Here is a 69,652-nt window from a genome sequence, read left to right as displayed (position 1 = left end):
AGATTCTGGAATTGCAAGCAGATTCTTGATGTAGCATCTGACTTGTTGCACTATGTGAGGCATCATTCCTTGTTCCTGTCCTTTCTTGGGAAGAATATTAACTGTGAGAGAACAAAGACGAGTAATGAATTCCCAAGGGCAGTTGAAGTCAACTGTGGCCTCACAACAAGCACAGCCTATAAGTCCCCTGGCTCCTTGTCCAGCCTGTTTTAGGGGCAGTTTTATGAATCCTACCTGGAGTTCAGCTGTAATATAAATGCACATGGGCAAGCTAGGCAAGAACTGCTTAATTTAAGTAATTTGTTTTGACACCCATCTTCTAAATTTCTTCTCACTCCCTGCTGCTGCTGCCACAAGACTCTTTATGCTATCAGTGTGCAATTCCACTTCCTAATTTGTCAAATGACTACTCCAGCAGTGAAAAGGAACCCACAAAGGCTCTGTACAATGAAAATTATTTATTGCTATCAGTTGAAAATTAGCCCACCCATGGATATGTTGGGGGTGATAAAATTTAATTCTTTGCTCATTGTTGAAATGTCTGGTAGCACTAAACAGGGAGATGTCAAAAATCATTAGGAAAACAATATCTTATGAAAGGCACTGTAGTTCCAAAGTCACTGTCTGCTCCCCACCCTGCGTGGTGCATTCCATAGTTTACTAGCTGCCTGTTGGTGTTCCTGTTTCACTGATCTTTGCAGTTGGCTATGGATTTGTGTGCAAAATTCAGTGATATGATTAGCTCAGTGCATTTTTACTCTACCTTTGCTTTGCAGCACCCAGTTACCTCAGCTGTGGAGGCAAAACTGTGGAACTCTTTTGTGATCTGGTTGAAAGAACTGCTCCCATGTAAAAATACTCCTGGAACTGTTTTATTTTCCTTGTACTTTGATACAGTTCCAGCAATCTCACTGATACTTGTTCTGCTACTACAGCTACAGGGGCAAAAAACCCCACAATGTCTGGAGGAGGAAGAGAGGATTTTGTAATGAGAAAGAGCTGGATGTATGGCTGGGCTGGGAACACTTGAATGGGATACTAGTCCTCATCTGACCTGGAGACAGAGCTGTGCTCTGGCACTGATTAGTTATCACCTTGGACATGGCAGTGCAGAGCTGCTCTAGCAGCATGCTCAGGGCCTTTATCAGGTGACTGCAGACTGCTTTGCTCTGTCCTACTTGCCGTCTTTAAATGCAAAACACCCGAGAGTCACTAAGGCAGAAAAGGCAAACCTGTGGTACCTCCACCACGTTTGGAAACTGCTGCTCTAAGTGAACACTTTCTTCCACTTTCCTGTTTTTCTTCATCTGAGTAATCTGCATCTGTAGAAAGCTGGACAAGACTTTTACAGTCCAATCCAGGATCATTACATCTCAGTGAACAAATTCACATCTATGGTTGATACATCTACTACCTCTCAGTATTTTATTTCATAGCAGAAGAGGCTGTTAGTTGGAAGGATGCATTGCCAGATTTAGGTATTAAAGACACATGCAAAAGTGTTTACTTGAGAAAATTATTGTTGCTTTCCCCCTCACTTTTTTTTGGTTCATTTGTTTTTGTTTTTGTTTTAAGGGCTTTGACTTCTAACATTTTACCTAGAATTATTGTCTTCTAAAGCTGGTATTCCAGGGAATGAGGTATGATGAGCCAGACTCTTGGGTGGAGTTTAACGCTGTGGCATGTGTTTGGACTGACTGAATATAAGTAATTGGAAATGCAGGATATTTGGACACTCTTCATTTCTAGGGTTTAGTAAAGCTTCTTAGCACACTGTGCTTTAAATAGAAAAGAAGTTGAAAGAGCTCCCCTCAGACTGGAGCTTCTCCAGCTCCTGTCTACTCTAAGGGTCTGGGCCAGGATCCTGGATTCCTGAAATCTCGTGTTGGAAGGGTGGCGGTATTTGACTCTGTGTTCTGATGGGCTGTCAGTGCTGACACCGCCCGGCTTTTGTGGTGCAGGTGCAGTGTTGCTGCATGAGTGAGCTACAGGCCACGAATGCACATTGGCTGTAGCCACCTGTATTTGCACTTAACATTCATTGTGCTGTTGCAGCACAGCTCTCCTCCTGATGTACGTCCTGGCCTCCCCCAAATGAGAGCAGTTCATGTCAGTGCTGAAAAGAAGCTATTTATCACCTGAAAACACACACGTTTTGAACATTTCAATGCATGTGTAAGTGCTAAATATCGTTTTCTTATGAAATGGACAATATGTGCATTGGTCAGACAGCTTAGTCCACTTCTATTTATGAGGTCTCATAAAATACTGTTAGTTGTTTGAAATATTGTCAAATTATTTGGGAAAGTTTATGGATCCTTATGGTAAAAGACATATCTGAAAGTCAGAATTGAGAATTCAGGGTGAAGGTAATCTCTAGTTTGATTTTTAAATCAACAAACAGTCCTCCCCTGTATTGCTGTCCTTTTTGTAAGGCATATATTTTTTTTCTTCAAAGCAATACCTACAATTATTTGTCTGGATGCCTGTTAAGGGTCATAATATGAGTCAGTCATTAGGGATTGATTGATTTTTTTGTTGTTTAGAGACCAAAAAATGGTGACTAATTGGGATCATTTCTGGTTACTGAATTTACTGACAGTGGCAACCACTCAACGCTCTTTGCTTTACAAATACGGAATATCCAACCACTGTCCTGGCTCCTGCAGGTTGCTATGTAGAAGTGGGGTATGTGAAGGTTCTCGTGCCTTTTCCCAGAGATATATCTACCAGCTGGACTTGGAATCTCTCAGTTCTAGATGGCTAGAACAGCAAGCTTCAGGAATTGAAAACTTTGGGTCTACATGATAGGGCAAAATAAAGGTAAAAAAGGCTGAGAACAGATACCCTCTCTGCCCGCTTGTCCTTGCAGGAGCACTGTTCACTCCTTGCTCTCTGTCCACCAGTTTTTCATGGCTATCTGAATGATAATAAACTCTAATCAATTCCCTCTAAGATGTTAAAGAAAAAGCCTGAATTTCTCTCTTCCCCAGGGCCTGGATGTTTTTCCCTGCTCCTTGCAGAAGTGCCCCAGTCACCACCCATCTGCTGTAGGCTGCTGTCTCTTTCTTCTGAAGATGCTCCCCTGCCTCTGAAGGAGTTCCAGCCTGTCACAGGTAATCTTTTCCCCTGATGCATCTGTTTAGCAAGCAAGAAAAGTAATGCCAAACAATAATGAAGTGGTGTGAGACCTCCCTGAAGAAACTCTCACCCCAGCAGAAAGATGTTTTATAATTTATGCCCAAAGCATTTATTTCTGTGTGCAGTGGAGAGTCGTGTGTGATCTATTCCTCTCCACGCTTTCTCTGTCCCTCCTAGCACTGTTTCTGGTGAGTGGGGCCTCTCTTACAGTTGCTGAATGCAATGCAAAAATACAAATCTGACAATTCCAGATCATCCTTTTGTGGCCGCTGTTTTGTGTCTCAGTCTTTCACCCTCTCAGCCCACTCAGTTTGAACCCGCTGAGGGAAACTCAGTGATAGCACCTGAACACAGAAAAGCTTCAGCTGCTGAGGTAATCTGCTAGAAAGCAAAATGTGTACAAATACTTCAGTTTTGAAAATGTTTGGAAACAAAGAAACTCTTGGAAGCTGAAGTCCTCATTTTGATGTAGCCTAGGGGGAAGAAAAGTTAAAAAGTGGAAAAATTAATGCTAAAGGAAATGGAAGGAAAGCTGGTTTACTGGGTGCAGGGCAGTGGTTTCAGAGAGTTCAGTTCTCAGAGGACCAGATCCAGGTACATCAGCACAGAGCTCTGCTCAAACTAAATAATCCCCACTGACAAACTGTGTAAAAATATGTCTGGTTTTTCTAGGGGAGCTACAGCTTAGTGGCTTAGTTCATTGGCTTATTTATTGGTAGCAAAGTCATCCCTGCATGGTCCTGAGTTGTGTTCTGAGTAACAACATGAGTATAAGGATGATGTATTTCATAGCATACAAAACAAATTTAAATTTGTGACTTTTGGGTTTGATTTTTTAAATTTATTGGACTTGTTAATTCACTGAGTTTAAAACTACCTTGAACCAGTTGGATTGGAAGAACCAACTTGCTTATATTTTTTGAGAAATGAATGCCAACAATAACATATTTGTTTATTCATCTTGTTTATTTATTTTTTTTTAATGAGTGGATGATTTTGGCATGTCTTAGAGAAGTCAAATAAGAAAGAGTTTTTGTTCATGTGATATATAGTGCTTACAAAAGCTGAGAGCTTTAGCACATTGCAGATTATGAATTTTAATTTATAATGCATGATATATACATTATAAAGTGGATATGTAATGAGCAAAAGCGATATTACAGTTTTATTCATACTTCATCAGTCTGTTTCCTGTACCTCTGTCTCTGTTTGAAAGATCACCTCAAAATAAGTAAGAGAAGCCTTTTGGCCATGTTCACTGAAGCACTGCTTAAGGAGCATCCCTTCCTACTGGGAATGAGACTAATTTTATCCAGGTATCTGCCTGGGTGTCAGACTATTCTTTACTTGGAGGGCACTTGAGCTGAGGATTTTACAGACTGTGTGAAAGCAACGGCCCCGTTTTCAGGAGCAAAGATCTTACTGGAGACAGAAGTCAGTGCATGAGAGGAGAAGCGTGTGCGCGTGTGTGGGGCAGGGAAGAGCAGGGAGAGGAAGGGTCAGGGTTACAATAATAATGATGTTCAGGTTCGTTTGGGTGCACTTCCTGAGTTCATTACTGCTCTATTTAAATATAACACCGCCCCATTTTTTCCTGACCAGCCTGTCCTTCAGCCCAGTGACTTGTGTAATAAATGGGAAGAGGAGATGTGATTAGCGAGGATTAGCATCTGTGAAGCTGGAGGAAGAAACAGCTTCTTTCTGGCAACCTGCGATTTGAGACAGAGCTGGGAGGCAATGCAGGACTGCAATAGGTTGCCTTTATTGACTGAGAGGAGGAGTGATACCAAGGGGCATTTGAAGCCATGACGAACAGACAGTGGTGATATTGGGGATGCAGGGCATTATTTTAAATGTGAGCTGTTACATATAAATATATAAATAAATACATGCATACATATACACACACACCCCTATATATGTATGTATGTTTGTGGTTTGGGGTTTTTTCTGTGCAAAATTAAAAAAAGATGAGCAGGCCTGAGCTTCAGAATGGTGTTAAGTTCAGTCCCTTTGAAACACCTTTTCAGCCATCTACAATGCATTAGGTTTAACACTGAAAAAAGTCAAGAAACTGAGCCCATTATTTATATTACAGTAATTCAAGCTCATGTTTGTAAAAACCTGGGTAGGGGGCATAAAGGAGAAGGCTGGAGGAAAGCTCAAATGAGAGCTCAGCCAAGCTGCATTCTAGGAGTGCACCTCCTCGTTGTGATAGTTAACCTGACTGCTGCATATATGGAATTTAAAGTTGCTTGGAACTTCCTTTTCTAATAAATTGATTTCAGATTGAAATTTTGTCAGCTCCTAGTAGCTCCTTCTAGTGCCACACATTCATTGCATACAACATGGAAGGGCTTTTCTCTTAGCCTTTGGGTGTTATGTTAATGATTGGGGGAAGAACAAAAGGAAAAAATGTGACTACTGCTTTAAAAAGCCACCACCACCCGCCACTCCAAACTCAGCGAGTAACAGCTTATTGGTCTTGCCAGCAATTAAGATACTTTGTAGTTGGCTTCTGAAATGCCTGAAACTGCTATTGCTCTGTTTAAAAAAAAAAAAAGTGAACTAGGCACATAATTATTTTAAGCAATTATACCTTTTGTATTCCATCTCCCCCCCCCTCATTGTGCAAACCATAAATCTTCAAGTTCTGCAAATGTGTTCAGTTCTCCCCTGCCAACAGCATGAGGGAAACAACCTCTCATACAAAGGTATTGACCAAACGCTTAATGCATTTTGCAAAATATTCCACTCTTTCTTTGCTGAAATTGTTGATCCTTGTTGGACTTCTACCAATTTTATCTTTTCTCCTTTTTCTTTTAAAATTTCTCCTCCGCTGCCAATTTCTGCGACCTTCGAAGAAGGTTCCCCAACATTCAGACAATCGTAATTATTTTCCTTAAGTCAGCAGCAACACAGCATGACTTCTTCAGAATCAAGAGTAAAATTATGCTGTACGAGAAAAGAAAGAGCACTGAGACTTCATAATGGAGATGGTTCTGGATCGGGTGATTACCTGGATTCTCCAGCCAGCCTCTTGGTGATAGGGTTATCTGATCTGATTTTCAAGTGTTGTCTCAGTTTCCAAGTAGACTGCGAGGAGAGTCTGTGCTCACTGAGTGTGCTGCTAACTAAGCTTGTGCTTTATTTCTTGTAGCTCACGTGCTTTATTTATTTCATACCATTCAGGTGTTGCTCTGAGAACAGCTTCAGCAGTTTCCTTGTGAGGTTTTCCAGCTCCTTCATTGGCATGGGGTTTCTATTCCTGTTCCATTCTCCCTGTGAGAAAGTATGATGATGTGATCTCTTCTGGAGGAAGGAGATGTGATGGTTCTGGTGCTCGAAGTGTCTGGCTGAAGGAGCCTGAGGAGTTGCCTGTACACTGATTTCTCCCAGAACTTAGTGTTTTATAGCCCCTCAGCCCAGGTCCTCTTCATCCCTGTTGCAGATAATAACTAAGTGCTCCAGCAAATCAGACCTCACCATATGAACACTTTAAAATAATCCTATCTGGGAAAACCTTAATTTAAATGGTAGCCCAACATCACATGCCATTTTTATTTGTCAAATATATGTCAAAATTCCAAATATGTTTATTTTCTCTCTTTCTTTGTTTTTCTACCATTTAAAGTGTCACATAGTAGCAATCACTTAATGATCACTCATGCCATGAGTGACGCTCGCAAGAGAGATAAACCACACAGGAGGCATAAAAGCTTTTATATCTAAATATTTCAGTCTTCCAATCACTTCTGTCCTAAGACTCTCTTGCAGAAATTTATGCAGAGGTGCCCAGGTGGTATGTTAAGGCTGTTTTGTTTTGCAAATTTAACTGTAAGCTGCCCTTACCCTTTGACATTTCGGCCGTTTCCAAGAGCACATCTTTAGTCCTTGTATCTGATTTATGTTTGCGGCTGCAGTTGCAGGCTCTGAGCAGAGCTCGCCCTCGCAAGGCGTTGCACGACATCCCATAGGATGTGTGTGTTTGGGCTGTTTGAATTAAGGCACGGCAGTTGTCCATACCTCTGGGCAGCACACAGTGGAAACAGCTCAGAATTATGTGGGATGAACATCTCTGTTCCCTCCTGGCCAGAAAGAAAGCATCCTGGGGACGGACCGTCCCCTTGCCGGTGGGTGGCTGGCCACGCATCGGCTTCGTCCCACGCTTCAGAGGATGGGCGGTTTAATGAAGGCCGGGCTGGAGGGATCATTCATTCCGTGCCCTGAGGTTCACCACAAGCCTCTCAGAAACCGCAGCCCTTGCTGCTCCAGCAGATGTGCTGGAGCCCTGTGCTGTGACTGGAGGTTTTTCAGTGCTCTGTTCCCCCACCCTTCGCTTATTGTAAAGCACGCACCCGTCCTGCTGCCAAAACTTTTAATAAAAAATAGATTGGTGTCTGCAGTTTCCAGAGTCTTTCTCAACCTTCCAGCCAAAGCCAGAGTAACAAACCCAGAGAACACCTAAGTGTGTGCTCTGCAGATGACTGATTTCTGCTCTCGGATGTCTTAGAGCCAGTGGCTCCCACCATTATTTTTCCATGGTGTGCTGCAGGGGACTCCTGAAAGCCTCTTTCCTCCGAGTTGCACAAAACATTTGAGATCATTTTTTGCCTTTGAAGTGAGTAATTTCTCTGTAGAGAATTAGTTTGTTCTTTCTGCAGAAGGTACCTTGTCATTAAGTTTTGGATGAACTACTCTTTTTATTTCTGGATTTCAAAATTTGTGTTAGATATTGGAAAGTATCATAAAAGAAAGACTTTCAGGAGGCTATCCTTGTGAAAAAATCTGCTCAAATACTTAAAAAAACCCCCAAACCTTTTTTTATTGCTCTTTCTTCCACTCAAGACAAGATCACTATCACATTCAGCCATTATACTTAATATAGATTATGTAAGGGAAAAAACCCCACCCCAAATCCTAAACCCACTGAGGTAACATATATTGAAGCTTAATGTTTAATTAGCTAATGTTTAGTTAGCAAATGTAAACTTTTCTGTGAATACCATAAAGATGGGGAATGAAGATAATCTAACTTTAAAATGCTATCCAGCTGTTTGTTCTTGCTCCTCATGTGGGGCTTGCAGCCTTCTCACTTGAGATGTTGGAATTTTGTCTGTAAACGTTCCTCATTTGTTCAGTGCAGAATAAAATGTGTTAATTTATACAGTTAATCACCTGTCATTTAAGATGCTCTGTCTCACTTTTCAGTGAAACTCAGAGGGTGCATTCCCATCCCAGGGAGGAGGCTGACAGTGTGTGCAGCTGAGGGTGCTAATGTGGAGCTGGAGGTAAAGAGTTTATAAAGCTCAGGCCTTCATCACACATTTGTTCACCATGTCCTTGGTGTGACTGAGCTAAAGCCTGGACCAAATTGAAGCAAAGCTGATGTAAGGGCAAAAGAAGCATTTGTGTTTTTATAGCTTTAGTTTAGAGCAATGTATTTTCTTTGTATGAATGAGGTGCTTCCCATCTCCAGGAGCCTTATTTTCAGGTACTGTTTAATGCATGGTTTTTGTTAACCCTCCTAAGAAAACACATTCAGGTGGGAAAGGAATGAAGAGGTTCTCCAGTCTTTCTTTCTGCAGGACCCATCTGTACCCACGGGCTGCTGGCATGCAGGGAGCATGTTTGTGGGAATCCTTCTTCATAGATTAGTAGGAGATCATTGACATTGAGGGCAATTCTGGGAGAATGAATGATCTTGACTTCAGGAAGTTCTGAGCTTCTGCAGATATTCCTTGCCCTAGCTCCACTATATTTCCAAATTACTTCTATATTTGTTGTCAGTGACACAAGTATAATGTACAAAATTTTCAGTATCTTAGTGTGAAAAACTGGGACCCAAATTCTTCAGTTAAAGTAGCTCAGATATAACAATTCTAACTATTAGATACCTTATTATATGCCTTCCCTCAAGCATTCAAGTTTGAAAGTGCAGGGCTAAATTTTCATTTATGTACTTAATCCTCCTTTTTGGAACTTGCCAACTGGAACAGCATAATGTTAACATTTTTAGCAAAAATGTTTATTCTTAAATTGAGATGATTTTGATTTCTCTGCAAGGAGGAGCAAGAATAGAACAGATTTTGGGCTACTGGACTACTGCTCAGCAGTTTGTTTGTAAGCATTCTGGGATTAATCTAGATGTAGTAAAGGTAGATGCTTTTCCCATTTGTCTAGATGTGTTTGTGTCCATAAAAATTTAAGTGAGGCAACTTTTTAATTTGATGGTTTTATTTAACTTTTCAGGTTACTGTTCAATATAAGAGTTTCCAGTCCTCTTTGGTACAATCCTATTTTCACTTTTATTTGTGTAAATTAGGAATAACTGGGTAAATTACTTCACAGCCTTGATGGTTGTACAATTGTGTAACACAGTGTAGGGTTGGGTTGACACTCCTGACTCTGCCATGAGTAAATGGTTCCATGTGGATAAGGTGGACACAGTTTAGGATTGAGGAATGTGCAACGTGAAGCTTGGAGAGAAAACAACAAACCAAGATAATTGTATGGGAAAGCCAGAGGAACTCCCAAGCCTGTTTCAGTGACATAACCCTAACATTAAACTCATTGTTGTGGAACTAAGGTTAATAGAGTTGTGCTAAGAGATAGCAGCTCTTTGAACACCATAATGAGCTCTCAAGAATGGCAGTAAAACAGCCTTAGATCTGCCTGTTCAAACAGTTCAGAAATGGGCTGCCACAAAACACACAGCCCACTCAGCTTCTTCTGTACCTTCAATTGTTTCCCATTCTTCTTTTATTGCAGTGTGAAGCCCTCCCTCTTTCAGACATAGCACCAAAGGCACTGCACCCCATCAACAGTTACTGGCAGCAATATTCACCCATCTGTTACCATCCAAACTGTTCCAAAATTCTCAGACTGGACATGCTGAGGCTCTGCTACTGGGTCATCTAGAAAAAATAAAGTAAATGGAATATACTTTCCTACCATCCCTGTATGTCTTCCCCAGATGTTCTCCAGAGTGCTACTTCTGCAAAAGATCCGTGTAGGAGCACTTTCTGTGCATCAGTTCTGCAGTCCCTGACAGATGGGAACGGGATACTTTCAAACAATCTTTTTACAAACAGTGCAAATTTTTTCCCCATGTGTAGATCACTACTGCTTTTCAGAAAGGGTGCATGAGGCACACGGTTTTGCACAGAGATGCTTATCCTCAGTTTTAAGTGTTCTTTCTGTAAATTGCTGCTTCATCCATAGCAATGCTCACCACTGAAAATTATTTTTTCTCCCAAAATATATTGGTAAGCTCTCAGAACCATGCATTTTCAAATCTAGCTCATCCTGTGCAAAAGCTTTTAATGTTATGTGATACTAAATGCTCATTGAAGGAGGAAAAATTCTCCTTTGTATCGATACGGGGCAACAGAGACAAAGTTTTCCTTTAAACCAGTAAAATTGGCTTTTTCATCTTCCATCTTCCTGTGTTTAAGAAGCACGGAGTGGGATGTGTGTGAGGATTTTGCTCATGGAGTGAGTACAGAGACTTTCATAGCTCAGATGGATAAGGATTGCCGAAGGACCTCTGCTCGTGCGGGTGAAACGTGGACGGTCTCTGGCCTCGAGAGGGACCCTTGACAGCTGCAGTGTGCAGGCACTCATTTTCACTGCTGTGCCTCTGGGGGTAATTCCTTCTGATCACAATCAGGAAAAGAGTCATCTGCTAAGACAGAAAGGTGGGAGTTCCTGTCTGGTTCTAAAGCACGTGAGAAGCAGCTTCAGCCCCAAGCGCCTCTGTCTCGATTGTCTTTCTTTTGCACTTTACATCAAAACCAAGTCTTTCTTACGTATTGTATTCTAAAACACTACAGACAATTTTAATACAAGTTAAAAGGTGATTCAGGCTCTTGTTTAAATAAATAAACCTCAGGATTTGGGCTTCTTTAGGACTTTTTCTGAAGGGATTGTAGTGTTTGAAGTGGAGACAATCACTGTTTATTTTATGCAAATACTTCACAAGTCTCTCGGACTCTGTTCCAGCACAATTAACAGTGGTTAGAATCACTGGCTTTGATTTCAGTGCAGTGAAGAAAGAGTATTAAATTCATACAGGTGGAAGTGGAATTTTCTCTTGGTGAAATACATGGTTTTATGCCAAATTAAAAACAGTGGAGGAGCTTGTATGTCACTTTTCTCATTACTTGTCCCTGAAACAGAATACTACAAGAAAAGTAAATGGAGTGGGAACTCATGAGAGATTGAATTTTCTCTGATTCAACTCAAGGATTAATGCCATAGACCTCTGAGTGGAAGAATAATTAATTCATTCTCCTTAAGACAATAAATCAAGAGAATAAATTAGACTTTTGTATCAGGTCTGAGGGAATAGATTGTGTCCAACACAAGTTTTTCCTGTAGGATTTTTTATTTTATTTTTTATTTTCTCAGGAGCTTGTATCAAGGCAGAAGAATTAAATTCAATATATTTGTAGCAAAGAGATCTCTGCTGAACTGATTTTTCCAAATAAACATATCCCTCACCCCATATTTCCATGACTGTAAGTTTTTAAATTTTGGACTCAGAATACTTTGCAACAGTTAAATTTCCTTTAATTTCATTTCAGACATTTACTTAATTTTAAGAATTTACCTAATTTCAGCCATCTTTTAAAAAGTATTTTCACACTTTTTTTTTTGTCTGTTACTTTTTCTGTGAGGAGGATCATCATTTGGGTTTTCTCTTGGTACCTCACTAATGCACTCTCAGAGCCATGTTCTGTGTTATTAATGTAGTAGTGGTCCGGGGTTCATGGATGGCTACTGCAGTAAACTTGATGGCCAGTAGTGAAAACAGCAAAAATAATGATGAGAGGAGCCACAGACGTTCTGCTGTCTGAGAACTGTGAACTGCCAAAATCAAAAGGTCAGTGCTCTTCTGGTTCAGAATGCCATTCAGTTGGAGCTGGAACATACTTTGGGCTAAGAGCCTGAGCACAAGAGGCTGTAGCACCTATTTTGTTGAGCAGCTCCCTATTTCCCTACTCCATACTCCACTGCATTCCAGCATGTGATTTGCTGAGCTGTAGAATGTCCCTGAGTGGTGTGATTGCCTGGAATGCTTGAAAATTTGGCTTCACATTCCTCAGTTTCTTTTCAGCATTTTCTCTGTTCCCCTCGTTGCCTCACACCAGCCCTGTTTTACTTCTAGATGGAGAACAAGGTTACAAAATACAACTTCTCTTCCTGTGTACTTAGAGGGGTTCTCACCTGTAATAATAAATGAAATAGGTTTCATTCCTTTTGATTCCTCCTGGTATGATGCAAAGAAAGGAAAGGTAGCTGGAACTATGGCTTTTTGGGGTGGCTGTTATACCAGAGTCCTGGATCTGCATTAGGGATATGCGTGTTGTCCAGACTGTCTCAGCAGAAAGAGGGAGGAGTGCAATATTAATGTCAGGAGCTCATCCCTGTCCATGATTTATTAAAAGAAGCCTAGCTTCATGACTTAGGCCCTGAATTAAATACCTGCAGTTTGGCTGCCTGAGTTTGTATCAATGGATCCCACTTCTGTGCAATGTCTGAAGACCAGGGAACTGCCTTTGTTACCTCTCCTACTGGCACTGCTACAGGAGAAGGAAAGAAATCCAACTAATTTTTAATCATCTAATGTGTCCCTTTTGGATACAGAATTCACTGAGAGCCATAAATACAGTGCATGGCTTTAATAAAGCATAAATGTGAATTTTAAACCACACCTGGAGTTGATGTTGCTTGGACTGAATGTGTGCACAGCCCAATGTTTCTCCTCATCGTCCCTATTATGAATTTCTGCCATTTTTCCTCTTCATTCCTGTCTGAACAAAAGCAGACTTTGTGCCACTGAGTTGAGAACATCCTTCTCAGGCATCAGGAAACTGCCCCATCTCTTTGTTCACCATCTCGAGTGCTTTTCTCACTCAGAGAGGATGGTAACACCACAGGGATTCGTGTGCTGACTGTGAGCAGCAAGCTTTGGCCCTGCTGAAGCTGAAGGACCATAAGGCAAGGCAGGAATTTGTTAAGAAATTCTCACTAATCCCTGGATTTGAAGGAATGATGGAATAAACTGCAAACCTTTTGTTTCAGGCACTGGAGCAGATGATTTTTCTAACAAATAATATTGTTTTGAGTGTTACGGAGCTCATTCATGTTGTGAGGGATTTTTTCTTTAAAAAACCATTGATTTCTTTGTACCTTAATAGTACAGCTTTTGCACAGCTGGGTGCTTTTGTGCTCCTTCTCCCGTTTATGATGTCAGTGTGCTTTTTACTGCATATCCAAGGACAGCTTTTAATTTTTCTCATTTTTACCTTCACTTCCTAGTTTTTACAGTTAAGTGGTCACCTGTCACATTTCCCTCGGGCAGTATCTGTACACTGCAAGTAATTCAGCCTCTCTCTTTCTGTTCCATCTCATGCTAATGGCTGGGAGATGTTATCTGGGTTAGCCAGGCTAAGGAACATTCCGTTCTTTCATGATTTTCTTTAGCTGAGAACCTTCTGGCTATCTCACTGCCCCTTGGAGTATTATGTTGCTCTGGGTTCTGCAGATAGTTATCTGAGGTGTGAACTGGCCAGATGAATTGCTGCCCTTTGTAAATGGCTCTGTTTAAATTTCTGTGCTATCTTGGACACCGCTTAAGGTGTTGGGTCCTTCTTGCTTCAGATGCTGTAAATGGGAAGATGAGAAATTCCTTCCCATCACTGATGAAAGTCCTGGCCAATCTCCGTATCAGGGGAGATCTTAATGTGATGAATTTCCTTTGCTGCAGTATCTGTGCCAGCTTTTCTCCCTTGTGTTTGATCGTTTATAACATACACAGATATATGTTTTACTTAGGGAAAATCTGGGAGCATGGTGTGTTCATACCTACTCAGTAACATATTTTCAGTATATGTAACACGTGAATGGAAAAGGGGAAGTGCAGCACAATGAGTGTGTTTTGGGTATCTCCTGCAGATGTTGAATCTGGCCATAAGAAGAGATTTCTAAGAAAGTTTTATTAATGAACGTTGCATCATTGCTTTTTTTATGCTTGCAGCTGCTCAGAGGGAAGGAAAGTCCCACGTCTCTCTTACACTTGTTGAAACACAGCATGATTTGTTGCTGTATATAAATTTAAGCTAGCTATTTCTCATTTGACTTCATTTTGCTTTGTGCCAAGGTCCTCTGGAGTAACATGAAACAAAAGTAAAATGCCTATTCTGATGTAATGATTGAATGAAATGTAAAAGGATAGCAACAGTCAAATTAGACCCCCTTGCTGCTCATTGCCAGGAAGAGCTGGTTCATTAAACCAAAGCAGGATGGAAGTGATGAGCAATGTGCTTGCTTAAAGGATTCCTCTCTTGAGAGGGTGATGGTGTCACCTGGATCCTTGAGATCATCATCTGCTGCTTGCTGACTGCCTCTGAGGAACAAGCCTCAATGTCATCTTACCTGTCTGTGACCCATCAGCCTCGGGAAACAGCTGCTTTCTCTCATGCTGCACTGGTTTGGAAAGGAAGGAAGAGGCAGGAAATTTGTGACTTTCACCTGAGTGAGTGCTTTGGTGGGAACAAGATTGTGTCTTTTTATGTAAGAAAGTGTGTCTCTCTCTTAAAAAGCCTGGTGCTTATTTTCTTTGCTAAGCAATTGCAAAGAACCAATGAAATAGAGAGACAGTGTTGTGGTGGATATTAACTTTTAATGAGCTTACAGAATAGAGCCTTTCATAATTGGAATTCCTTAGCTCTACAGAGATAATGAAAATAAGAATGTAGTGAACTTGCTATATCCGCTAGCGGATGATTTCCAAACACTTAAACCCAAAGGATTTAAAATTTATTATGCTAAGAAATTTCTTGGGACATGCAACTCTTGGACAGGAACTACATTTCATGCTAAGTAGACATCATCTGGTTATGTTGAAATGTAAAGACTCAATGGGGGTCTTGCTGAAAGCAGTGGTAGAAGTACTGTTGGCTTCGCTAAATGCAGACCTGGGGCAGTGGGAACTATCCTGGTGCTGGGAGACAACAAGGTCTGCATGGAGGTGGGGGTGGGGGAAATCACGGTCAGGGCTTGGCCACAGTATTTTAAGAACTATAAAGGACTTGGAATGGCCTGGGAAATTCTGTTCCGGGTAGAGATGATGATGGGATGGGTCAGCATTTAGGAAATGCTGATTAAATGAAGGGCACATAGGGAATTGAAGACATTGTGTTAAGGTGAGGAACAAGGCTAGGACACACAAAGGAATCCTGTGTAGGATGGGTGCTTGGAGTGGGAGTTACATTCTGGAGGAAAAATAAAGAGTGGCATTGCCTTGGCAAAGAACTTAAAAAGAGATGGGGACCGAGAAGCACAAAAAGAAGCTGGAGTTTGCATTAACGGATGGAAAATGTAGAATCAGGGTAGAGAAAAGAAGCTAATAGCCCAACTTCCTTCTTTGTTTCCGTGCATATGTATACGTATGAATTGCTCATTCATTAAAGACAATTGCCATGCTGGAATAGCAATTTCCAGGAGGCAGAGTCCCTGAGAGCAACACTAAACCCAAAACTTTTCTAATATGCTGGGACTGAACTCTATGTTGTATGAATTGACCCCTTTCTCAAGAATGGTATTCTCAATCCTTATCCCAAAGTACAGATTGACTTGCTTTTAGTTAAGTGGGGAATAGGATAAATGATTGTTTTACCAGAACTCCAGTTTAATATCTTGTAGATATGCTGAACAGCTTGAATGAAATGTCTTTTCACCTTCCACTGTTGGAAATGCATTAGAGCAGGTATTAAAAATGTACGTGAATGTATTGCTTTATTCCCAAACAACTGCTTTTCTATGTAGGCTGGCTGCTTTGGAATGAGGAGAAGGTGGTGTCCACTGCTGAATCAGAAATGCTGAGCAGCTTAAATCAAAGGAGTTGGTCATAAAGGTCCACTCCTATTTCTCAGGGAGAGCTTGATTGTTGAGTTAAATCCACGCTTCTCCACCTTTGGTGTGCTTGGAAAAGAAAAAAGATAGTAATGTCAATCAGCAGGCAGAAGGAAAAACCCACTTTGACAGATTGGGCTCAGAGACAGACTGGAGACAGGAAGCTTTTTTAGATTTCCTTGAGACTCTTTCCTGCAAATCTCCTATTTGAAGTACAGTCCCATCCATGTATATGCCATCAAGACCAAGATTTTTGTTGGGTAACCTTTCTCTTTAGTCCACACAGACTGGGAAGGCAGCCCTAGCCTTGTCCTTTACAAGGCATCAAGTATGGGGAGAAAAAAACCCTACTTATATTTATCTTAATCTTGACCTTTGCTCGAGTGTGAAAAGGAAAGAGGAAGGAGTCTGGCTTATTATTTTATTGTAAACTTTTCTCAGATTCTGTTTATTTTTCCTTGAATATCTTGGACACAGGCTAGTGTTTTGGCTCTGCGTTTACACTCTGGTTCCATGATGTGTGTTACACACTACATGACCTTTTTCTTAGAGGAATGAAAGATAAATGTAGCCTGACATGTAAGAGGAATCCCATAGCATGAGGAGCCTCATCAGCATGATCATCATCTGCTTGTGTGTTTAATGAGGAAACTTGTTCAGTTGCACATAGTCATTCTGAAAACAATAAAGGCAGAACTGTTACAAATTAACTATATAAAAAAACAAAATCCTCCTCATTTCATTTGCTGAAAAAGAAGGAGAAGGGATAGACATATGGCCACCCACTTGGTTTGCAAATTGTAAGAAGTGAAAATAACTTGTGACAGAATTGCCTGGAGGTTTTGTTTAGCCTGTCACACACGGCCTCAATAGCCCTGTGAAACAGTTTCTTTTACCCCCTCCAACCTACTCAACCCCTTCTGCTGTGGAATCTGCAAGGCATTTCTCAAATTAAGTGTGCACTGTTTTCCTTTTAAGTTTCAGGAGCAAGTGGCTGAGAGAGACATGCTGAGAGATCGGAAACAATCTGCATCACCCACAAAGGGAGATGCCTGCTGCTTTGCAAGCAACACAGAAAATATGCCAGGCATCCAGCACTGATTCCTGGGCTGGCTGATGTTTATTTGTCCTGTGCACTAGTCTTTCTCAGAATGCTGTGGGGAGGAGGGTGGATTTAAGAGCCCTTGGAAAACTGCTGGAGTATAGGTCATGTTTTATTAGCACGTTGTCTGGGATTTGGAGCTGGTGTTCGCCTTCTGAGCCTAGGTCATGAGCTTTTGGGAAGTGCCGTGTCTGAATTCCCTGTGCACGGGGAGGTGAATGGCGTTGGGTGCTGGAGGTCTAAGAGCTCAACACACCATTAGCGAAGCCGTCATTCTGTCATGCTGTAAGAAATTAAATAAGGCCGTTTGTAGGTTCTGATAAAAAACTGATAGCATCAGAAGTAATCCTGGCAGCCATTTTAATTGGTGGTAGAGGAGCAGCTTTTGCATCTCAAATAAGCAGGGATCACTCAACAAGTCAAGGAGTCAGCTGCTAAAACTATCTGACGGTGAATACAAGGACTCATAGAAGGTAGGTTTGTCATAACGGGATCATTCACAAAAGATAGGGCAGGAGTTCTGTGGAAGGGTATGAGCTTTGCTCTTCTTGTGGAGACATATAAACTCTTTGAAAGAAGACAGTGAATAGCTCATCACATGTCTGTAGTCTAGATAAGACAGGAAGGCAGAGGGGAAAGTCCAGTAGTTTCTTCTGTTTTGCTGCTGCATACATACACTTAAACACTTTTCACGAGTGGGTTGGTATAAATGTACTTAGGCTTGGAAGACTTTGACTGTTATGTTAAGCCTGTGTGTTATGCAGGAGCCACTCGCTGCTCTGTGCACAGCTTCAGCAATCTTCTCCTGCACCAGTATCTCTCTCTGAAGGGTTTACCTATACTAAATCATTCCAGACATCCGTGGGGGCCGGAGGAGGTGTCGGTGAGGGAGGAGCCAGGCCTGTGCAGCAGCCCCCTGCCAATGTGTGTTTTCTGGCTGCCCCACAGCACAGTGGGAAGCAGCACGGACTGTGGTGCTGGCTGCTGCAGTGCTGCGTTGTGATCGGCCCACAGGCTGGGGAATGAGGGGGCTTGTTCCTCCCAGCCTCCTCCTTGGTGTGTTGCTCACAACGTCCCCCAGGTTGAGGATTTTGGTTTTGGTGAGCGGTAGTGTTTCAGTTCTGTAGCACGTTAATGGCTTGAGAATGAGCTATAGACTCTTTCTTCCAGCCTGGAAGAGATTAAGCATGTAAATGATGTAACCCAGTTTGAAAAAAGGGCAATATTCCAGAAGCTATCCTAGCCTTGCTTTCTTTTCTAGCCTTGCATTTCTTAATATCAATTAACAACCAAGCAGTGATAGAAGGGATGACATTTCTAAATGGTTGTCCAAAAAAGCAGTGTGATGATCTAGGTCTTTGCACCAATATTTAACTGTTATACTAAGGAATAGCTGGGGTTTATATGTCATAAATGAGACAGAACTGTTGACTTTTACCACTGGAATCAGAAAGTTTTGTGTCAATCACATTATATTTTTAAGGTTTCGTCGGCCATTAGTATGCTTGGATTTTTAATTGCTTTTTTTTTAATAGTAAGAAGAGGTAAAATTTTACATCAGGATTGATACTAGAAAGAGAAAGGAAGAAAAGGAAGCCCAGCGTTGTAGTAATTTGAAGTTTTCATCTTTAAACTTGGTACCTATATGAGGAAACAGGGTGGCTATAATTAACTATAGGTTTCAAAATAATGGAAAGTAAATATAACTAATATAAATATCTGAAATCTTCAAACATCTTCTGTCTTGTTACATGGCTTAGTCTGTCTGTTCAAAACCTTTCTTGACAGAATGTGTCAACTGGAAGGCATTTGCAGTCAATATGCTGATAGTAGGTACAAAATGCTTTTGCCTTACTGGGACCCTGAAACTTGTTTCTTTGCATCTGACACAGAATTTCTTCTGGAAATAAGTGGCTCAGTTTTTCTGGTTTTATGGGGAAGTTTACACAATATTTGTTTGTATATTCCAGGAAGTCAAGATGGAAGGTCACAGGTTGTGGGAAATGAAGTTACGGAGAACTCACAGGTGCTGACAGGGTACAGAAACAGCATTGTGCTTGAACAGATAGAAATGGATACAAGTCTCGATCTGAGACCTTGGAGAAGGCTGCCTGAGCTAGAACAATGAGCTTTTGCAGCAAGAATGTAGTTTTGTAGTTTTGAAAGAAATTTATCTTATAAAAGTAGAAATGTAATTTTAACAAGTAAGAACATGTTTTATGCAAGAAATAATAGTGATAAGTAAAAGAGTAAAGAGTTTTGAGTTTAACAAATTTTATAATAGAGTTTCCTAGAAAGTTAAGATGTAGTAATACAAGCCTGTACAACAAGCCTTAATAGCAATATGTTCATTGGTTAAGAAATACGCATTGTGGCAAAATCATAGAGTGATGACTGGTACAAATGTGTTAACAAGCCTTGTGGCATTTGCTTATTGGCTTAAAAAGTATAAAAGGCCTTGTAGAGAAAAACTGCTTCTAACTACCTCAGCATTTTTGTCTGCTGCAGCTGCTGCTACCCCTGGCACCTGTGCCTGCTGCAGCTGCCACTGCTGCTAATTTTGCTATTGCTACTGTAACTGCTGCTTTTGATATTAGAGATGTTGTCCACAACATCTCTCCTGTCTCACCCTTCAATAAACATGAGACTGATTCAGCAATAAATCATCTCTGTGACATCTCTCTCAGTAATCTCAGGACAATCCCCAAAATCCTGTCAAGTGGTGCCCTGTTGTGTGAGGAAGGACAGAAGACAGAAGAAGACTGTGTCAATTGTCTGGACGCCCCAGAGAACGATTTTAAAGGCGGTTAGATGAAACCGGATTCCGCGGACTAGAGGCACCTGAAAGGTGGATTGGACTCCTACTCACTGCTGAAAGGAAGCAGAACACCCGAACCTGCTGGACGAGCCCAGAGAGAGTCCGTAAAGGAGCACCTGTTGGAGGAGTACAGGTGAGCTCTGGGGAACATGGGACAGGAAATGTCCTGGGAACATAGAGATGTCTATGACCATTTAAAATCACTGATATGTTCAAGTTGTCGTACCATGCCCAATTCGGAGCTTAAAGATCTTCTCTGCTGGGTACAGAAAAATTTTGCCAATGTGGACCCCGCATCCGCTTTTACCTTGTCTCTGCGGCAATCGGTTGGAGTTAAGCTCTATGACGCAATTACTCGCTGTGATTTTCTGGCTGCTAAGTTGCTTCCGGCATCTCGAGTGCTTATTGAGATCTTTAGATCACAGTCTCATCCCACCGCGCCCTCACCACCTCCTTCAGGTTCACTGCAGCCTCCGGCAGTTCCCTCTACCCCTCCGCCAGTACCACCACCGCGCCCCTCGTGCCTTTCCCTACTCAACCTCTACCTGCTCCCACTAACACAGAGGAAGGGGAACGGCAACAGGGAACCGGAACCTCCAGAACCGACGCACAGGTTGCAACAGAGCAAGACCTAGAAACTGATTCCAGTTCTGAAGAAGATATTGATCCATTAGACTCGGGTCTGGTAAATCCGGAACAGGAACCCAGTAAAGCGATAGTCTACCCCGTAACAGATTGGGTAGCAGAGAGACACAAAGTGATTAAGGAGGGGGATTTTGATATGTTGCATGGTCTGCTTCTAGCTATGCCTGTTAGATACAACAGACAGAATCAAAATCCAAAATGGGAGAATATGGGACATGCCAAAATTAAAGATTTACGGAGAGCTATAAAGGAAAGTGGACTGAGTTTGCTGTATTTTAAACAATTACTGAAAGGCATATATGCTACTTTTGATCTAACACCGTTTGATTGCCAATGTCTCACAGATGATCTTAACAGACACACAATATCTCATGTGTGAATCCAAATGGCAAAGGCACCTTAATAAACTTTTAAAGAGCTATGCTGGCTGTCCTAATCCAGTGCTTACAATTGCTCAATTAGCTGGCGACCCGCCTCATGACTGAGCAGAAGACGAAGCGGCTGATTTACCCAGAGACATGCTTGGTGATATTAAAGAGGCAGCTCATAAAGCTCTCTTGCAAATCCAACTGGCAGGGTCCCCTGAAGGTCTTTATACACAAATACGCCAGGGGGTTTCGGAGCCCTAGACCACCTTTATTGATCGCTTAACTCAAGCGATCAAGAGACAATGTGAAGACGACACTGCCCGTCCGCTTTTGCTCCATAGCCTTACTTTTGTTAATGCCGATGATGATTGCAAGAGAGTTATCCGAGCTTTACCTGATCCAGAGCCTACCGTACTTCAGATGCTAGAGGCTTGCAGCAAACTTGGCCACTCCACAAACACATTGTCACAATACAAGCAGATACCTTTGGGGAGAGACTTGAGAAGGCTTTTGCAGCTCAAATCGACATGCTAGCTAAAACTCTCACTGCTCTTAATCTAAACAACACCAAGGCAGTGATGCAGGCCGAGGTTGTCAATAGATCCTGTTACCAATGCGGAAAACCTGGACATGTAATAAAAAACTGCCCAGAATCCGCGGAAGATACTAAGCAACCTAATTGCTGCCCCAGATGTAAAAAACGAAGGCATTTTGCAAACCAGTGTCGCTCTAAATTTGATGTTGATGGAAATCTCCTGCCCCAGTCAGGAAACTGGAAAGGCAGTGCGTGCCACCACGTGACGAAACAAATAGTGGCAGCATACCAGAAAGGGCCCGATGCATTTGGAGGACCTCACCACACACTGTCAGCAGGATCATCCAATACCTCCTCAGATTATTACCCCCCGGGTCCTTCTGCGACTTGGCAGCTTCCAAATTAACATTTTTTACACATGAATTTCATTATACAATACATACAGGAGTCACTGGAACATCTGAAGAGAGGCAAGAATTTTTAATCATGGGGAAAGATGCTTGTTCTATGATAGGCCTCATCATTTATCCAATTATTGTTGCAGCTAATTGTCATGAAGAATTGACAGTTTTAGTTCGAGCTACACAACTCCCGTTGGTGATTCCTGCAGGGATGAAGATTGCCACAGCTGTTGCAGTACCCACCACAACTACACACCAGGCCATAAAAATGGAATGTCAACAAGGTCTGCATTCAATAACAAATTCTACTCCATCACCTGAAGTTCATTGGACCGAGCTCATAGGCTGTAACTGGCCACAGTGAACCTTCAGCCTGACACGTAACAACAAGACAATTAAGATCACAGGTCTGCTAGACACAGGTGCAGATGTCACAATCATCTCTCACTCATTTTGGCCAAGTGATTGGAAGCTAATCATACCTTCAGATTCTCTTACAGGTATTGGTGGAGTTGCAGTGTGCTTGCAGAGTGAATTCATGATTGCAGTCAAAGACCATGAAGGGAAAACAGCAGGCATTCATCCCTTTGTTGTGAGAAAGCCCATCACAGTTTGGGGAAGAGACTTGCTATCTCAGCAGGGAGCAAGGTTAGAAGTGGATTTTTAATAGGGGCCACTACAGCACTCACTGCTCCAAAGCTGTCATGGAAGACCAATGACCCTGTTTGGGTGGCACAGTGGTCCCTAGAAGAAAAGAAATTGAGTGCCCTCAAAAAACTGGTAGCTGAACAACTGCAAAAAGGCCACATTAAGCCAACAAACAATCCCTGGAATTCACCTGTATTTGCCATTCACAAGAAAACTTCTGACTCCTGGAGATTGCTTCATGATCTCAGAAGAATTAATGAAGTGATTGAAGATATGGGACCTCTCCAACCTGGACTTCCTTCCCTCTCAATGATTCCAAGAGACTGGCCTATTGTCATCATTGATCTAAAAGATTGTTTCTTCAGCATTCCACTTCTCCCAGAAGACGCTCCACGGTTTGCATTTTCAGTCCCTAGTGTCAACAGACAAGAACCCCTGCAGAGGTACCTCTGGGTAGTCCTCTCTCAAGGAATGAAAACTTCATCCACAATTTGTCAATGGTTTGTAGCACAAGCCCTTGTGCAAATGTTTCGCATTTCCAAAGATCAGGCAAGAGCAATTGTAAATGCCTGCCCTGATTGTCAACTGGTGCAATCCCATTTCCACAGGAGCAGTTAACCCGCGAGGGTTGCAGAGTTTACAATTATGGCAAACAGGTATCACTAAATACCCATCTTTTGGAAAATTTAAAAATATCCATGTGTCAGTGGATACCTTTTCTGGCACAGTTTTTACTTCTGTACATGCAGGAGAAACAGCTACCCATGCTTGCCAACATTTTTTGCAAGCATTCGCCTCATTAGGCATTCCCCAAGAAATAAAAACAGACAATGGTCCTGTGGATACAGCTCAAAAATTGGCCACATTTCTAATGGATTGGGGTGTTCACCACACTTCTGGTATTCCCTACTCTCCCATGAGTCAAGCCATCATTGAAAGAACACATCACACTTCGAAATGCATTCTAGACCAACAGAGAGGGGGACCAGGGCAAGCAACACCACAGATGCGTTTAGGTAAAGCTTTATATGTATATAATTTTTTAAGCAGTTGCTTTGCAGAGCCAAACCCGCCAACTTTTAGGCATTTTTCCAATAGTACTCGGTAGGGTATGCCCAGCCCCTGCCCTGGAGGGATGTCTGCTGAGATAAGGAGATTGCTTAACCTCCCAGCAGGACCCCCCCTGGGAAGGCAGCTAACTTTGCAGTTACTGCGAGAAAAGACAGACCCAGAATCCTCTGGGAGACCCTATGCAGATCCTTTGTAACCCATTGGCCTTTACCCTCTGAGACCCACCCCCTGTACCCCTATAAAAGCCAGCCCTCTGCCCCTGCGGGGGAGAGAGCGCTCCTCCCTGGCCTCCCCTTCGCCGGAGTACGGACCAGGAGTACGGACCAACAATAAAGCTCCTCGTGCAGAACAGCTACACGAGCCTCTCGTCTCTCTCCCTGGTCTGGCCTGGAGGCTGCCCTGCAGAGCTGAGCTGAAATCACGAGCTGACAATCACTAAAGAGCTGACAGCTTCTGCACGGGCCCTCCTAGCTAGCAGCTGAGGGAAAACACTAGGCCTCGGGAAGGCGATTCCTTTTGGGACCATCTCTCTGGACCGGTCACCTCTTTCTTGGTCAGAGCTACTGACCCCTCACCAGCAGTAATAGTACTCAAATTAAAAGAGAATCCTCCAGTTTTAATTAGAAATCCAGAAACAGGACAAATCAAAGGTCTGTATCCTCTAATAACATGGTGCAAAGGGTATGCTTGTGCCTCTACAGGTGCAGGTCCTAAGTGGGTTCCAGCAAAGAATGTGAAACCATATCACGTGAGACAAGAGCCTGATGAGCACACAAAGTGAAGGGCCCGCTCAACCTTCCACTACCGATCAGCCTTCCATTGCTACCTCTGAGTCTCCTGTCCGTGCTGACACCTAAGAACAACCTGTAATCGCTGAACCTCAGAAAAGACCAAGATGGAGACCCAAGGAAGCAAAAACAAGAACCCCTCTAAAGCAGCTATGAAACAAGTAGAACCCACCACTGAAAAGTGACCTAGAGACAGGCCCAGAAAGTGGCTGCTCCATAACTAGGCTGCGAGTTTTGCAGACTGTAGTTTATGTATCAGAAAGAGTTACAGTGGGAAAGATGAAATTGAGTTGGATGTTATGTTCATGCTTTTTTGCTTTGCTTGCTTTTAACGACGCAGGTATACTTGTTGACCAGCCCAAAACAAATGTTTGGGTGACTGTAGCTAATGCATCAGGTCTAGATACCACGTGTCTTTTGACCACAACCCCCGAGAAACCATTTCCAACTTGCTTAGTCGATATGCCAGTAGATGCTCGGCCAATACCGAAAAAACTTAAGGCAGTGAGAGGCACTCTAGCTGGGTCAAACCAGTGGGATTTCTGGACACGAGTAGACAAGTGGGATTGGTGGACTCCTCACCTTCCCAAAGCACCCTTTGAACCACAAGAATTAGAGCTTCTTGCTTCGGTAAAGCTGGATTTCTGTGTCAAGTTCAACTATATAAGAAAAGATCAGTCAGCAGTCAAAGATGTTTCTCCACATCACTCTGTCTTTAAAAATCAGACATTTTGGTGTAACTATACTTCTTTAACTCCATCTGTATCTAGCACAGTTCCCCTTTTATTACCACAGGGAATGTTCTTTATTTGTGGAGACAGAGCTTGGTCTGCTATCCCATCGCACATCAGGGGCGGACCATGTAGTTTGGGAAAGCTTACTTTATTCACACCTAGTATAAAAATAACTAGCCAGATAAGACACAGAGAGAAAAGATCATTTGTCCATCAATATGGACCAGAGTGCACTAACGATTTTAATCCTTGGGGTTCTGGGAAAAGATTTACTGCATCATTGTTTTTGCCTCAAGTAGCCTCTAGACAAGCATTAAAACAATTCGATCAATTGGGGTGTTGGCTGAGTAAACACGCCAATTGCATTGAGTGATTTGCTAACAGACGTTAAAGATACCAGACATGCCACCTTACAAAACAGAGCTGCAATTGACTATCTTCTATTGGCTCATGGACATGGCTGTAAAGATTTTGATGGAATGTGCTGCATGAATTTATCTGATCACTCGGAGTCCATTCATAAGAGCATACAACAGTTAAGAGAAGGCGTGTCCAAAATCAGAGTTAATGATGGAACTTGGTTAGATGACTTGTTTGATGGATGGGGTTTAGCATCCTGGTTAAAACAGCCTTTGAAAATAAGTCTATATATATTACTTGTTGTCATAGTTGTGTTGATAATGGCGCCTTGCCTACTTCAGTGCATGCAATGAATGGTCGACAAAGCTATCAAAGAGATTTTTGTAGTTCAACAGAGGGAGAGATGTGGGAAATGAAGTTACAGAGAACTCACAGGTGCTGACAGGGTACAGAAACAGCACTGTGCTTGAACAGATAGAAATGGATACACGTTTCGATCTGAGACCTTGGCGAAGGCTGCCTGAGTTAGAACAATGACCTTTTGCAGTTTAAAGCAAGAAATTAGTTTTGTAGTTTTAAAATAAACATGCTTTATAGAAGTAGAAATGTATTTTTAACAAGTAAGAACGTTTTATGCAAGAAATAATAGTGATAAGTAAAAGAGTAAAGAGTTTTGAGTTTAACAATAAATTTTATAATAAAGTTTCTTAGAAAGTTAAGATACAGTAATATAAGCCTGTGCAAAAGGCCATAATAGCAATATGATGATTGGATAAGAAAGTATGCACTGCGGCAGAATCACGTACAGTGATGATTGGTACAAATGTGTTAGCAAGCTTTGTGGCATTTGCTTATTGGCTTCAAAAAGTATAAAAGGCCTTGTAGAAAAAAACTGCTTTTAGCTACCTCAGCTTTTGGATCTGCTGCAGCTGCTGCTACCCCTGGCACCTGTGCCTGCTGCAGCTGCCACTGCTGCTGCTTTTGCTATTGCTACTGTAACTGCTGCTTTTGATATTAGAGATGTTGTCCACAACATCTCTCCTGTCTCACCCTTCAATAAACATGAGACTGATTCATCCTTGTGACATTTCTGAGTCATCCCAATCCCATAATCCTGACAACCAGGGCCCTTCCCAACGTGGGTCCTGTGATGGGGGATGAAGTTGGAGCAGAGGATGAAGCTCTTGTCACAGTCAGGGCACTCTCAGGGCTTCCCTTACCGGTGCCTCCGTTGGTGTTGGGTCAAGTGAGAGCTGCTGGAGAAGCTCTTCCTGCACTCAGGACACTCGTAGGGCCTCTCCCCGGTGTGGATGCACCGGTGGGTGGTGAGGCTGGAGTTTTGCTTGAAACCCTTCCCACAGTCGGGGCAGCGGAAGAGCCTCTCCTCTGAGTGAATCCGCTCGTGCCGGAGGAGATCTGAGCCGGTCTGAAACCTCTTCTGACACTCAGGACACTCGTAGGGCCTCTCCCCAGTGTGGATGCGCTCATGGCGGATGAGGTGGGAGCTCTCTCTGAAGCTCTTCCCACATTCCAAGCACTCATAGGGCCGTTCCCTTGTGTGAATGCGATGGTGGCGGATCAGGTGGGCGTGCTGGCTGAAGCTCTTCCCACACTCGGAACACTCGTAGGGCCTTTCCCCACTATGAATCATCTGGTGGGAGGTCAGGTGGGATCTCTGGCTGAAGCTCTTCCCACATTTGGAACACTCATAGGGCCTCTCCCCAGTGTGGATCCTCTGGTGGCGGATCAGGCGGCATCTCCACCTGAAGCTCTTCCCACATTCCCCACACTTGTGGGGCTTCTCCCCATTGTGAAGCTGCTCATGAACCACCAGCTCTGACCTCTGGCTGCATCTCCGGCCGCCTTCCCGGCACAGGGTGGTGCTTTCCTCCTCAGAGCACCCTGGGCTGTGTTTGCAGCCCCTCCTCCTGCAGGATCTCTGGGGCTTTTCCTCCCCGTTGCATTCCTGCACCATGGAGCCGCTCAAAACGGCCTCTTCCACCAGGTTCTGCTGCGGGGATTTGTCCTCCCTGGGCTCCGTGCTCAGCTCCTTGTCTGGGGAGGAAGGACAAGGAGAGGATGGGATTTGCCTCCGTGCCACAGGGAAGGGGAAGGAGATCCCCCCAGTCCGTCCCCGGCAGGACGGCGTCGGCAGCGGGGTTGTCCTGCAGCCGGGGGCGATGCTGGGCTGGGAGATGGAGCAGGAGAGAGGGGAAAGGGGCACTGACTTCCTCCTCACCTGCCTGGGGCTCCCGGGGCATCTTCCTCTTCCTCACAGCCTCATCCTCCATCTGGCCAAGGTTTGGGAATGGGAATTCCTGGTTTGGGGGGAAAACAAGGGACGAGCACTTTGGCTTCAAAGTCCCCCCTGCCCAAGTCCATCTCTAGAACTCCCTGGGCATTGTGTGTCCATAAAAACCTCCCAAACACCAAGATTCTGCCCTGAAAAAGCCTCTCAGGAGTCTCTGGTCTCTCCCCTCTGGTGTTCGGGGGTTTCCCCCTGTCCCAGCTGCTGGGGGTCACGCTTGTGTTGGGGGTCCCCCCTCTACTTGGTCCCTGCCCTCCCCAGACTGCTGGGAGTCCCAGGAATCTGAAAAGTTCCCCCTTTTCCGTCTCCTCACTTAGAGATGCTGGGGGTTTTGGGGGTCCAAAGGGTCCTTTTCCCCTTATTCTCTGATTTGGGGTGCAGGAGGTCCAAGGAGTCCCCCCTCCCCCTCTCCAGGCTGTTGAGGGTCCCGCGAATGGCGGCGCTCCCCCCTCTCTGGGCTCCCCACTTTGGGGCCCTGGGGGTCACAGGGGTTCGCTCCTCCAGACTGCCGGGGCTCCCCTGCTCCCGGTACTGCCCCTCTCTGCTCCCCCCACTCTGGGGGTCCCGAGGTTCCCCCTCCGGCTCTCCCAAGGGGTCCCGCAGCCCCCTGGCTCCGGGCTGGAGGTGGCCGTGCCTGACCCGGGCAGACCCAACAAAAAACATCTGCTGGGGACCTCTCAATGTCCCCTCAAGGGGAATTTTCTGCTCAGCTTTGGGAGTTCTTCATTCTCCAAACAACCCCCACCCCCCAAAAAACCCAACCCAGGGACAACACTGGGAGCAAATGGGAGTGACTGGGTCTGAACTGGGGGCAACTGGGTTCAACTGGAACCACACTGGAAGATAAAGGGAGCAGCTGTGCCCATGCTGGGGTCATACTGGGATCCTACTGGAACTGACTGGAATCATACTGGGAATGACTGGAATAGTACTCGGAGTATCTGAGAATGACTGCGGTCATACTGGGAGGGACTGGAAAGGTGCTGGCTGGGATTGGAACCATGCTGGAGGTGACTGGGAGCAACAGAGACCACACTGGGAGCAAATGGGATCATATCTGGAGTGACTGGATTCATATTGGGAGTGACTGGGCCCACACTGGGAGTGACAGGGAGTCACTCTGGACATGACTGGAATAATACTGGGAGGACCTGGGAGTGCCTGGGATCATACTGGGGGTGACTGTAACCATGCTGGGGGTGACTGGGTGCAACTGGGATCATACTGGGAGTGGCAGGAAGTGACTGGGATCATACTGGCATTGAGAGGGAGCAGCTGGGATCACATTTGGGGCAACTGGGACCATACTGGAAGTGACTGGACCATACTGGCAGTGACTACGGGTCCTACTGGGATCATCCTGGGAGCCACTGGGATTACACTGTGCGTGAATGCAACCTGACTGGGGGTTACTGGGAGCTGCTGGGCCCATGTTGGGAGGAAAATGTGGACACACTGGGAGCAACTGGGATCAACTGGAAGGTACTGGAACCCTGCTGAGGGGACTGAGACCACAACTGGGATCATACTGGGAGCAACTGGGACCACACCTTGGGAAACTGACAGAAAATGGGGAGGGCCCTGGAAGTAACTGGGAAAGACTGGGATCATTCTGAGGTAACTGGAACCTTACTGGGGCAACTGGGAGTCCCTGGGAATGACTACAAGTATGCTGAGGGCAACTGGGATATACTGGGAGTGTCTGTAACCATAGTGGGGGTGACTGGAACCACAACGGGAACAGCTGGGATCGTGCTGGGGAGAAATGGGACTACACTGGAGGTACCTGGGAGCGACTGGATCATGCTGGGGGCAACTGGGCGTGACTGGGACTATTCTAGGGGCAACTGGGATCATACTGGGAGGAACCGGGAACAACTGGAACTATGCTGGGGGCAACTGGGATCATACTGGAATCACAGTGGCTCCATGCTGGGTGAGACTGGGATCATACTGAGGGTGACTGGAATCATACGGGGATTCTCTGGAAGTGGCTGTGAGCAACTGGAATCATGCTGAAAGCAACTGGGAAGAAGTGGGAAGGACTGGGAGCATGCTGGGGGTGACTGGGATATACTGGGAGAGACAGGGAGTCACAGGGATCATACTGGAGGCTCCTGGGCTCATGCTGGCATTCACAGAGAGCAACTGGGATCACACTGGGGGCCACTGGCATGATACTGGGAGTGACAGGGCATGACCATGAGAATGTTCAGGGAAACTGGGATTTACTGGGTGTGACTGGGATTGTGCTGTGGGGAACTGGGACCACACTGGGGGCTACTGGGGGCAAACATGAGTGACTGGGGCCCTGCTGGGAGAGACTGGCATCATACTGGGAGTGACTGGGACTATGCTGGGGGAACTGGGAGAACTGGGAACACACTGGACAAAAGTGGGACAACTGGGAGAAACTGGGGCCATGCTGGGGGCAAATTGCATCATAATGGGGAACAACTGGGAGTGACTGGGTTCATACTGGGAGCAACAGGGAATGAGGGGACGTGACCAGAATCATACTGGGACTGATGAGGAAACTGGAACCAGTCAGGGAGGGAACTGGGCTCATACTGGGAGCAGCCATTTCCCGGCCCCGGGACCCCCGAGCCCCTTTCCAGCCCCGGCACCCCCGAGCCCCTTTCCCGGCCGTGCCGCCCCTGCAGCCCCCAGACCCCCCCGCCGGGGTCCCGCCAATCCCAGGGCTCCCCCCTCTCGGGCTCCCCGCTTTGGGCTTCTGGGGCTCTCCTCTCTCCGGGGTCCCGCTTAGGGAAGCCGCGCCTCTCCCGGGGCTCCCCAAAACCGGGGTCCCCCCGCCCCCGCCGGCCCCGCGCCGTCCCCACGGGGCCCCGGCACAGCTCGGAGGGCCCGGCCCGGGAAGCCCAACCCCCACCGCGGGGGGACCCGCATCCCCCCGCCCCCGCCGGGGCTCTGCCGCCACCGCCACCCCCAAAAACACCTCCCGGGACCCCCCGACATCCGCCCCAGGGGCATCTGCGGCTCGCCTTTGGAGTCCCGCAAGCTCCAAACATCGCGCCGCCCGCCCCGACAGACAGCATCAAACAGCGAGCCCCAAATCGATTCCCTGCGAGCTCCAAAGATCCCTCCCCCCTCCAAAAACACCGCCCGGCATGTTTGGGCCGAGCTCCCCCTCCCCGGGCACCTGCGGGATGCGGGGCGGGCGATGCTCCCGGCCCGAGCGGCTGCGGATCCAGAGAGCGCTGCCCGCACCTGGAGCCTCCTCCGCCTGCTCCGGCTCCTCCTTCTTCCCGCCGTGCCTCCTCTTCCTCCTCCTCTGTCCCGCCTCCTCCTCCTGCTGCCCTTGCTCCGTGCCTGCGGCCGCGGCCCGGGAGCTCTCGGGGCAGCGGGGCCGGGCCGGGCCACGATGGGAAAGGGCTGGGTCACCCCAGAGCGAGCTGGGGCAGCGGAGCTTTGGGGCAACAACGGCAAAGGGGTGCGAGAGGGGGGATCCGGGCAGGTGGGACAGCGGCAAAGGGCTTCCAGTGGGGTCCCCCAGTTAAGCCCAGCACCCCAAACCCCGTGCCAGCCCTCCCCGTTCCCTCCCCAGCCCCGGCTGAGTGCGGGGCTCAGCCCAGGACCCGTGGCCGTTCGGGGCTCCCCCGAGTGCAGCAAACGGGAGAGTGCCCCCCGGGTGAATTTTTGGGGTTCGCTCTACCATCGCCGCTTTAAGATGCCCCGGTAAAGTCGGTGCCCACTGTAACTCCCGTTAAAAGGGCAACACCGCTCCCGTTGATTCCGGCAGCGGAGCCCCGGGAGGGTTTGGGGGCCCCGGCAGGGTTTGGGGGTCCCGGGAGGGTTTGGGGGTACCTGGGTGGTGCCGATGATGGCGATGGGACCCCCGTGCTGGGTCTGAACATTCGCGAGGGGCTCCTGGGGGGGTTTTGTGGGTCCCGGGGATTTTTGGGGTCCCGGTGGTTTTTTGGGGGTTCCCGAGGGGGGTTTTCAGGGGTCCCAAAGTGGGGGTTTGGGTGATCCCGGGGGGAATATTTGGGAGTCCCAAGGCTGTTTAGGGGTCCCTGCCGGTGATGGAGATGGGGACCCCGTGCCAGGTATAAACCTTCTCAAGGGGGTCCGGGGGGTGTTGGGAGGTCCCGTGGGAATTTCGGTGTCCTGAGAGGGTTTGGGGGGTCTGTATGGGACTTTGTGGTCCTGGGGAGTTTTTGGAGGGTCCCGGGGATATTTTCGGGGTCTCAGGAGAGGTTGGGGTTCGCCGGGGGGGTGTTGAGGATTCCCGGGAGGTTTTGGGGTACCTGGGCGATGCCGGTGACAGAGCTGGGGACCCCGTGCCGGGTATGAACCTTCTCGCTGCGCACGGGCAGCGTCAGCGTGTTCAGGGAGATCCTGGGGGGCCCGGGGGGTTCACCCCAAATCCCGGGGGACCCCAAATGCTGAGGGACCCCCCGAACTCCCCTCACCGCTGGATCTGCTGCAGGCAGGGAGCACCAGCACTCGGCCCCCACCCCCCACTCTCACAGGGGGGCTGCAGAAGAAATCTGGGGGGCACAGACGGGTGAATGGGAACACCTGGGACCATGGTGGGGTCATAGTGGGATCATACTGGGAGTGAATGGGATCATACTGGGGTCATACTGGGATCATACTGAGTGTAACTGAAAGTGACTGGGATGATACTGGGGGTGACTGGGAGCCCCAGGGCCCATGCTGGGAGTGACCTGGGCCTCCCTGGGTGGAACTGGGGGAACTGGCCCAGCTGGGGCTCAGGGTTGTTCTCCCCCAGGGCTGCCCCAGGTCCTGCTGCCGCCCCTGGCTCCGTCACAGGACAGCTGAGGGACACGGGATAGACAAGGGACAGGGGAGAGCCGAGGGACAGGGGACAGCCAGGGGACACGGCCTGGCCCAGGGACACTGTGCTCCAGCACTCTGGGCTGTTGTGGCCGGGGCGTTGCCCTTGGGCTCCCAGGACAGGCAGAGGGGGCAGAATCCCCTCCAGGAGCTGTTGTTGGCTCGAAGCTTTGGTGTTGGACATTCCCGCGGAGCCACCTGCAGTGGCCGGAGCCCGGGCGGTGCCCGGTGCCACCAAAGCCGCTCCGTCAGTGCCCTCCTGCCCCGGGCAGGGCAGAGAACACCGAAGGAAAGGCCCGAGCTCGGCTCGGGGCAGGGAGAGGGCACTCCCCTGGCGCTGCCACGGGCACCACAGACCCGGCCTGGGGAAAGGATTGGGATTTATGTCCCAGCGAGTCGCAGCAGGGATTGCTTCTCATTTCACCGCTGTCATTTGATTGGCCATAAATTCCAATCATTTCCCCATGGAATTCCCATGGCAGTGGGCTGGGGGGAGATCCATCCACGGAATTCTCGCCTGACTGGGATGAGAGTGAGATCCGCCCATGGAAATTCCATGGGAATTCCTGCATTCCCAAGTGCCCCATTCCTGAATCCCACATTCCCATAGGAATTCCCCTCCCCCACCCACCTTTGTGCTCCAGAGCCTCCCAACCACATCCGATGTATTCTGGGAGCTCTTCCACACAGATATGTCCCAGGTAATGCTTCATCTGCTCTGCCAGGATCCCTTTGGATTCCCAGCACCTCTGGGGGATCCAGGTGGCACCATCGGACACTGCAAAGCTCCCGGATCCCAGCTGGAAGGAGATGAAATCCCACCCGTCGTAGCCGTGCCGGTGGGATCCATGGACGCTCCGTGGGACAGGAGGTCACAGCTGGAAACCACCTGCACCGTGGGGAGACCTGGGAACGAGGAGAGAACGGACCCATGGAGTCGTGTCCCAGCCCCACGGAGCCCCTTGCAGCTCCCTGGATTCCTATGCCAGGCACGCAGATCCCATCCCACTCCCACAGATCCCATTCCCACAGATCCCAGCCCAGCCCCCGGCTCCCCTTCCTCTCCCCGCTCTGGTTGTACCGGCCCCATCTCCAGGTCACTGTCGGCCACGTGCCGGTTCCTCTCCTTGAGCCAGGTCTGGCCATCCCAATATCCCGGGTCTGGCTATCCCAATATCCTGGGTCTGGCCCTCCCAGTATCCCGGGTCTGGCCATCCCAATGTCCTGGATCTGGCCATCCCAGTAACCCAGGTCTGGCCATCCCAATGTCCCTGGTCAAGGAAAAGGGTGGGTCTGGGGGCTGGGAGAGGGGGGTGCCCAGGAAAAGGCTGCGTTGGTGCTGGATAAGGGGGTGCAGGGGGGTCTCAGTGCTGGGCAAAGGGGTAAAAGGGCGTCTCGGTTCTCAGGAATGGGGGTCCAGGGGGGTCTCAGGGCCGAGGAAATGGGGGGCAGGGACTTGGAGAGGCAGAAGGGAGTTCCAGGGGCTCCCTGTGCCCAGGGAAGGGGGGTAACAGGGTGGGGGCACCCGGGAAAGGGGAGTTCAGGGGGTCTCTGGTTTTGCAGAAAGGTGGGGCTGGGGGCTGGGAAAGGCAGGAATGGGGGTCCGAGGCGTTCCAGGGCGTTCCAGGGTCAAGCACACGGGAGGTCTGGAGGCTGGGAGACATGGGATGGCCGGGAAAAGGGGAGCAGGGGGGTCCTGATGTCCGGCAGTAGGGGATTCAGGGGGGTCCCTGTGCAGGATGAGGGGTTCAGGGGGGTCCCGGGGGTGCTGGGGTCCCAGTCCCCCCACGCCGCCCCAGGAGCCCCCAGCCCCAGCGCTGGAGCCATCGCGCTGCTCCGGGCAGATGCCGGCGGCGCAGGCTGGGAGATGCGGCAGTGCCCGAGGGAGGGCGGGGGAACGGGGGGATCACTTCCAGCTGTCCCCAGGGAAGGCTCTGTCAATCCCAGTCAATCCCAGTCAATCCCAGTCAATCCCAGTGTGTTCTCAGCCACCCCAGTATGGTTACAGACACTCCCAGTACATCCCAGTTCCCATCAGCATGCACCCTGTCACCCCCAGCATGCTGCCAGTCACTCCCACCTCCTCCCAGTTGCTTTCAGCACAATTCCAGTTGCTCACAGCCACTCCCAGTCAATCCCACTATGATTCCAGTCACCCTCAGTGTGATCCCAGTCTCACCCAGCATGGTCCTGGTTGTTCACAGTGTGGTTCCAGTCCCCCCCAGTATGGTTACAGACACTCCCAGTATATCCCAGTTACCCTCAGCATGTCCGTAGTCATCCCCAGACACTCCCAGCGGCCCCAGTGAGGTGTTAGTTATCCCCGTATGATCCCAGTCATGCCCAGAATATCCCAGTTGCCTCCAGCATGCATCCAGTCATTCCCAGTTCTCCCAGTTGCTTGCAGCATCATCCCAGTTTCTCTCAGTTGCTCCCAGTAGCCCAAGGTGTGAGCCCAGTTGCTCCCTTTCAACACAAATATGATCCCAGTTACCTCCAATACGATCCTGGTCACATGCCAGCACTCCCAGTATGGTCCCATTATCATCCCAATTACTTCCAATCACTCCCAGTATGGTTCCAGTTACCTCCAGCATGGTTCCAGTTGCTTCCTAGATCAACCCAGTCAGTCCCAGTATGATGCCATTTGCTCCCAGCGTGCTCCCAGTTGCTCCCAGTCACCCCCCAGTATGGGGGATGATATGCATGGTGTGTTCCCAGTCACTCTCAGATACTCCCAGTATTAGTCCAGTCACTCCCAGTATGATCCAAATGTGACCCCAGTGTGCTCCCAGTCACTCCCAGTATGAACCAGTTGCACCCCACATGGTTCCAGTTGCTTTCACCCTCACTTTTGTTCCAGTCCCTCCCAGTCTCTCCCAGTGTACCCCAGTTCCCTCCAGCATATTCCCAGTCACTCCCAGTTCCTTCCAGCATGATCCCATTTGCTCTCAACCACTCCCAGTGAGCCTCAGCGTAGTCACACTCACTGCCAGTATGATTCCAGCCACCTCCAGCATGATCCCAGTTATCCCAGTTCATCGCAGTATAAGCCCAGTTGCTTCCAGTCACCCTCAGCATGCACCCAGTCACTCCCAGTTCCTCCCAGTTGCTCCTAGCATGATCCCAGTTGCTCACAGCTGCTCCTGGTCACCCTCAGCATGATCCCGGTCACTCCCAGTGTATCCCATTTGCCTCCAACATGGTCTCAATTGCCCCCTGCAGGCTCCTACTCACTCCCAGTATGATCCCAGTGTGATCTCAGTACAAACCAGTCACTGGCAGTGGTGCCACTCCTGGGATCTCCCAGCCCTCTCTGTGTTCCCCCCTCCCGGCTCTCCAGGCTCCCCAGAGGAGCCCCAAGGGCTGCAAGTCCCCACCCAGGGTCCCCAGCAAGGCCCAGTTTGGATGTGCAGCCCCCAGTTTTCCCATTTTCCCTCTCCTTTCCCCGGGCCGGGTTCCCCCGCCCCCAGCGGGTGGGAGCAGCCGAGAGCCCCGCGCTGCCCATCCCGACCTGTCCCGGCTCCATCCCCGCTGCTCCCGCGGGCTGCGAGGGGCTCGGCAACGGGGGAGGGGGAGCAGGGAGGAGGGGGGATTGAGGAGGCGGGGAGGAGGAGGAGGAGGAGAAGTGAGGAGGAGGCGGAGCGGCAGCGGGGAGCTGGAAGAGAGAAGGAGAGGGGGATCCGCACGGCTCCAGCGCTCCCTGAACTCGCAGCCCCCCGGGACCATCGCCCCCCATCCCGCAGGTGCCCGGGGAGGGGGAGCTCACCCCAAATGTCCCGGGGGGTCCCTGGGTTTGGGGTTTTTTGGGTGGGATGTTTGGAGCTTGCGGGACTCCAAAGGCGAGCCGCAGATGCCCCTGGGGCGGATCTCGGGGGGTCCCGGGAGGTGTTTTTGGGGGTGGCGGTGGCGGCAGAGCCCCGGCGGGGGCGGGGGGATGCGGGTCCCCCCGCGGTGGGGGTTGGGCTTCCCGGGCCGGGCCCTCCGAGCTGTGCCGGGGCCCCGTGGGGACGGCGCGGGGCCGGCGGGGGCGGGGGGACCCCGGTTTTGGGGAGCCCCGGGAGAGGCGCGGCTTCCCTAAGCGGGACCCCGGAGAGAGGAGAGCCCCAGAAGCCCAAAGCGGGGAGCCCGAGAGGGGGGAGCCCTGGGATTGGCGGGACCCCGGCGGGGGCGTCTGGGGGCTGCAGGGGCGGCACGGCCGGGAAAGGGGCTCGGGGGTGCCGGGGCTGGAAAGGGGCTCGGGGGTCCCGGGGCTGGAAAGGGGCTCGGGGGTCCCCGGGCTGGAAAGGGGCTCGGGGGTCCCGGGGCTGGAAAGGGGCTCGGGGGTGCCGGGGCTGGGAAAGGGGCTCGGGGGTCCCGGGGCCGGGAAAGGGGCTCGGGGGTGCCGGGGCTGGAAAGGGGCTCGGGGGCCCGGGGCTGGAAAGGGGCTCGGGGGTCCCGGGGCTGGAAAGGGGCTCGGGGGTCCCGGGGCCGGGAAAGGGGCTCGGGGGTGCCGGGGCTGGAAAGGGGCTCGGGGGCCCGGGGCTGGAAAGGGGCTCGGGGGCCCGGGGCTGGAAAGGGGCTCGGGGGTGCCGGGGCCGGGAAAGGGGCTCGGGGGCCCGGGGCTGGAAAGGGGCTCGGGGGTGCCGGGGCTGGAAAGGGGCTCGGGGGCCCGGGGCTGGAAAGGGGCTCGGGGGTGCCGGGGCCGGGAAAGGGGCTCGGGGGTCCCAGGGCTGGAAAGGGGCTCGGGGGCCCGGGGCCAGAAGTGGCTGCTCCCAGTATGATCCCAGTCAGTCCCAGTATGATCCTGGTCACTTTTCCTCACTCCCTGCAGAATCCCTGTTACTTCCAGTATGACCCCAGTCACCGCCAGTCATTCCCCATTATGATGCAATTTGCCCCCAGCATGGTCCCAGTTTCTCCCAGTTCTTCCCACTTTTTTCCAGTGTGTTCCCAGTTCTCCCAGTTGCCCCAGCATAGTCCCAGTCACTCCCAGTATGATGCCAGCCTCTCCCAGCAGGGCCCCAGTCACTCACGTTTGCCCCCAGTTTCCCCCAGTGTGGTCCCAGTTCCCCCCAGCACATTCCCAGTCACACCCAGTGTGGTCCCAGTCACCACCTGCATGGTCTCAGACACTCCCAGTATATCCCAGTTGCCCTGAACATTCTCGTGCTCATTCCCAGGCACTCCCAGTTACCAGAACCAGCATGGTTCAGTTGCCCTCAGTTTTATCCCAGTCACTGCCAGTACATCCCAGTTGTCACCAGCATGCATCCTATCATTCCCAGTTCCTCCCAGTTCCTCCCAGTGCATCCCCAGGAGGCTCTCAGCATGGGCCTGGTAGCTCCCAGTAACCCCCAGTCAGAGTCCACTGACACCCACTATAATCCCAGCAAGGCCCCAGTCACTCCCTGTATGATGCCAGTGGCCTCCAGTTGCTCCCTGTCAATGCCAGCATGACCCCCGTAGCCTCCAGTATGATCCCTGTGGCTCCCAGTCTCTCCCAGTATATCCCAGTCACCCCCAGCATGCTCCCAGTCACTCCTACTTCTTCCCAGTTGCTTTCAGCATGATTCCAGTTGCGCGCAGCTGCTCCCAGTCAATCCCAGTATGATTCCAGTCACCCTCAGTGTGATCCCAGTGTCACCCAGTTGCCCCTAGAATAGTTCCAGTCCCTCTCAGCATGGTCCCAGTCATGCCCAGTTGCCCTCAGGGTAGATTCACTTGGCCCAAGCGTGGTCCCAGTTGTCCCCAGCATGATCCCAGCTGTTCCCAGTGTGGTTCCAATCGCTCTCTATATGGCTACAGACACTCCCAGTTGCCCCAATAAGGTTCCAGTTAACCTCAGAATGATCCTAGTCTTTCCCAGTTACTCCCAGTTACCTTCAGCATGATCCCATTTTCTGTCAGTTGCTCAAAGCATAGTCCCAGTTGCTCCCAGTATGATGCTGGTTGCTCCCGTTATGATGCCAGTTGCCCCAGTTGTGGTCTCAGTCCCCTCAGCAGGGTTCCAGTACCTTCCAGTTGATCCCAGTTGCTCCCAGTGTGTCCACATTTTCCTCCCAACATGGGCCCAGCAGCTCCCAGTAACCCCCAGTCAGGTTGCATTCATGCACAGTGTAATCCCAGTGGCTCCCAGGATGATCCCAGTAGGACCCGTAGTCACTGCCAGTATGGTTCCAGTCACTTCCAGGATAATCCCAGTCACTCCCAGTATGATCCCAGTTGCACCCAGTCACCTCCAGCATGGTTACAGTCACCCCCAGTATGACCCCAGTCACTCCCAGATATTCCCAGTAATTTTCCAGTCATGCCCAGAGTGACTCCCTGTCACTCCCAGTGTGGGCCCAGTTGCTCCCAGTCACTTCCAGTATGATTCCAGTCACAGCCAGCACCTTTCCAGTCAGTCCCAGTCTGGTTCCACTAGGATCCCAGTCACTCTCAGATACGCCCAGTACTATTCCAGTCACTCCCAATATGATCCCAGCTATTTCCAGTGGGATCCCAGTATGACCCCAGCATGGGCACAGCTGCTCCCATCATCATCCAGTGTGGTTCCAGTTGCTCCCATTTACCTCCACTGTGCTTTCAGTCTCTCCCAGTGCATCCCAGTTGCTGCCAGCATGTTCTCAGTCAGTCCCAGTAACCCTGAGTTGCTTCCAGTCTGATCCCAGTTGCTCACCGCCACTCCCAGTCACCTTCAGTGCAGTCCCAGTTGCTCCAAGTGTGATCCAGTAGGATCACAGTGTCCCCCAGCATGGTTCCAGTTGCTCTCTTTCCTCCCCGTGTGATCCCAGTTGCACCCAGTTTCCCCTAGTATAGTCCCAGTCACTCCCCATATGATCCCAGTCCCTCCCAGCATGGTCCCAGTTGTGCCCAGTTGCCTCCAGTCACTCCCACTTGCCCCAGTATGGTCCTGATTGTTCCCAGTGTGAACAGACACTCCCAGTATATCCCAGTGTCCCTCAGCATGCTTGTAGTCATTCCCAGTCACTCCCAGTTGCCCCAGTAAGGTTCCAGTTACCCCAGTACAAACCAGTCACTGGCAGTGGTGCCACTCCTGGGATCCCCCAGCCCTCTCTGTGTTCCCCCCTCCCGGCTCTCCAGGCTCCCCAGAGGAGCCCCAAGGGCTGCAAGTCCCCACCCAGGGTCCCCAGCAAGGCCCAGTTTGGATCTGCAGCCCCCAATGTTCCCATTTTCCCTCTCCTTTCCCCGGGCCGGGTTCCCCCGCCCCCAGCGGGTGGGAGCAGCCGAGAGCCCCGCGCTGCCCATCCCGACCTGTCCCGGCTCCATCCCCGCTGCTCCCGCGGGCTGCGAGGGGCTCGGCAACGGGGGACCCAGGGTGTGGCTGGTGCTGGGGGGAGGAGGAGGAGGGAGAGGAGGGATGAAGAAGGAGAGCGAGAAGGGATGGAAGCAGGAGAAGGAGGTGGGATTAGGGAGGAGGAGGAGGAGGAAGGATGGAAGAGGAGGAGTGGGAGGAAGAGCAAGAGGAAGAGGAGAGACAAAGGAGGATCAAGAAAAGGAGAAGGATCCACGAGGTCGAGCACTCCCTGAATTCACAGCCCCCCACCCGTGGGATCATCACCCCCTCATCCCGCAGGTCCCTGGGGAGGGGGAGCTCGGCCCAAATATCCTGGGGGGGTCCCTGGGTTGGGTTTTTTGGGGAGGATGTTTGGAGAATGAAGAACTCCAAAGCTGAGCAGAAAATGCCCCTGGGGGGACATTGGGGGTCCCAGGGGCGGCTGCCGGCAGAGGCAGTCTGGAGGAGGAGACCCCTGTGACCCCCAGGACCCCAAAGTGGGGAGCCCAGAGAGGGGGGAGCGCCGCCATTCACGGGACCCTCAACAGCCTGGAGAGGGAGAGGGGGGGACTCCTTGGAGTCCCTGCACCCCAAATCAGAGAATAAGGGGAAAAGGATGCATGGACCCATAACCCCCAGCATCCCTAAGTGGGGAGAGGGAAGAGGGGGAACTTTTCAGATTCCTGGGACTCCCAGCAGCCTGGGGAGGGTGGGAACCAAGTAGAAGGGGGACCCCCAATACAAGTGTGGCCCCCAGCAGCTGGGACAGGGGGAAACCCCCGAACACAAAATGGCAGAGACCAGAGACAGGGACCTCCTGGAGGCTTTTTCAGGGCAGAATCTTGGTGTTTGGGAGGTTTTTATGGACCCCAGATGCCCAGGGACTTCCAGAGACGGACGTGGGCAGAGGGACCTATAAACTAAACGTGCTCACACCTTGTTTTCCCTCCAAACCAGGAATTCCCATTCCCAAACCTTGGCCAGATGGAGGACGAGGCTGCGAGGAAGAGGAAGATGCCCCGGGACCCCCAGGCAGGTGAGGAGGAAGTCAGTGCCCCTTTCCCCTCTCTCCTGCTCCATCTCCCAGCCCAGCATCGCCCCCGGCTGCAGGACAACCCCGCTGCCGACGCCGTCCTGCCGGGCACGGACTGGGGGGATCTCCTTCCCCTTCCCTGTGGCAGAGAGGCAAATCCCATCCTCTCCTTGTCCTTCCTCCCCAGACAAGGAGCTGAGCACAGAGCCCAGGGAGGACAAATCCCCGCAGCAGAACCTGGTGGAAGAGGCCGTTTTGAGCGGCTCCATGGTGCAGGAATGCAACGGGGAGGAAAAGCCCCAGAGATCCTGCAGGAGGAGGGGCTGCAAACGCAGCCCAGGGTGCTCTGAGGAGGAAAGCACCACCCTGTGCCGGGATGGCGGCCGGAGATGCAGCCAGAGGTCAGAGCTGGTGGTTCATGAGCAGCTTCACGATGGGGAGAAGCCCTATGAGTGTGGGGAATGTGGGAAGAGCTTCAGGCGGAGCTCCAGCCTGATCCGCCACCAGATTATCCACAATGGGGAGAGGCCCTATGAGTGTGGGGAATGTGGGAAGAGCTTCACAGACAGCTCCTACCTGATCGTTCACCAGCGCATCCACACAGGAGAGAGGCCCTATGAGTGTTCCGAGTGTGGGAAGAGGTTTCAGACCAGTTCCAGTCTCCTCCTGCACCAGCAGATTCACACGGAGGAGAGGCCCTTCCGCTGTCCCGACTGCAGGAAAGGATTCAAGCAAAAGTCCCACCTCCTTACCCACCGGCGCATCCACACTGGAGAGAGGCCCTACGAGTGTCCCGAGTGTGGGAAGAGCTTCTCCAGCAGCTCTCACTTGACCCAACACCAACGGAGGCACCGGTAAGGGAAGCCCTGAGAGTGCCCTGATTGCGGGAAGAGCTTTGTCCGCTGCTCCAACTTCATCCCCCATCAGAGGACCCACATTGGGAAGAGCCCTGGTGTAGTGGTTTGGTCCAAAATACTCATTACTGTTTATCTGCTGTGAGATAAGAATTAGGAGAAATGCAAAGCAGGCCCCAAACTTGAAAGAATATAAAGAAGTTTATTAACAGACCTAAAAGAGGCAAAAAAAAAATATTATACCACCTTCAGAACTCTCCTCCTCCCCCCACCTTCCTCCCTTCTCCCACTGACAATGTGAAAAGACAACCCTTAAGATGTTCAGTCTGTTTACCACTTCCATAATAACCTTGTTCAGTCCATTTAGAAAGAGAAGTCTCTTCTTGCTCATGCTATGAAAACATTATCACAACGAGACAGCTGCCCACTTCCAAATATTGTTCAGTCCATTTAGGAAGAGGAGTCTCTCTGCCTGCGTGTGAGTCCCTTCCCCCGACTTGCAGCTTTTCCCGCAACTGCTTTCAAGGGTCCACTCTTGAAGTTTTTTGGGGTACAGTTTTAAGGTTGAGCCGTTCAGAAACAAAAACAGAGGCCCTTCTCCTTCCCTGGGAGCAAAGGGTCTTCATCATCTTCATCTTCAGGACTATCTCTGGGAGCATCTCTAGGAACTGAGGTTTCTCCTTTCCCGTTTGGAGCAAAAGTCCTCATCTGGTTCATCTCTCCCTGTCCAAACTTCTCATGGAATTACAGCTGCGTCAGCATCTGCCTATCTCAGCGCAGGTGCTTTTGCTTACGAGTTGAACACTCCACCCCCCAGATCTTCATGAAATTACAACAGGATACTCTGATATATCATAGCTTCACAACAGAATTTCAGCTTTAAGCATCTCCTCTCTCTCTTCCCTCAGGTTTTCAGCTCTTCACAGCACTAAAAGGGTTAATCTCACCTCGGCCTTGCAGCTTTGCAGCTGGAATGTTGAATCTTTCTTATCGCAGTGGAGAGGGGGGAGAGCCGAGCTGCTCCGGCTGCCCATGGCAAGGCAGTGGGGGGGGTTCCATGGCTGGAACAGGTCCATGACTCCAGGATGGCCGTGGCCCGGCCCGGCCTGGCCCAAGCAGGGCCTGGCCGGGCCCGCTGGCCCCCACACGGGGCCTGCAGCCACCTGTCCCAGCGCCGGAAACGAGCGAGAGCTTGGAGGGGGAGTTTGCCTATTCTTAAATGTGGATCACAGAGGCGGTCACAACTTTAAGTGGCTTTGAGAATTGTCCGTAGTCAAACTGGCCAGCTGATAGGTTCTATCAGGTCCCAGAGGAAACTGGGGTAAGCACCCCTTAGCAAGGACATCCCTTCCGGGACTATGCTTGCTAACCTATGACACCTGGTGACCCACATTCCCTGTGATCCGTGTTTGGAAGACCCCAGGCTGGTGCTCTCCACGTTCTCCTGGATCCCTGTGGGCACCTGGGTGAATGCAGGGGCAGGAACATCCATTGGGACTCAGATCAACATTGGAAATTCATTGGGAAGAGCTGATTTATTGACTTTACAGCCCAAAAATTCTCATCCGCTCTGTCCAATTGTTTCTTTTGGTGCCATCTAGCAATCCTGGATGATCTTGGAGGTCTTTTTCGACCTAAATAGTTTCCTCCTTCATCCTGTCAAAATAACCAAAATTGGGGTAGAAATAAAGAAATTAAACAAAGATATCTAAAGCTGCACCATTTTAGCGGGATTTGGGGGTGAGTTTGGGGGTTGGTTCAGGGGAATATTTGGGAGGATTTGGGTGTTGTGATGCCATGGGTTGAGCAGACAGGGCCACAGTCTCATACTTGTGCTGGCAGAATGTGTCCACCTGAGCCCATCTGTTCTCCAGGAATTCCAGTTGTCTGTCCCTGTCCCTGCCCTGGGTCTTTCCCTTTGGGCTGTGCCCCGCAAAGTGCCCAAATCGCTGCTGAAGTGCCCGAGCTGCTCCCACCTGAGGATGTTCCTGTCCCCCAGCCTGTCCTGGTTGGTGCCATGGGGGCTGGGAGGGGGTCTGGGGGGCTCCCTGGGGGACTGGGAGGGGCTTTTGTGTCTCTTGAGGGCATTTGTGGTGCTTGGAGGGGCCTTTTGGGGTGGTCTCTGAGAGAGTTTAAGTGATCTTGGCTGGGCTGTGTCTTGGAGACAATTTGGGTAGTTCTTGGGGTCATTTATGATGCAGGGAGTGGTTGGGGGGGCTTCCTGGTCAGGAGCTGTGGGGCAGTTTTAGGGGTCTGGGAGTGGCTGTGGGGCTGGGAAGGGGGTTTTGGGGCGCTGGTGACCCCCCAGACCCCCCAAAGCCACCAGCCCCTGTCCCCCAAGATGCTGCCGGGGGTCAGGGGCTCCATGTTGGGGTTCATCCTCCTGGCACTGCAGGAGAAGGTCAGGGGGGTCCCCAGGGGCCGTGTGTGTCCCCGAGAGCGTGTGTGACCCCCCCATCCCGGTGTCACCCTGTGTTCCCTGCCCACAGGGCTCCTGAGCCAGCCCTGCTGCCCCAGGAGGGAATTTGGGGAGGGGGCAGAGGGGGTGCGCAGCCACCGCCGGGGGATGACCCCGGCCCAGCGCCCTTCGTTCAGCACCGAGCTGGGCTTGGGGCCGCAGGAGGAAGAGGCCGATGGGAAGCAGATCCTGCAGGGGGGACAGGGCTTGGGCTCAGGGCAAGGTCCTGCCCTGCACACCTGGCTCAGGTGTGAGCCTGCCCCGGGAAGGGAGCGGGACATTCCCATCCCCCCGGATCAGGGCTGGGAGCAGCAATGGAACCATGGACATGGGAATACTGGGAGCGACTGGGACTGCACTGGGGGGTGAATTATCCCCCCCAGCACCTTTCCAGGCCGCCCTGCGACCTGAGAAATGCTCGCTGGGCCTCGGCCTTGGCCAAGAGTCCCCGGGCTCAGCTGCTCTGAGCTCAGGCACTGCCGGCTCCCGCAGCCCGCCCAGGGCCGCCCTGCCCGTGCCGGGGCTGTGCTGGAATTCTCTGCTGCTGCTGGGCCACTCGGGGGGTCTGGGCCAGCAGGAAAGGTGACCCTGAGCCAGGAGCTTTCCTTGGCCGCAGCAAAGCCTCGGCACAGAAAGACCTTCCCAGCGCTGTGCCCAGGGCCGGGAGGGATTGTGCCACCAGAGCTGTCCCTCCATTTCTTCTGCCAGGCAGCTTTAGCACATGAAAAGTGGAGAAGCCAGAGCTGCCTCTCAGCTTTCCGCAGTCCTGCAGAGGAATCCAGAGGTGTGGGAAGCTCCCTGGGAACAGGGTTTAGGTGCCGGGGCAGGGGAATTCAGAGCCCTTTCCTCCCCCGTGGGCCAAGGCTCTGGCCCTTGCCCTTTGCAATGGCCCTGCAGCTGCCAGAGGGGCCTTTTTGGCTCAGCTGAGAGCAGTCCTGCTGCAAGGCTGTCCTCGAGCTGCTTGGGCTGCACATGTGCCCAGGGAATGCTCATTGCTTGCAGTCTCAGGCGCTGTGGGTGTGCAGGTGTAACTACTGCAGGAGGGAACAGCTCTGCTGGGGGCAGTTCTCTTTTTCTTGGTGGTTTTTCTGTTGAATGAACGTTCCCTGCCAGCTCTGGGCAGAGCTCTGTACCTGTATGTGCCACTTGTCTGTGGCATTGTGGCTCAGGAGGTGGCCAAGGGGAGCTTGGCCGAGGTGTGGGCAGAGGAATGGCCATCAGGCCAGGCTGGGGGCTCAGCGGCCGGTCAGTTGCGTTGCGTGGCCGCGGCTCTGGAGGCTTGTGTGGGAGCGTGTGCAGGGCTGGGAGGCTGGGGCTGCCGCCGCTGTGTCCCAGAGCCGGGAAGGCCGGGGCTGGCCCGGCCCTGGCCTGGCCCCGCCAGCTCTGCCAGCTGCCGGCGGGGACACAAAGGGCAGCTCCGAGCTGCGGCCGCTGCGCTGCGGCCGCACAAAGGCAGCGCCCGCAGAGCTGCAGGGCAAGGTGCTGGCCCTGGCTCGGGGCTGGGCCGGGGCCAGCGGCAGAAAATCAACTTGCAGCTTGGGCCCCGCAGCAGGGAGGAGCAGCAATTGCTGGCTGAGAGAGACTCTTGCCAAGGGCCTGCGGGGCCGGGCCCCAGGGAACGGCTTCCCGCTGCCCGAGGGCAGGCTGAGATGGGATGTGGGGCAGCAATGGTTCCCTGGCAGGGCGCTCAGGGCCTGGCACAGGCTGGCCCCAGAAGCTGCGGCTGCCCCCGCATCCCTGCAAGTGTCCCAGGCCGGCTCGGCCATTGGGGCTTCCTGCCCAGGAGGGCTGGGCTGGGCTGGGCTGGGGCTGCTGAGGGCGGGATGGGCTCTGCCTGAGACAGCTGAAGGCTGCGCATGATGAGGCCGGGGGGACCCCGTTGCTGAGTGGGTTCTGGGATATCCCACATTCCTGAAGGTGATCCTTTTTTTGGTCTTAAAATCAAGAGTCATACACAGTTAGAAGGGGAAAAGGGATTTTACCTTGGTATTTATTTTAAGGATCCTTAGGTGCACACGTCCAGGTCATGTGCATCGAAATGCACCCCACCAAATTATATCCACCCCAAAAGATCGGGTATAACATTATAGGTTTTACTAATTAGCATATCTATCAAAGGTTCCCCAATGAGAGGCTCAAGTGAGCCCCCCTCCCCAAGGAGCCTTCCCGTGGATGGTTCTATCTTAGTTTACAGAATGTGTTCTGGAGAGGACCTTGGGGTCTGGGTCACACTGATCTTTAGCTACGGAGCTTCTAAAATGTTTAGACTCTTAGCTTGACAAACAAGTTCAGGAGTGTAGAGAAAAAGCACTAAGAATACAGAAGTTGTAAAAAGGTATAACGGGTATAAAAGAAAAGGCAAAAAATCTTCATGGTATCAAAGGGATCTCAGGGTATGTCCCATTCCTGAGGCAGTTTTGGGGTCCCCCCAATGCTTCGGGAGGGGTTCTGAGAGGGGGGCTCTGGTACTTGGAAGGGGGACCTATTGTCAGGGAGCCCGGGAGCCCATTTTGGGAAGGATGCTGCTGTTTCTGGCAATGTTGAGAGGTTCTGAATGGCCTGTGGGGCCCTGGCTCTCATTTTGGGACTTGAGGTGAGCCCATGGGCACAGCAAGGCCTGAGGAGAGGTTCCAAGCTCCCATTTGGGATGGAGGGATTGAGCGGTTGCCTCCAATGAACTCAATGCCAGCCCCAATGTGTCAATGGCAGCCCCAAATGGCTCGATCCATCAGCCCCAAGCCCCGTGTGTGGGGAGTCAGGAACCACAGAAGGGGAATTGGTGTCTAGGAGGGGTGGGATGGGATGGGATGGGATGGGATGGGATGGGATGGGATGGGGGTGGCATTGTGGCGGTGGGATGAAGTTTGGGAGGGATGGGGTGGTTTGGCCCCTTGGAGTGGGGCACTCCAGGGAGGAAGACCAGGATCTGCTTTTGGGGAGGTTCCTGCTGCTTTTTGACAATTCTGGGACCTCTGAGTGGCTTCTGGGAGGTTGCAGTGAATTTGGGGAAGGTGCCATAAACCCCCCGCAACTTGGGGGGCTGAGGTGAAGTCCTCACATTTAGGGAGGATGAGAGGACCCCAACTGGGAGAAGGAAGGAATTCGGAAGGAAGGAATTTGGAAGGAAGGGAGGGAGGGAGGGAGGGAGGGAGGGAGGGAGGAAGGGAGGAAGGGAGGAAGGGAGGAAGGGAGGAAGGGAGGAAGGGAGGAAGGGAGGAAGGGAGGAAGGGAGGAAGGGAGGAAGGGAGGAAGGAAGGAAGGAAGGAAGGAAGGAAGGAAGGAAGGAAGGAAGGAAGGAAGGAAGGAAGGAAGGAAGGAAGGAAGGAAGGAAGGAAGGAAGGAAGGAAGGAAGGAAGGAATTCGGAAGGAAGGAAGGAATTCGGAAGGAAGGAAGGAATTCGGAAGGAAGGAAGGAAGGAAGGAAGGAAGGAAGGAAGGAAGGAAGGAAGGAAGGAATTCGGAAGGAAGGAAGGAAGGAAGGAAGGAATTCGGAAGGAATTCGGAAGGAATTCGGAAGGAAGGAAGGAAGGAAGGAATTCGGAAGGAAGGAATTCGGAAGGAAGGAAGGAAGGAAGGAATTCAGAAGGAAGGAAGGAAGGAAGGAAGGAATTCGGAAGGAATTCGGAAGGAAGGAAGGAAGGAAGGAAGGAAGGAATTCGGAAGGAAGGAGACAGTTTCTTTCTCCTCTGTGTCAATCTGCATAGACATGGGCACTGTTGCTTTGCTTTTGGTTCTTTCTCCTCTGTGACAGTTTGGATAGACACGGTGTTTGTTGCTCTGCTCTTTTTCTCTCTCTCATCCAGAGGATGCTGTGCCATAGCTCTGATTCTAAGCATGGTGTACACGGTGCAGGCTGTAGAGAGAAGACAAAGCAGATCTAACAGCAAGTTTATGCCTTCTTTGACATCCAGAGGGAATTCAATATTTTCAAAAACTGCTGTGTCAGGCCTGAAAGGCTGGAAAACATTCTTTAATCCTGGATTAAATTGCCTGGGTGCGATTCTTGAGGCCCCAGATGTAGCAGCCTAGAGTAGACAAAGTTGAGTATACATTCTGAATTACGTTCATTGCCTCGGAGGTTATCATGCAGTAGGCATAATAGACTAATAAAGCAAATTTTCTACCATACCCTGGTCTACACCAGAGCATTACAACCAGCAGGTAGTTCCCCATGTGAGAAAAAATATAGAGAGCTAGGCACAAGACCCACGTAAGCACGTTGAGCATCACAGTGAGTAGGTGGCTTCTACAATACAAAATTGTAATTCTGACTTTCTATCAGAGCAAGCCTCACCTTGGGCGCCAAAATATGTACTAGTTTGAAAACAAAGCAGTGGGAGGCACCAAGTCAGAATAACAATTTAATGGGGAAATTTTGAAAAAGGCAGAAAACACTGGTTCAAAGGGACAGAGTCAGGATACAACCTGACACCCTGTTAGTCAGGGTAGCAGCAGCAGTCCGATAAGATGGGGGCTGCAGTCCTCCTGAAGTGGTGGATGTGGTTCTGTCAAAGCGGTGATCCTGTAGACAGGGGCTGCTCTTCTTCGGAAGGTCCAGTGGTGGCCGTGTAGCTCCTGTCCTCTGGGAATCCAGTGGAAGGGTTGTCTCTGGTGTTCGTAATCTCAGATTATATCCACGATGGGATGCTTGGTTCCTCCTTCTGGGTGGAGCATCTCATAATGGGGTAATGAGTCATGAGGCCAGGCGCTGATGGGCTCATTAACAGAAGATAGTCCGGAGGGAGTTATCTCTGAGTCATGCGGCAGGACAATGATGGGCCATTAACAGAAAGATAGTCTGGGGGCAGGAGGCAAGGAAACACTGCCCCACCTGATTTCAACAGCTCACCAGGATGGCAACCCAGGACACCTTTCAACAGCCCTATATGGCCAGTGCGTAAGTCCAGTGGAGAATGGAGACTGACGGTGGATTACCATGGCCTGCATGAGGTCACGCAACTACTGAGCGCTGCCGTACCAGACATGCTGGAGCTTCAGTACGAGCTGGAGTCCAAGGCAGTGAACTGGTATGCCACCATCGATATTGCCAATGCATTTTTCTCCATCCCTCTGGCAGCAGAGTGCAGGCCTCAGTTTGCCTTCACCTGGAGGCGTGTGGAGTACACCTGGAACCGACTGCCCCAGGGGTGGAAGCACAGTCCCGCCATCTGCCATGGACTGATCCAGCCTGCACTGGAAAAGGGTGAGGCTCCAGAACATCTGCAGTACATTGATGACATCATTGTGTGGGGGAACACGGCAATAGAAGTATTTGAGAAAGGAGAAAAAATCATCCAGATTCTCCTGGAAGCCGGGTTTTCCATCAAAAGGAGCAAAGTCAAGGAACCTGCCCAAGAGATCCAGTTCCTGGGAGTAAAGTGGCAAGATGGACGACGTCAAATTCCCACTGAGGTCATCAATAAGATCACAGCAATGTCTCCACCAACCAACAAGAAGGAAACACAAGCTTTCCTAGGTGCCATAGGCTTTTGGAGAATGCACATTCCCGAGTACAGCCAGATCGTGAGCCCTCTCTACCTGGTTACCCGCAAGAAGAATGATTTCCACTGGGGCCCTGAACAGCAGCAAGCCTTCACCCAGATCAAACAGGAAATTGCTCGTGCTGTAGCCCTTGGCCCAGTCAGGACGGGACCAGAGATGAAGAACATGCTCTACTCTGCAGCCGGGAACAATGGTCTGTCCTGGAGCCTCTGGCAGAAGGTGCCTGGTGAGACTCGGGGCCGACCACTGGGATTCTGGAGATAATGCTCCAGAGGGTCTGAAGCCAACTACACTCCCACAGAGAAGGAAATCTTGGCAGCCTATGAAGGAGTCCAAGCTGCCTCAGAAGTAATCGGCACAGAGGCACAACTCCTCCTGGCACCCCAACTACCGGTGCTGGGGTGGATGTTCAAGGGAAAGGTTCCTTCCACTCATCACACCACTGACACCACATGGAGCAAATGGATTGCCCTCATCATATTGGAGGACCACCCCAATACGATTTCCACCCGTATTGGAAACCTGAGTCACCCTGGGATTCTGGAAATTGTAAAAAACTGGCCAGAAGGTGAGACTTTTGGATTATCTTCTGAAGAAGAGGAAGAGGAAGTGACACGTGCCGAGGAAGCCCCACTATATAATGAGCTACCGGAGACTGAAAGACAATACGCCCTCTTCACTGATGGTTCCTGCCAAATTGTAGGCGGCAGCCAGAAATGGAAAGCTGCAGTGTGGAGCCCCACACGACGAGTTGCACAAGTTACAGAGGGACAAGGTGGATCGAGTCAGTTTGCAGAGCTTAAAGCCGCCCAGCTGTCTTTGGATATTGCTGAACGAGAGAAGTGGCCAAGGCTCTATCTCTACACCGACTCATGGATGGTAGCTAATGCTCTGTGGGGATGGCTGGATCGCTGGAGAAAGGCCAGTGGGCAGCACAGAGGGAAACCATCTGGGCCAGAGAACACGGTATCGAATGGATATATCATATCCCTTATCATGCACCAGCTACTGGGAAAATGGAACGCAGCAATGGACTACTTAAAACCACCTTGAAGGCACTTGGGGGGCAACCTTAAAAAATTGGGAAGTGAACTTAGCAAAGGCCACCTGGATGGTCAATACCCGAGGGTCCATCAATCGAGCTGGTCCCGCCGAGTCTGGACCCTTCCACACAATGGATGGAGATAGAGTCCCTGTGGTACATGTGAGAGGATTTTAGGAAAGACTGTTTGGATTAATCCCATCTCAGGCAAAGGCAAACCCATCCGTGGGATTGTCTTTGCTCAAGGACCTGGTTACACTTGGTGGGTAATGCAGAAAGATGGGGAAACCCATTGTGTACCACAAGGAGACCTAAAGTGAGAACTGTGTGTAGGGTTTCACTGTATATAGATATATGTGTGTGTGTGTGTGTGTTTGTAGAGTTTAAGGAAGGCATTGATTTGGGATGAGGCAGATGGTAATAGAATAAGGGGTGGATAATGCCCTGGCTTGCAGTGTATTCTATTACCGTCTTCATGAGCTGTTGGAACCAGGTGGGGCAGTGTTTCCTTGCCTCCTCCCTCCGGACTATCTTCTGTTAATGAGCCCATCAGCGCCTGGCCTCATGACTCATTACCCCATTGTGAGATGCTCCACCCAGAAGGAGGAACCAAGCATCCCATCGTGGATGTAATCTGGGATTCTGAACACCAGAGACAACCCTTCCACTGGATTCCCAGAGGACAGGAGCTACACGGCCACCACTGGACCTTCCGAAGAAGAGCAGCCCCTGTCTACAGGATCACCGCTTTGACAGAACCACATCCACCACTTCAGGAGGACTGCAGCCCCCATCTTACCGGACTGCTGCTGCTACCCTGACTAACAGGGTGTCAGGTTGTATCCTGACTCTGTCCCTTTGAACCAGTGTTTTCTGCCTTTTTCAAAATTTCCCCATTAAATTGTTATTCTGACTTGGTGCCTCCCACTGCTTTGTTTTCAAACTAGTTCACTTTACTTGCTTCTTTCTTTCTTTCTTTCTTTCTTTTTTTCTTTCTTTATTTCTTTATTTCTTTCTTTCTTTCTTTCTTTCTTTCTTTCTCTCTTTCTTTCTCTCTTTCTTTCTTTCTCTTTCTTTCTTTCTTTCTCTTTCTTTTTCTTTCTTTCTTTCCTTGCTTCTTAGTTTCTTGCTTTCATTTGTTATTTCTTTTTCTATTTCTTTTGCTCTTTAATTTTTTAATCCGTTTGCTTTCTTTCTTTTTTGTTTTTCTGTTTCTTGTGGCTTTCTTTCTTTCTTTTTTTTTTCAATTTTACATTTCTGCATCAAATCTTTGTGTTTTTAAATTTCTTGTTATTTTTTGTCTTCATTTCTTCTTTCCTCCTTTATTTCCTTCATCTTTATTCCCTATTTTCTCGTTGGTTACACATTATTTAGGATTCCTTCCTTCCTGGAATCCTTCATTCCTTACTGAATTTATTCCTGGAATCCTTCCTAGAATCCTTCCTTCCTTCCTGGAATCTTTACTGGTCTCCTTCTTTAGTTCCTGTCTGGAATCCTTCCTGGAATGCCTCCTGGAATGCTTCCTTGATTCCTGGAATTCTTCTTGGAATACTTCCTTCCTGTAATCCTTCCTGGAATCTTTCCAGGAATCCTTCCTGGAATCCTTCCTGGTCTCCTTCCTTAGTTCCTGCCTGGAATCCTTCCTGGAATCCTTCCTGGAATCCTTCCTGGAATGCTTCCTTGATTCCTGGAATTCTTCTTGGAATCCTTCCTTCCCAAAATCCTTCCTGGAATCCTTCCTTCCTTCCTTCCTGGACTCCTTCCTTAGTTCCTGCCTGGAATCCTTGCTGGAATACTTCCTGGAATCCTACCTTCCTTCCTGGAATCCTTCTTGCAATCCTTCCTGGAATCCTTCCTTCCCTGAATCCTTCCTGGAATCCTTTCTGGAATCCTTCCTTCCTTCCTAGAATCCTTCAAGGAATCTGTCCTTCCTTCCTGCTTGGAATCTTTCGTGGAATACTTCCTGGAATCTCTCCTTGTATCTTTCTTGGAATCCTTCCAGGGATCCTTCCTGGAATCCTTCCTGGACTCCTTCCTTAGTTCTTGCCTGGAGTCCTTCCTGGAATCCTTCCAGAATCCTTCCATTCTGGAATCCTTCCAGGAATTCTTCCTTCCTGGAATTATTCCTGGAAGCCTTCCTGGAATCCTTCTTTTCTTCCTGGAATCTTTCCTTCCTGGAATCCTGCCTGGAATCCTTCCTTTACTCCAGGAATCCTTCCTTCCTGGAATCTTTCCTAGAATCCTTCCTTAGACCCTGCCTGGAATCCTTCTTGGAATCCTTCCTTGAATCCTACCTTCCATCCTGGAATGTATCAAGGAATACTTCTGGGACTCATTCCTTCCTTGAATCCTTTCCTCCTTCCTGGAATCCATCCTTCCTTCCTTCCTTCCTTCCTTCCTTCCTTCCTTCCTTCCTTCCTTCCTTCCGAATTCCTTCCTTCCTTCCGAATTCCTTCCTTCCTTCCTTCCGAATTCCTTCCGAATTCCTTCCGAATTCCTTCCTTCCGAATTCCTTCCTTCCTTCCTTCCTTCCTTCCGAATTCCTTCCTTCCGAATTCCTTCCTTCCTTCCTTCCTTCCTTCCGAATTCCTTCCTTCCGAATTCCTTCCTTCCTTCCTTCCTTCCGAATTCCTTCCTTCCTTCCTTCCTTCCTTCCTTCCTTCCTTCCTTCCTTCCTTCCTTCCTTCCTTCCTTCCTTCCTTCCTTCCTTCCTTCCTTCCTTCCGAATTCCTTCCTTCCGAATTCCTTCCTTCCTTCCGAATTCCTTCCGAATTCCTTCCGAATTCCTTCCTTCCTTCCTTCCTTCCGAATTCCTTCCAAATTCCTTCCTTCCTTCCTTCCTTCCGAATTCCTTCCTTCCTTCCTTCCTTCCGAATTCCTTCCTTCCGAATTCCTTCCTTCCGAATTCCTTCCTTCCTTCCTTCCGAATTCCTTCCTTCCGAATTCCTTCCTTCCGAATTCCTTCCGAATTCCTTCCTTCCTTCCTTCCTTCCTTCCTTCCTTCCTTCCTTATTCCTTATTCCTTCCTTCCTTCCTTCCGAATTCCTTCCTTCCGAATTCCTTCCTTCCTTCCTTCCGAATTCCTTCCTTCCTTCCGAATTCCTTCCTTCCGAATTCCTTCCTTCCGAATTCCTTCCTTCCTTCCGAATTCCTTCCTTCCTTCCTTCCTTCCTTCCTTCCTAATTCCTTCCTTCCTTCCTTCCAAATTCCTTCCTTCCTTCCTTCCTTCCGAATTCCTTCTGAATTCCTTCCGAATTCCTTCCTTCCTTCCTTCCTTCCGAATTCCTTCCAAATTCCTTCCTTCCTTCCTTCCGAATTCCTTCCTTCCTTCCTTCCTTCCGAATTCCTTCCTTCCGAATTCCTTCCTTCCTTCCTTCCGAATTCCTTCCTTCCGAATTCCTTCCTTCCGAATTCCTTCCTTCCGAATTCCTTCCTTCCTTCCTTCCTTCCTTCCTTCCTTCCTTCCTTCCTTCCTTCCTTCCTTCTTCCTTATTCCTTATTCCTTCCTTCCTTCCGAATTCCTTCCTTCCGAATTCCTTCCTTCCTTCCGAATTCCTTCCTTCCGAATTCCTTCCTTCCGAATTCCTTCCTTCCTTCCTTCCTTCCTTCCTTCCTTCCTTCCTAATTCCTTCCTTCCTTCCTTCCAAATTCCTTCCTTCCTTCCTTCCTTCCGAATTCCTTCTGAATTCCTTCCGAATTCCTTCCTTCCTTCCTTCCTTCCGAATTCCTTCCTTCCTTCCTTCCTTCCTTCCTTCCTTCCTTCCTTCCTTCCTTCCTTCCTTCCTTCCTTCCTTCCTTCCTTCCTTCCTTCCTTCCTTCCTTCCTTCCTTCCTTCCTTCCTTCCTTCCTTCCGAATTCCTTCCTTCCTTCCTTCCTTCCTTCCTTCCTTCCTTCCTTCCTTCCTTCCCTCCTTCCTTCCTTCCTTCCGAATTCCTTCCGAATTCCTTCCGAATTCCTTCCGAATTCCTTCCTTCCCTCCCTCCTCACACCATTGAAGGGGTGCAGCAGGATCCCCTCCCAGTTTGGGGACCCCTCACCCTCCCAAAATGTGGGGACTTCACCTCAGGTGCCCAAATTGTGGGGGGTTTACGGCACCTTCCCCAAATTCACTGCAACCTCCCAGAAGCCACTTAGAGGCCCCAAAATTGTCAAAAAGCAGCAGGAGCCTCCCCAAAAGTGGCTCCTGCTTTTCATCCCTGGAGTGTCCTACTCCAAGTGCCCAAACCTCCCCATCCCTCCCAAACTTCATCTCATCCCCACGATCCCATCCCATCCCATCCCATCCCATCCCATCCCATCCCATCCCACCTGTTGGGGTTTTAGGAGCTCTCCTGGGGTTTTTTTTTCTGTTAAAGGAATTTCCCCCCTACATGTTGCTAGGGGGACAAATTAATGGGTATTTAAGAAAAACAAAAGAGCTACCCATTGGGATGCATCTGGCTACTCTTTTGTTTCACCTGGGTGGAGGACAGTCGGTCCCCGAATGCTGGAGAGGGAGGCTGGTTTTCATCGGCTGCTTTTCCTTCTGCTGGACAAACCCCAGGATCCCCAGCCCGCCTTCCCTGCCCCGCTGGGAACCAGGACGCGGCCACCCTGCCCCTGCTGTTGCTTTGAGCCTTCACTACATTGTAGCCCTGCTCACCCTGCCTGCCCAGACCTCCGGGGGGTTCCCCGCTTGGATGCATGGCGTCTGCCACCCGGAATTTGTGCTCATCCCTGCCGTTCCAGCCTGCTGCTCCAGCCTGCCGTTCCAGCCTGCTGTTCCCGAGGGTCCGGCCGGACACCAGGACCAGCTGCCCAGGGGTTTGTGAAGCCTTTGTTCCATCCCTTCCCGGGATCCCAGGCCACCGGTGCCACGTGCTCCCCGAGCTCACTCCAGAGCACCCCCGGCAGCCTCTGGGGAACCATCGCATTCGCCCTGCTCACTGGGAGCCGCCAGTGCCCCTGCCGGCTGCAACCAGAACTGAACCCAAGGGGAAAGGGTCGGACAGCAGAGAAGGCTGGCACTGGGTTTGTGATTGTTTGCTGTTACTGCCATAGTTATTGTTGTTTGTTTGACTTGTTATACACATATAGATATATAACAGTAAAGAACTGTTATTCCTATTTCCCACATCTTTGCCTAAAAGCCCCCTTCATATCAAAATTATAATAACTTGGAGGGAAAGGGGGTAGCATCTGCCATTGCAAGGGAGGCTCCTGCCTTCCTTAGCAGACACCTGTCTTTCAAACTGAGACACCATCCCATCCCATCCCATCCCATCCCATCCCATCCCGTCCCATCCCATCCCACCCCTCCTGGACACCAATTCCCCTTCTGTGGTTCCTGACTCCCCACAGCCGGGCCTTGGGGCTGACAGATTGAGCCATTTGGGGCTGCCATCGACATATTGGGGCTGGAATTGAGTTCATTGGAGGCAACCGCTCAATCCCTCCATCCCAAATGGGAGCTTGGAACCTCTCCTCAGGCCTTGCTGTGCCCATGGGCTCACCTCAAGTCCCAAAATGAGAGCCAGGGCCCCACAGGCCATTCAGAACCTCTCAACATTGCCAGAAACAGCAGCATCCTTCCCAAAATGGGCTCCCTGACAATAGGTCCCCCTTCCAAGTACCAGAGCCCCCCTCTCAGAACCCCTCCCGAAGCATTGGGGGGACCCCAAAACTGCCTCAGGAATGGGACATAGCCTGAAATCCCTTCAGGAATGTGGGATACCTCGGAACCCACTCAGCAATGGGGTCCCCCCGGCCTCATCATGCGCAGCCTTCAGCTGTCTCAGGCAGAGCCCATCCCGCCCTCAGCAGCCCCAGCCCAGCCCAGCCCAGCCCTCCTGGGCAGGAAGCCCCAATGGCTGAGCCGGCCTGGGACACTTGCAGGGATGCGGGGGCAGCCGCAGCTTCTGGGGCCAGCCTGTGCCAGGCCCTGCGCGCCCTGCCAGGGAACCATTGCTGCCCCACATCCCATCTCAGCCTGCCCTCGGGCAGCGGGAAGCCGTTCCCTGGGGCCCGGCCCCGCAGGCCCTTGGCAAGAGTCTCTCTCAGCCAGCAATTGCTGCTCCTCCCTGCTGCGGGGCCCAAGCTGCAAGTTGATTTTCTGCCGCTGGCCCCGGCCCAGCCCCGAGCCAGGGCCAGCACCTTGCCCTGCAGCTCTGCGGGCGCTGCCTTTGTGCGGCCGCAGCGCAGCGGCCGCAGCTCGGAGCTGCCCTTTGTGTCCCCGCCGGCAGCTGGCAGAGCTGGCGGGGCCGGGCCAGGGCCGGGCCAGCCCCGGCCTTCCCGGCTCTGGGACACAGCGGCGGCAGCCCCAGCCTCCCATCCCTGCACACGCTCCCACACAAGCCTCCAGAGCCGCGGCCACGCAACGCAACTGACCGGCCGCTGAGCCCCCAGCCTGGCCTGATGGCCATTCCTCTGCCCACACCTCGGGCAACCTCTCCTTGGCCACCTCCTGAGCCACAATGCCACAGACAAGTGGCACATACAGGTACAGAGCTCTGCCCAGAGCTGGCAGGGAACGTTCATTCAACAGAAAAACCACCAAGAAAAAGAGAACTGCCCCCAGCAGAGCTGTTCCCTCCTGCAGTAGTTACACCTGCACACCCACAGCGCCTGAGACTGCAAGCAATGAGCATTCCCTGGGCACATGTGCAGCCCAAGCAGCTCGAGGACAGCCTTGCAGCAGGACTGCTCTCAGCTGAGCCAAAAAGGCCCCTCTGGCAGCTCTATGATTCGCCCCAAACCGGGCCAAGAGACACTTCCCAGACGAAGTCCAAGAAGCAGGTGTTTGCTTTATTCAGCACGCTGGGTGTGCGGGGATCGCTCCTCCAAACACCCACCCCAGCCACACAACAGATTACAAGATGTGGTTCCATTTCATGCATATTCATTGTTTTCCCTAGAAAAGGTGTGGTTATGCAAACTATTTCTCAGCACTCGTTATTATCAGTAGCACATGCGGAGCGCAGGCCCAGGGCTCCCTGGTGGTCGCGCTCAGGAAGGCTCGGTGGTCATTTGATGAAGGCTGAACGTCTTCTTCGCTCTGCACTTTTCACCTTTCTCCTCTCAGCATGCACAGTGTCTTGTCAGCTCTTTCAGCAGTTTCTTCACTGGTTTCAGCAGCTTTGTTCCTCATTTCTGCAAGCTTTGTTCCCTATCTCTTGCCAAGTTGTTCAGATGGCTTCTACACTGGTTACAGTGTATTTTATTCTTGCCCAAATACGCCTAAGTACAATGATTTTAACCCTTTCACTTGGGCTTGGCACACACTGGAGGAGGGTGTCTGTTTTCAATGAGGAAACTCAGGAGTTATGAATGTATTGTGATGTTGGCTTTTCGCATGTTACATAATGTTAGAAAAACTTTACCTCAATGATATAGAATGTCTACTCTTTATGTAGTCAGTTTAGAAAAGATAGGCAGAGAAAGTCTTTACATTCCTGGAGTATCTTATCAGAGAAGAAGAAAACAAAAAACCAAAGTGAAGAATTTTTGGAGGGAGCAGAGACAGAATGGAGCAAAAGGGGAAGATAAGGCTGATGGGATGATACATAGAAACTCCAAAGAATTTATGTATCATGCATGATTGTGATGAATATGCAATAAGAGATTATTCCTTTTAAAGGCAATCTTTTGGATGTAAAGGTGTGCCTTTGGCTCTCTGCCAAAGCACCCAGCCATAATACCCTTTTTGCTGTTGCCTCCTAATTGTCCCTTTTATTAAACTTTTTAAAAATTTTACAAAGAATGAACCTCATTTTTCACATCAGGGGTTTTAGATTGCTTCAAAAAAAACCCCAAGAACCCTCCCTCTGCCTGAGTGCAGCCAGTTCTCCAAGCAAAGCAGGTCCCAGGTGAGTGAGGAGAGACAGGATGGGCTTGGCAATGTGGAGCAGGGTTGTTCACACCAGGTCAGACCTCAAGGCACAGCTTCTGTGACCAGGCCAGACCTCCTTTGGAGAGACCCTGGATCAATATCAGTCACAGAATGCTGCAATCACCTCTTCTCTAAAGAGAAAAGTAATAAAATACACCCCTTAAAATAGGAATGAGTATTTCTTAGAAGCTCTTTGAAATATTTCTCCATAACTGAAGAAGTAAATGTTCCTAATGAACTGCACCAGGCTAGAGGGAAAGCAAGGCAGAGCCAGGGTTTGTCAGGACTTGCTTGATCCTAATGAGCCCCGTGGTGCATTTGGGACTGAGCCCTTGAAGCTCAGGGCCTGAGAGGAGATTGCACAAACCTTTCCAGGAGTCAAAGGCAGAGGAAACACCCAAAGTGTCTCAAGGCATTGATGGGTCCCTCTGAGGTCCATCCCAAAGACAGGCTCCTCATGGACTCCTTGGAGGAGAGAATTGGAGGCTGGGATTGCCCAAAAACCTCTCAGAGCCTCAGTGTGGGAAGGAAAATCCAAAGTACCTTAAAACCCTTGAGTATCTCAGAGCATTAATGAACCCCACTGAGTGTCAATGCAAAGCTCTCAAGGGACTCGTTAAAGTAATTGGAGATAATTGGAGGCCATGATTGCACAAACCTCTCAGAGACTCAGTGTCAAAAGAAGTACTTAAATTAACCCTGAGTACCCTGAAGCATTGATGAGCCCCACTGAGTGTTGTTACTGACAAAGAATCTCCAGGGACTCATTAGAGCAGATAATTGGGGGCCAGGATTGCACAAAGCTCTCAGAGACTCCCAGGCAAAAGCCAAAGTCCTTTGAAAACCCTGCAGTCCCTGGGAGCATTCAGGAGCCCCCCAGGGCCATTCCTGCCCAAGGCTCCCCAGGGACTCCTTCCAGCAGATCCCTGAGGCCACTGGGATGTGGGGGGATGCTGAGGACAGGACAAGGGGATGACAGTGCCCAGCCTTGCCGGGGCTGTGCCAGGAGGCCCCAGGGCCTCAGGACAAGGTGTCTCCTCCCAGCCCTTGGTGGCCCAGACGCTGCTGTGCCCCAGGGCACCAAGACTTGGCTTCTCTTTGTTCCCCTGTCATCCCTGCCTCCAGTTCTCTGCTCTGACTGGAGCCTGGGGACACTTTCTCAGTCGTGTCCCTCACTGGGACCCATGAAAACTTCCAGAAACTTTGAAGTTCAATTCTGACCGGAATTCTTGAGAGGTTTCTGCCAGTCCCTGTCAGGGACTGATGTTCAGGGCCTCAGCACCAAGGCCCGAGAGGGTCATTCCAGTCCTTGTGCTGTGTCTGTGCTGCTGAGCTGGGCCGGGCTCCTGGCACAGAGGCAGCTCCTGGCAAGCGGCAGCGCTGCAGAGAGACAGCTCTGGCCAGGAGCAGCTCCTGGGCACAGCCCAGCAGGGCTGGGCCACTGCCTGCAGCCAGCCCGGGCACAGCACAGAGGCACACAGGGCTTAAACTCAGCCGGGGCTGGGAGCACAGAGCAGAGCTCACTGAGGGCTCCCCAGGGCAGAAATCCTCACAGCGTTTGAAACAGTCATTGTCTGGCTGTGGGAAGAGACGCTGCAGCTCCTGGAGGCATCTCCTGAAGCTGGCCCATCCCACAGCTTTTAGGACCTTTCCGGAGCACTCTCAGAGTTGCTGCAGTCTGGGGGATGTGGCCCTAGGGCCGGGCTGGGTTGCCCTGCTGCAGCACCCGAGGCCCAGCACAAGGCAGCTCCTGTTGCCAGGCTCTGCTGCGGGGCTGAGCAGCCGGGGCTGCAGCCAGGGGTGCCCAGGGCTGTCCTGCAGAGCAGGGTCCTGCAGCCCAGGGCGCTGAGCTGGGGCAGGGACTCTGCTGCCTGCCAGGGGCAGCTCTCAGCCAGCCCAGGGGAGCTGCTGCCAAGCACTGGGGGAGAAGCTGTGGGGGGAAAGAGCGACCCTGAGCAGGGCAGGTGCTGCTGCTGAGAGCTGCTGCCTGGGGCAGGGCTGCTCCCAGCTCCAACCAGCCTGGGCACAGCGCTGGAGGACACTTCCCAAAGAAGGTAAGCCTGGGATTGCTGTAAAGATCAGGAGCTTTCCTGAGACTGTTTCAGTTTCCTGTTTGGATCAGGGTGGGAAGGCTGGGGGATGAGGGAAGCAGAACAGGAGCTGTAATCCCAGAATCACAGAACATTCTGAGTCTCTGCCCTGCCCTCCCAGGCACAGCACCACGTCTTCTCTTTGTTTCTGCACTCCCCAGGTATTGTCACTGTTATTTGGTGCTCTCAGGGAGGCTCTGGGGTTTGCAGCAGCTGAGTCAGGCACTGACCTTGGGATTCCTGCCAGGCAGGGCTGTCCATGGCAATGGGGTGTCCAGGCTTCCCTGTGCCCTGTGGGGCTGTGGGCAAAGCAGTCCATGGGAAAGGGGAAGGAGCTGAGCCTCCCTCCCTGAGATACCATCATGGGCATACCCAGGACTCTCCTCACTGTGTCCTCCCAAGCTCTGAGCTGCCCTCCTGGGTGCAAATCTGTGCCAGAGCCTCTCGGAGTGCCCTGAATGTCCCCCGGGGAAGTGCAGAGATGCCATAGCTGAGGAAATGCTGCTGGGTTTGCCAAGGGCACCGTGAGTGCCCCTGGCAGAAGGGGGTGCTGACACCTTGCCCAGAGATCTTTAGAGAGGGTGAGACATTCAGGGATCCCTCTGCTCTGGGCAGGGTCTGGTTTATCCCAGGGTGACCCGGGAGTGTGACTGTGCTCTGATTGCAGCCAAAGGGGCAAGCCCAGGGCACTTGGGAACAAGCCCATGCAGCCCCTCAACTTGCCCTCAGCCACAGGGAATCCTTTGCCTCTCACCTCTCTCAGTGGCAAACACGGAGTGCAGCAGAAATGCTGGGGATTTCTGACCTCAGAGAACCAGGAATGATGTGTGGGTCAGAAAAGAATTCCCTCCATCTCCTCCCCTGCCATTCCCTGTCCTGTAGACCTGGGAGTGCAGATGGTACCAAGCCTGTCTGCATGAGGAGTGGTTCCACTGACAAATCCTGACTATCCAGCCTTGTCCCTCTGCCACACGGCCACAAACCCAGGGCAGCAGGGCAGGGATGGCTCCTTGAGAGCCCCCACGCACAGGCCTGGCTGCTCCTGGCACACTCAGACAGCACAAGGGGAGCTCAGGCAGGGCCCTGGGTGAAGGTTTTCCCAGAGCAGGAACAAGGGTGGGGGAGTCCCAGCGGGACAGTCTGCAGGGAATGGCACAGGTTTGGCTCCAAGCAGCCTGTCCTGACTTGTCACTGGCCTTTCTCCATGAACAGGTGCCCATGGCCAGAGACAGCAAATGTGCAACAGCAGCTCCATCAGCCCCTTCCTCCTGCTGGCACTGGCAGACACACGGCAGCTGCAGCTCCTGCACTTCTGCCTCTTCCTGGGCATCTCCCTGGCTGCCCTCCTGGGCAACGGCCTCATCATCAGCGCCGGAGCCTGCGGCCAGCACCTGCACAGCCCCATGTTCTTCTTCCTGCTCAGCCTGGCCCTCACCGACCTGGGCTCCATCTGCACCACTGTCCCCAAGGCCATGCACAATTCCCTCTGGGGGGCACATCTACTCAGCATGTGCTGCTCAGGTGTTTCTGTTTGTCTTCTTCATGGGAGTAGAGGTTTCCCTCCTCACCATCATGTGCTACGACCGCTACGTGTCCATCTGCAAAGCCCTGCACTATGGGACCCTCCTGGGCAGCAGAGCTTGTGCTCACATGGCAGCAGCTGCCTGGGCCAGTGCCTCATGCACTACGCTCTCATGCACATGGCCAATACATTTTCCCTGCCCCTGGGCCAGGGCAATGCCCTGGCCCAGTTCTTCTGTGAAATCCCACACATCCTCAAGCTCTCCTGCTCCAAATCCCACCTCAGGGAACTTGGGCTCATCGCTGTCAGTGTCTGTTTGCTCTTTGGCTGTTTTGTGTTCATTGTTTTCTCCTATGTGCAGATCTCAGGGCCGTGCTGAGGATCCCCTCTGAGCAGGGCTGGCACAAAGCCTTTTCCACGTGCCTCCCTCACCTGGCCGTGCTCTCTCTGTTCCTCAGCACTGTTATGTTTGCCCACCTGAAGCCCCCCTCCATCTCGTCCCCATCCCTGGATGTGGCCCTGTCAGTTCTGTACTCGGTGGTGCCTCCAGCCCTGAACCCTCTCATCTACAGCCTGAGGAACCAGGAGCTCAAGGAGGCCCTGAGGAAACTGATGACTGGATACTTTTCAGAAGCAAAGAAGTGCCTGTTTTCTGCTGCATATTTTTCAGAATGGAACTCATGACTGGCCCAGTCTGCCTTCTCAGGTCTTTGGTGGTGGTCAATGGCTTCTTCTCGCCATAATTTTGTGCTCAGTGAAATGTTTTTATTCATCCCTCATCTAATCCCTCTCTGCCTCTTGAATTGATTCAGAACTCTGTGAACTCTGTAAAATCTGTAAATTTGTGCTATTGCTATATTTAAACAAAATAAACTACCTGTCAGGGCCTTGGTTATCTGGGATCCCAACTCTTGACACCTGCATGAAGTTATAGGGGAGAGGGGGAAAAGAGTCCCAGCACAGCAGCACAACCAGGGACAATGACTCTTTCCACATCTGCTGTTCCACACTCTCCTCCCCAGCCCTTCTGTGGGCGCAGGGCCAGAGTGCTCGGGCAGCTCGGTCACTGTCCTGCTGTGTGTCCGTGCTTTGACCACAGGCAGGGACAGGCCACGGGCACTGCTGAGACACAGCTGGGCTCCACCACAGCAGCTCCATCAGCAAAGGGCACCTCCTGGAGGCAGGGCAGGAAGGATTAGGTCTTATTTCGTAGTTGCCTCAGCAATAAAACCTAAGGGTCTCAATGTTTTGCTTGTTCTCCCAGGGCTCAGTGGGGTGAGATCAGGGTCCCAGGGCGGCCTTCAGGGGACTCAGATCTGGGTCAGCTTTTGTGTGTTGATGGCCAGTGCCCATCAGATGGTGAATGGTCAGTGCTGAACCCTCCTGCGCTCTCCAGCTTGTGCCAGGGCTGATGGCAGAGGAATGTTTGTCTGGACGGCCTTGGGAACTGCCAGGAGAACCACAGGGGAGCTGCAGGGACAGTGTGTGCCAGGGATCAGCAGTGAGTGGAGCTCACTGGGCACAGGCCTGTCCAGGATGGGGTCATGGAGAGATAAAGGGCTGAATGTCTGCTGTGAGCCGTGAGAGCTCTGCAGCCCAGGGGACACAGCAGGTACAGGGAAAGGAGTCTGGGCAGGGACTCATCTGACCCTCGGGGAGCTTCCCCAGGAGGATCCAGGGCAGCCCCAAGGCCATGTGGCAGCCCTGGAACAAGGCAGGCACCCCTGAGCACCCTCCATGGGCACAGCAGAGCCTGTGTGGGAGGGCTCAGTGCAGGGAGCACCAGCAGCTGCCTCTGTGTCACAGCTGCAGCAGCCGAGCCCAGCAGAGCCAGCCCAGGGCCCCGGGCAGCACAGCCCCCATGCTCCTGCAGAGCAGCACCCCCAGCTCAGGGCTCAGGGCAGCAGGGCAGGGGTGCAGCAGTGGCTGCTCAGGCCAGCAAAGACGTGTTCCCTGGGAAAGGCTCCTGTGGCAGCTGGCACGGGCCAGGAGCACAGCAGGAGCCCGTGTGTGTGCACAGGAGCCCTGGCAAGAGGCTGCTCTGTGCCTGGGCCAGCAGGAGCTGCCTGAGGAGCCCCAGGGCCAACTCTCTGCTGCTGTGCTAGCCAGTGGGGCTGGCCCTGGGGCTGCAGGAGCTGCCCGAGCTGAGGATCTCCTGAGCATCCCAGAGTCGCTGTCCCTGACCTGCAGTACCTCCAGTTCCTGCTGCAGGGCCAGACCTGACTCTGCTGCTCTGCAGGGGCAGGGAGAGCTGGACTGGGCAGTTCCAGGGAGAGGAAAACAATGGACCCCTGGTTATACGAGTCCCCACAGCGTCACACTGACCCCTTGGTTCCATGAGCCCCACAGTGTCACAATGGCCCCTGGGTCACACGAGGCCCCGCAGGGTCACAAGGCACGTTTGGTTCTATGGGGCCACAGTGTCAATTTTGCCGGTGAGCAGGGTCAGCACCAAAGACACAAACACCAACTGAAGGAATTGTGTCATTTATTACAATGCAAAAGTGCAAAGAATGACAGCAGGAGCAGCTCAGCAATGCCCCCAATCATCAGTGCCAAAGATTGCCTGCAGTGATTAACCAAGATCCAGCCCCAGTTCCCCTCAGACTTTACCATCACCCAGAGCCACCCATCAGCTGGGGGAAGCTGTCCCAGCCAAGGACTGGAGAGCCACTCCCGGACACTGGGAATTCCTGCAGCTGCCTCCAGCCACAGCTCAGGCTCCAACCCCGCTGGGAGAGGGCCCAGCTTTGACAGTGCTGGAGAAACAAACTGACAGCACTTCCAGTGCGGGAACATCTGCTTTCATCCTCCTCTTGGCTTCCTCCTAACCCTGGCCAGGGCTCAAGGAGCGACCAAAGGAGTTGACTTTGATCCTACAGCCCCAAACAAAGCCAGATGGGGCCTTGTCCGGTTTCTAAATACAGAGAGGTCAATCCACATTTCACCAAGGAACAGGCACAGAGGTGTTGGGGTTTTAGTTTAGTCTGTTTTTTTCTCTGTTAAAGGAATTTTCTCCCATATGCATGTTGCTAGGGGACAAATAGCTGTACTTAAGAAAGACAAAAGGGGAGTGGGGCGGACCTGGCTACTCCTTTGTCTACACCTGGGTGTGGAGTTCAGTTCGCTCTGAGCGTCCGGGAGAGAGAAGCTGCAGAGAAAGGAGCTGCTGCTTCTTTCTTTTTGGCCGTTTCTTTCTTCCTGCTGGAAACAACGCCGGGACCCCAAAAGCCGCTTTCCCTGCCCTGCTGGAGACCGAGCTGTGGCTGCCCTGCTCCGCTGCTGCTATCGAGCTTTCGCTACGCTGTAGCCCTGCTCGCCCTGCCTGCCTGGGCCTCCGTGGGTTTTTTCCCATCTGGATACATCTCGTCTGCCACCCGGGATTTGCGTTTGTCCCTGCCGTTTCCAGCCTGCTGTTCCTGAGAGCCCGGGATCCAACTGCCCAGCGGTTTGTGAAGCCTTTGTTCCATCCCTTCCCGGGATCCCAGGGCACCGGTGCCGCGTGTGTCCCGAGCCTCGCTCCGGAGCGCCCCCTGCAGCCGCGGGGGAACCATCGCACCTGCCCTGCTCACCGGGAGCCGCCAGCGCCCCTGCCGGCTGCGAGCGGAACTGCACCCGAGGGGAAATAGCCTGACAGCCGAGAAGGCTGGCACTGGGTTTGTGATTGCTGTTACTGCCATAGTTGTTGTTGTTTTGTTTGACTGGTTATATACATATATATATATATAGTAAAGAACTGTTATTCCTATTTCCCACATCTTCGCCTAAAGGCTCTTGATTTCAAAATATAATAACTTGGAGGAAAAGGGGTTATATCTGCCACTTCAAGGGGGGCCTCTGCCTTCCTTAGCAGACACCTGTCTTTCAAAACCGAGACAGATCTTGGCGCCCAACGTGGGCCTAAGGGCATTAAGAGATAGAGGTGAAAAAGGAATAACAGTTCCTGGATAACTTTATTTTGTGTGCTGGATATTGGAACCTTGTTAGGCAGCACTATGTGGTCTAGTTTACCCTGGTTTCGGGTGGCATGTGGCCGTGGCTATATTCTTCCCCTTTGCAGCTCCTTACTTGAATATGGGTCCTCTGACCTAAGGCTACCATTGCTGTTATCCAGCTTGCGTTATGGGTCGAGAAGGTGAGGAATTCATGGGTTTTTAACTTCCTCCGGAATGTGGGCACATGGATAAACAGCTATCACACACTGAGCACATGTTTTTGGGTTATGTTAACAATGGTACCTTCTGTGAGGAAATGACACCAGGGGAAGTTTTCCCCCAACCCCTCAACCAGTTCTTTGGGCCCACCCCATCAATTTTCGAAGGGTTTAAATTCCCTCTGAATACTAACCATCTGCTGCTGATAGGCCTACTCTATTTAGCATTCAAGGATAAGTTGAGATTGGCTTGGATATCTACCCGGACACCAGCCCCAGAGACTAGAGATCCTACCCCAGAGCCTGATCCTGCCCCAGAACCTGACATGGCCCCAGAGAGTAGAGTTCCTACCCCAGAGCCTGATCCTGCCCCAGAGCCTGACACGGCCCCAGACACTAGAGATCCTACCCCAGAGCCAGAGCCTGCCACAGCCCCAGACACTAGAGATCCTGCCCCACAGACTGATACTGCCCAACAGTCCACCTCAGAAATGGACTACCCAAACTGGGTGGGGGTACTGGCAAAAGGGATGCAGGAGATGTGCCAAGAGATGGGTCAGGTGCGCCAGGGGATATGCCAGGAGATGGGTCAGGTGCGCCAGGAGATATGCCAGGAGATGGGCCAGGTGCGCAAGGAGATGTGCCAGGAGATGGGCCAGGTGCGCAAGGAGATGTGCCAGGAGATGGGCCAGGTGCGCCAGGAGATATGCCAATTGCTAAGGGAATACACCTCCTCAGCTAGTGAAAAACCCTCTCCCTGCCCCAAAGAGGGTGAGTCCGATGGTGCAGCAGTGGAACCCACGGATGTTACAACCATCCAGGCTTCAGCTGAACCACAAGGACAACCACAGCCAGCAGCAGTCGCCCCTGTGCAAAGGAGGAAGTATAAGACCAAATCAGTACGACCAGTCAATGATGATGGGCAACCAGGGCCCTCACAACCAGCAGGAGAGCCAGAGCCAGAAGTCATCACTGAGTCCCTGTCGCACGACAGTCTCCGTGCTATGCGAAACGACATTGTGCGAAGGGGGCGTGAGCCTTATACCACCTGGCTGCTTCGGGTTTGGGACCTTATGGGCACAAGTGTGCAACTGGATAGTGGTGAGGCAAGGTATCTGGGATCGTTGACCCAGGACCCAGGTGTGGACCAGATATTTGTGAGGGAGCCAGGGCCTCTCTCTCTTTGGGAGCGGCTCTTAATGAGTGTGAGAGAAAGGTTCATTCACAAAGAAAGAATGCAGGAGTATCATCATAGAATGCAGTGGAAGACACTCGAGCAAGGGATCCAACAGCTAAGAGAGGTGGCAATATTAGAGGTACTCTTTGGGAAGGATGGACAGCATGATAATGACCCCGATAAGGTCAGGTGCACAGGACAGATGATGTGGAACCTGGCAAGGCTAGGGCCATCACAATACACCACCTTCATTGCAACGATTGATGCTGACAATACCCGAGAAACAGTGGGCTCTGTTGCCAACAGGCTCAGGCATTATGACAGCATGATCAATGGCCCGCTAAAAGCTCATGTCTCTGCTGTGGTCCAGGACCTCAAAGAGGAGATGAAGGAGATGAGGGAGGAGATGAGGGAGGAGATGAGGGAGGAGATGAGGAGGGTCAGTGTGGCACCAGTGCGAGTCACAGGCCCCCAAGTCAGAGCCCGTCGTCCCCCTGCGAGAGAGAGAGGGTACACCCCACGAGCTGAGCTGTGGTTTTTCCTGTGTGAGCATGGGGAAGACATGAGAAGGTGGGATGGGAAACCCACCTCTGCCCTGGCAGCGCGGGTGCGTGAACTCAAGGAGGGAGGCACTAACCGAGGGGGTTCCGCTAAGGTGAAAGTAGCCTCAGCCTCCCGTGACCGAGCTGCCAGGCATTACAGAAGGGAGGATGATATGTCGGATCCCCTTGAAGGTACCTCGAGCATGTACGCCCAGGGAAAGAATGATAACCAGGGCTAGAGGGGCCCTGCCTCTAGCCAGGAAGAGGCACGGGAGAACCGAGTTTTCTGGACGGTGTGGATCCGATGGCCTGGCACATCAGAGCCACAAAAATATGATGCATTGGTTGATACTGGAGCACAGTGTACTTTAATGCCATCGGACATGTGGGGGCAGAACCTGTATCCATTGCTGGGTGACCGGGGGATCACAGCAGTTGACCCTTTTGGAAGCTGAGGTGAGCCTGACTGGGAAGGAGTGGCAAAAGCATCCGATTGTGACCGGCCCAGAGGCCCCGTGTATTCTGGGCATAGACTTCCTCCGGAATGGCTACTACAAAGACCCAAAAGGACTCAGGTGGGCATTTGGGATTGCTGCTGTGGAGGCAGAGGGCATTAGGCAATTGAACACCCTGCCTGGACTATCTGAGAATCCTTCTGCAGTTGGGCTCCTGAAAGTGGAAGAGCAACGAGTGCCAATTGCCACCTCGACAGTGCACCGCCGGCAGTATCGGACAAATCGAGATGCTGTGATCCCCATCCACAAGATGATCCGTGAGCTGGAGAGTCAAGGGGTGGTCAGCAAGACCCACTCACCCTTCAACAGCCCCATCTGGCCTGTGCGCAAGTCTGACGGGGAATGGAGATTGACTGTGGACTATCGTGCCTTGAATGAAGTGACTCCACCGTTGAGCGCTGCCGTGCCAGACATGTTGGAGCTCCAGTACGAGCTGGAGTCCAAAGCAGCAAAGTGGTACGCCACTATTGACATTGCCAATGCATTTTTCTCCATTCCTCTGGCAGCAGAGTGCAGGCCTCAGTTTGCCTTCACCTGGAGGGGCGTGCAGTACACCTGGAATCGACTGCCCCAGGGGTGGAAGCACAGTCCCACCATCTGTCATGGACTGATCCAGACTGCACTAGAAAAGGGTGAGGCTCCAGAACATCTGCAGTACATTGATGACATCATTGTGTGGGGGAACACCGCAACCGAAGTGTTTGAGAAAGGAGAGAGAATAATTCAAATTCTCCTGCAAGCTGGTTTTGCCATCAAGAAGAGCAAGGTCAAGGGACCTGCCCGAGAGATCCAGTTCCTGGGAGTAAAGTGGCAAGATGGACGACGTCAGATTCCCATTGAGGTCATCAATAAGATCACAGCAATGTCTCCGCCGACCAACAAGAAGGAAACACAAGCTTTCCTAGGTGCTATAGGTTTCTGGAGGATGCACATTCCCGAGTACAGCCAGATCGTGAG

The 69,652-nt window shown here is 51.0% G+C and overlaps 2 protein-coding genes, 1 long non-coding RNA gene and 1 pseudogene across 4 annotated transcripts; 3 read left to right on the top strand and 1 right to left on the bottom strand.

Moving 5' to 3' along the window:
- Positions 1 to 25,304: 25,304 nt before the first annotated feature.
- On the bottom strand, positions 25,305 to 33,511 carry LOC116438738 (zinc finger protein 34-like). The gene is made up of 5 exons (XM_032097734.1): positions 33,484 to 33,511; positions 32,109 to 32,284; positions 31,001 to 31,267; positions 27,772 to 27,850; positions 25,305 to 27,587 (listed from the first exon to the last, which is right to left on the bottom strand). Exons 1-5 carry the CDS (start codon positions 33,509 to 33,511, stop codon positions 26,749 to 26,751), a joined length of 1,389 nt encoding a protein of 462 aa, XP_031953625.1. The 3' UTR covers positions 25,305 to 26,748.
- Positions 29,020 to 29,932, top strand: LOC116438735. Its single transcript, XR_004237906.1, has 3 exons — positions 29,020 to 29,047; positions 29,078 to 29,080; positions 29,832 to 29,932. It is a non-coding gene; the product is annotated as an uncharacterized LOC116438735 (long non-coding RNA).
- Positions 33,512 to 36,326: 2,815 nt separating the features above from the next.
- On the top strand, positions 36,327 to 41,986 carry LOC116438733 (zinc finger protein 397-like). 2 transcript variants are annotated; one of them, XM_032097730.1, is made up of 3 exons: positions 36,327 to 36,407; positions 40,898 to 40,976; positions 41,161 to 41,986. In XM_032097730.1, exons 2-3 carry the CDS (start codon positions 40,925 to 40,927, stop codon positions 41,829 to 41,831), a joined length of 723 nt encoding a protein of 240 aa, XP_031953621.1. In that variant the 5' UTR covers positions 36,327 to 36,407; positions 40,898 to 40,924; the 3' UTR covers positions 41,832 to 41,986. The 2 variants fall into 2 exon arrangements, with proteins under 2 accessions (XP_031953621.1, XP_031953622.1); XM_032097731.1 differs by lacking the exon at positions 36,327 to 36,407 and adding an exon at positions 40,107 to 40,240.
- Positions 41,987 to 60,163: 18,177 nt separating this feature from the next.
- On the top strand, positions 60,164 to 63,195 carry LOC116438739 (annotated as a pseudogene).
- The last annotated feature ends 6,457 nt before the right edge of the window (positions 63,196 to 69,652 follow it).

This window comes from Corvus moneduloides, unplaced genomic scaffold, assembly GCF_009650955.1.
Source record: "Corvus moneduloides isolate bCorMon1 unplaced genomic scaffold, bCorMon1.pri scaffold_109_arrow_ctg1, whole genome shotgun sequence".
Taxonomy (NCBI): Eukaryota; Metazoa; Chordata; class Aves; order Passeriformes; family Corvidae; genus Corvus; species Corvus moneduloides.
Note: the sequence above shows the minus strand (reverse complement) of the source record. Positions and strands in the feature narration are given on the sequence as shown.

Coding starts and splice junctions, on each gene's coding strand:
- LOC116438733 (XM_032097730.1), top strand. CDS start 40,925: ATGGAGGACGAGGCTGCGAGGAAGAGGAAGATGCCCCGGGACCCCCAG. Junction 40,977..41,160: donor GCCCCGGGACCCCCAGGCAG/GTGAGGAGGAAG, acceptor CTTCCTCCCCAG/ACAAGGAGCTGAGCACAGAG.
- LOC116438738 (XM_032097734.1), bottom strand. CDS start 33,511: ATGGATCCCACCGGCACGGCTACGACGG. Junction 31,268..32,108: donor CTGTCACCGGCATCGCCCAG/GTACCCCAAAAC, acceptor GTTGCCCCAAAG/CTCCGCTGCCCCAGCTCGCT. Junction 27,588..27,771: donor GCCCCGGGAGCCCCAGGCAG/GTGAGGAGGAAG, acceptor CTTCCTCCCCAG/ACAAGGAGCTGAGCACGGAG.